Source organism: Panthera tigris, chromosome A1 (assembly GCF_018350195.1).
Source record: "Panthera tigris isolate Pti1 chromosome A1, P.tigris_Pti1_mat1.1, whole genome shotgun sequence".
Taxonomy (NCBI): domain Eukaryota; kingdom Metazoa; phylum Chordata; class Mammalia; order Carnivora; family Felidae; genus Panthera; species Panthera tigris.
The window spans coordinates 45,012,538-45,084,626 of NC_056660.1; the positions used below are offsets into that span (position 1 = coordinate 45,012,538).

A 72,089-nucleotide genomic window follows, 5' to 3' on the forward strand; every position below is an offset into this window, starting at 1 on the left:
ATAAATTTTTGACTACCTACACTTTCCATTATGGAAAATGCTTTTGTTAGCAACAATATCAAAGGAATAACAAGGAAAGCTCTATAATATATACACTAAATTAAATGCTTACATAGTACATGTTTTGAAATGATAAATATTGCTCTGGGCATAATAGTGAAACTTCTTGAAATTGAAAAATAAAGCCTATGTTTATTGGCCAGTTGTGTTGTTTATTTCCAGATATAGTATTTTCAAAAGAACTATATGAAAGTAAAACAAATTAGGACCATGTTAATGCAATTCCAACTATTTAAAGTGTTCTTTTCCTTTTAATTCCTTGGAAACTTATCAATCATTCAACACAAGCCACTTTTTAACTCCCAGTTTCGTAAATAATGACACAATATATAATCTCCACAATAAAGAAAGCAATTCAATTAGTCATTTGTTTGTTTTGTTTGCTGTTTTTGTTTTATTTTCCTTGGTATCAGCTATTTATTTAGTTCACTCTTGATACCTATTTGATATTATTTGATTTGTCACCTAATTTCTTTTCATTCAATAACTGATTCACAAGGAAAGAAGATGTTTGATTGGACTATTTTATAATAATTTTGAGAAAACTTACTATTTTCTTAGGAAACAACCAATTTTACCAACTTAAGCAAGGCAACCTCAACAGCTCTCCAAGAGTATCATACAAAGACTAACCTTATTTTGGATTTCTCTTGTTCTATAGTAGTCTTACAACTGTTGATCAAATTATATTTTAAATACATGCAAAAAATATTTAAGTGACAGAATATGAGATTTTAAAATTCAAACGGCTTTCTCAGCTATTTGAATACTGATGATCTGAAATCTGCATCCATGCTGCTTTTTTAATTAAAATTTTACCCAAAGGAAAACAGTATTTAACAGTTTGTGAGTTTACTCTCTCTAGAAATTGTGTAGTGAATTGTTTGCTCATACCATAAGGTGCTCCAGTGTCCTGGGCTTTTGCTTTACTGTCTGATCTTTTTTTTTTTTTTTTTTCCTTTTTCTTTTTCCACTGCTGTTACACTTTTGACCCAATTTAATTGACATAGGCAACGGCATTCACATTGTTCTCTGACTGATTACCTGAACAGGTAGTGGGGAAAAAAGGCAAACCAGAGAGCTGGCTGGGACATTCGCTTCAGTCATACCAAACTGGAAAAGAGGAAGTATCACTCAGAAAACCTGAAGAAACTACTTTGCAGGAAGGAAGTGACCCCAGAGAATTCTTCAACCTCTGCGTTTATGAATTTCTCATTTTTAATTAATTTCCTCTTTCAAGTCAATACATTTTCATATATCATTGTCTCAAGACTGCTGTATGGCTAGAAAAATCTGAACTGCCTCACTGTTGACATATGTGTTAGGTGTGCCTGCTTTCACCTTCTCTGCTTGAGGAGAATATAATTTTTGTTTGCATTGGTTTAGTTTGTTTTTCTTTTGTTCTTTTAATATTTGCTTTTTATCAGCCACAAAAAAGAACTGGAAAATAAACAAGTTTTACTGGTTCTTTATAAAATTCCAATTGTTCACTAACAGCCATTAGATTCAATGCATTATTTAACTGCCTTAAGCTTCCTTAACCATGGTAATAACATTTCATAATTTGTATTTCATCATTCAAGAAATGGAACATGAGAAAAACACCTCCATGACATCATGAGTACATTTTGTTATTTTAATGATGGAAAAAAACTCTTATGAATGCATTGCCTGAATTAAGATAGTCCTATGCTTGGATTACGTTGAAAGACCATTGACTTTAGGGGCCCTTAGAAAGGTGGGATTCTTCCCAAACAGCCATCTGAGGTGGGTTATTGCCTATAAGGTCTTGGGAGATAATCAAGAGGTGGCACTGTCTGTGATCCATGAAGTGGAGAACCTGCTTTGGCCTTTCTCTAGCCACTCACCCTGGGAAAAGAAGTTTACAGGAGCCAAAGGGTTGTGCTTACTAACAGCAACAAAACCCCATCTGCACTATTCCAAACATCTCAGACTCCAGAATTTCCTACCTACTGTCTCCAAGCCCGTGTTTAGGGCAGGTACAGGATTTTCCCACTGGTCTATACTACCAAGGGCAGAATGTGCCAACTCACTTCAACTATACGAAGATCCAAACCATCATTGTTTCTGAGGAAGAAAGGAAATAGTTTGGACCGAGTACTGAGGATAGGGAGTCCCTATGTATATTTCTAAGGTTGCTCATGATGCAGGGGTAGCCTCAAGGGAGAAAAGAAGAAGAATGGACTGGGACCTCAAACTGGTGATATGGATGAGGGTTACTTGATTGATAACTTTGTAACTTGATTTATAATCTTAAAATGTTTACACGCTTTGTCGTTTGGCCTTCATTTATACTCATACCTAGGTAAATATTAAAGGAGAGCTTCCTGAAAGTTTATCTTTATTTGTATTAAGTCATTTGCTCTAGTTCAGCAGGATGATAGAATTGGTAAAAAATAAATAAATAAATAAATAAATAAATAAATAAATAAATAAATAAAACTAAGTCATCTTAACATGAAATGGATTTGAGTTTAAATGTCCCCCTTCTATTTCACAAGTTCTGTATAAAAGTATGAAGAGTTTGTATTAATAGTCCAGATGAGGCAATTCATATATAGAAAGTATATCAATGGTTGCAAGGGCTGGGAGGGAGGGAAACTATGGTATGACTAGTAGTAATTATGGAGTTTGGTTGAGGAGTGAGAAGATAAGCTAAAATGAGATAGTAGTGATTATCACACAACTTTTGAATAAGAAAACAACAAGGGATTGAATGGTTCAAAGGGTAAATTATATTACATGTGAATTACATTTCAGTAAAGCCATTATTTTTTTTAAATAAGAACTGCAAAATAAAGAGATTACATCTTGATATAAAATCTAATTTAAATTTTCTCAGTGAAATAAATATATTGCAATGTGCAGACTTTCTTTCGATTGTTTTAATAGTTTATTGTATGGAAATAAGAGAATAGTATGTCCTATTCCTAGCTGAAGATTGTGGGAAAATTCAAATGTATCCTTTGCTTTGATAGCCTTTTATCATTTATTTGTTCAATGCCTAGTAGGCCTGTTTATAATACAGAAGAAGCAATAGATGTGTAGGTATATTCCTTTTCCAGTTTTGCTACTGAGCCTCACATAACTTAGCTCTTTAGAGGAAACACAGCTAACACACATCTGCTAGTATATATCTACCAGTGTCTTTTCCTCTAAAACTTATCTAGCTATTGTCTGTTCTAAATGCGATGTAAAATCAAGTAACTAAAATTCCACTGATACATAGTTGTTGTAGAAATCTATCTATATCATACTATTTAAAAATCCCTTAGTTTGTAGAATATCTAAGCTTTTCCATATCCTTCTGATAATGCAATTTTCAACATTAAAACTTCATTTCCTTTTTTTATTTTTTAAATATTTATTCATTTTTGAGAGAGACAGAGAGCACGAGCAGGGGAGGAACAGAGAGAGGGAGACACAGAATCCAAAGCAGGCTCCAGTCTCCAAGCTGTCAGCACAGAGCCTGACACAGCACTCAAACTCATGAATCGCAAGATCATGACATGAGCTGAAGTCAAAGTCAAATGCTTAATCAAATGAGCCACTCAGGCGCCCCTAAACCTTCATTTTCTAATGTAAAAGTCTATACAAATACAAACGTTCTTTCAATGGTACAAATATTTTTTCTTTTCAAATTTTTATTTAAATTCTAGTGAGTTAACACACAGTGCAATACTGGTTTCAGGAGTAGAATTCAATGATTTGTAACTTACACATAACACCCAGTGCTCATCATAAGTGCCCTCCTAGTACCCATCACCCATTTAGCCCATCTGGTACCCATCTCTTCCACCCACCCTCAGTTTGTTCTTTAAGAGTCTTATTTGTTTCCCCCTTTTTAAATTTTTTTCCACCTCCCTTACGTTTATCTGGTTTCTTAAATTCTACATGAGCAAAGTTATATGGTATTTATCTTTCTCTGACTTATTTCATTTAGCATAATACACTCTAGCTCTATCCATGTCATTGTAAATGGCAAGATTTCATTCTTTTTGGTGGCTGAGTAATATTTCATTATGTGTGTGTGGGGGAGTTGTGGGTGTGGGTGCACATGCACACCATCTTTTCTTTATCCATTCATCAGCCAATGGACATTTGGGCCCTTTCCATAGTTTGGCTGTTTTTGATAATGCTACTATAAAAATTGGGGTACGTGTCTCCCTTCAAATCTGTATTTTTGTATCCTTTGGGTACCAATATTTTTAAAGACTTCCTATTGACATTGCAAAACCCAATTCATTTTTTTTCTGCTGTGCTTGTTTTTTATTTTTTTTTAAATTTCTCACATATGCATTTTTCTGTTTTGATTATTCTCACTCACTAGTCCATACCCACATTCATGAATACCAATATGATTGTTAGAGTTTAGTTGACTACTCTACTTCCAATCTCTGTCCTTCAATTCATCCAGAATTCTACTGTTGTGGTGATCCAATAATGACAGTGTGCGGTCCCCTATTGTCTACAAAAATCAAATTCAAATTCTTCTTCCAGATTTTATAGCAGTACCTATTAAATACATCATTCAATCTTCAATATGAAATATCTCATCCAGTTCTCAATCATACCACATTAATTCCTTTGGACTTATATTCTCATTTATGTTTACATTATCATTTAAAAAAAAAAAGGAAAACCAGTCTTAAAGGATATAGTAGATTCGGGGTGCCTGGTTGGCTCAGTAAGTGAAGTGTGCAGCTCTTGATCTCAGGGTTGTGAGCTTGAGTCCCATGTTGAATGTGGAGATTACTTAAAAATAAAATATTGGGGCTCCTGGGTGGCTCAGTCGGTTAACCATCTGACTTCGGTTGAGGTCATGCTCTCACGGTTCATGAGTTCAGAGCCCTGCATCGGGCTCCGTGCTCACAGCTCGGAGCCTGGAACCTGCTTTGGGTTCTGTGTCCCCCTCTCTCTCTGCCCCTCCCCTGCTTGCACTCTCTCTCCCAAAAATAAACATTAAAATTGTTTTAAAAATAAAATATAAAAAAAGAATATGGTAGATTCTAGTGTACTACTCCTATCACCTTTTAAGTAAACTCATTGGTCCCCGACTGCTGTAAATGTGATACAAAGTGGCTCTCAGATGTCACCCCACTCTGATGAATGCCTCAGCTAAAGCAATCACCCTTGTCCAAAGTCACCCCTCTTTAAATGGGTCAGGTGGCATCCAGGGACTGATCAACATAGGTATATAAAATGTCACCACTCTCTGCTTCTCCAGTTTAGGACAACTCTAGTAGGCCATACCAGGTTCCAGCTCCTGACAGGCTGGCCAGGTCCATCACTGGAAATGCATCAAGCCCTACTTCTCTGCCAACTCCTGCTTTCTTCCTTGCTGGTCTACAGATGTTGATTCCAAAATAATTCCCTAACAAATGCACTGAGTTCTAATCTCTATCTTAAAGTCTGTTTTGAGGAAAAAGCAACCTACAACAGAAATATTAAATTATATGTGCAAAGTTTTGATTCCATTAATTTGAACATACGTTTCTCTCCACATTCTTTCACTTTTATTCTTCATACATTTAATTCTACTTATTTTGCATAAGCCCATTTCAAGTTATACATCTTTTTCACTGATGTTTGCCCTTTGTCTAAAATAATAATCTGTATTACTTTGATTAGTGTCAGGACTTCTGACTAATCAACAATGACATCATAAGTTTAAAAGTGCTTCATAAATAGCAAATGTACCAATGTTGGGTACAATAGCATTAGTGCCATCCCCCTTACTGGAGTGGAAAGAACCACATTGTTAATTTTCTTTTCCTTCCCACGTCTTTCCCTACTCCACCCGTGGAGTCTGGTGCAACTGAAATACAAGCTGTATCTAGGATAGAATTTCTTAAAAATGTGAAACCTATGTCTTACTCAATGTAGGTAATTTTTAAATCATAGCATAACCGAAGTAGAACAAAGTTTGGGAAGTGATTAATTTTTAGTACTTAATTGATTATGTCTTCACATTTATACAGATTCAACATGAAATCAGTCAGCATTTGAGCAATTATTAAGCCACATACTTAAACAGTGCTGGATTGGATATGATCATTTCCTATGTAATTGACAAGGCATGTCCCATAATTCTGGAAAGTGAAAACAGTTACAACTGTTTTATTTTTCTGGTGATAGCCAATAAATACACAACTTCCACTGCTTCTTGGTGCCACAAGAAAAAAAAGGAAGGAAGAGGGGGAGAAGGAAGACTACAAAATATGTTCCTTAAGTGCCCAGCTACCGATGGATGTCTGATCTGTGATAACATAAGCCTAGCTCTCAAATAAGCCACTGATCTTTGAGAAAGGACAGGCAATGCTCTCCCTCAGATCCAAACTCAATCAAGGAGAATCCATACTTGGATTTTTTTTTTTCCCCCAACAGATACTTCAGTGGTTGTGCATTGCTCCACTGAGTGCAAGCCTAAGTACCTAGGTCTGAGAGAATTTTCAATATAGGACAGAACTTCCATGGGTCCATGTTCATGGATTCAATTGTTTGAATCTAAGAGAAAAAATTTATTTTAAGAAAAATTAATTTCACAGGCTCAACTGTTTGTCCTTGCAATTTATCATTGGTAAGGAACACTCTGGACCATCATAGTCAAAGGATGACAAGGTGGTGGGCATTGACCTGTCTACATGCTCTCCTGCTTTGCAAAGTAGGTATGTCAAGGGTTAGCCGTCTTAAATACAAAAGTTTTGGTGATTCCCTACTTCTAGAACAATGGGTGTTTATTCATTCTACATGTAGCTATGAAGTTTACATAAATAATTATTCCAGATATTTAAATTCTATTTCTTTAGATTTAAAAATCAAATTAATCTGTCTTAACAAATCTAATTCTTTCCACTGCTAATAGGCATACCTATCCACATTTTACAGAAGAGAAAGCTGAGAATTGAGATGATTAAGTAATTTATTCAATATTACCTAGGTAGAATGGTAACACAGGATTACACTACATAAAAATATTAATTCTTTATACTATTACATAAAAAAACACAAAAAGTTGAGAGACTATACAATACACACACACACACACACTCACTCACACACATCTGGGATAATATGCATCCCATATACTTTAATATATGGAGTTGGTTGTCAATATCAGTGTAACTAAAGTTTGTTCATTTTATGATTCTCTAATAAGAAGAGTTTACTTTTTTAATGAGTTTGAGATTTTCACTGAATAAGATCATAATTCACGTTTATTGGAAAAAGACGGAAATGTTTTAACTTCCCGGTCTACAAATTGCTTTCTGAAATATAGCTCCTCTTTGCTTTACAAGACAAACTAGATGTGAAGAAAAAAATGTGGATACATTGTAGCTAACATTTCATTTCCTCTTGTCAGCTCATGGAATTCTGTCATTAGGCTGTCATCATACTGTGTTTATTTTATCCTGATATCAAGATATAGGTTTATATGAAGAAACATGGGGAAATATTTAGCTGAATTAGAATGCCTTCAAAAATAAAAGTAAAATTAAAGTTTATTTTAAACTACTGAACACATAGTAATTATACAACAAAATTGCACTGAGTGAATATAAAAGCAAAAGAATTTTAAAATAAAGTATTGTTTTGATCTTTTTAAGTGGGAAATAAAATACTTTAGCCGGTATCAAGAATAAACACAATTGTCACATTACTGTTTAGAAGAGAATTATTAAGAGAGAAAAGTAAGGGAGGAAGAAACGAAGAGAACGAACGCATTTCTCTTCTAGCTGCCCATTCTCAATGTCAGCATGGAGGATAAAGGAGGGAATACAGGTTGGTGTAATGGGCAGTGTGACCGAAAACTGGCACCTTCGTGGCCACTGTTGTGTGCTGCTCACATCCCCCCTCAGGACCAAGGCACTCAGTCTCCAGCTGTTAGAGGTACTGGCTGCTAAGGGTTGACAGTTGAACATCTTCCCAGGAATTTGTCTGATGAAAAGGAATTTTTTTTTACCCCCAACTATGCCCCATTCTTGGAGGCAACCTGCCCTGTTGGTACAATATCCGTGATTATTTCCTTGGTCTTCTTTCTATATACAGATGTAGATATATAGATACAGACAGATATAGGTACAGATGTGGATACATATACCTAGATATCTATCTTTGTGCATGTACACATGTGCGTACACAAACACACAGATGTTAGTCTTAAAACAAATTACAGGGAAACCCAAATTTAAAGTCGAGAGATATTTAAATAGATTCTAGCTTGTTGATGTATTTCAATTAAACTTTTTTGAATATTTAGAAGCTATACCTGCTGTACCTATCGCTTCTGTATTTCTCTTTTCTCTCAACTTTAGAGAATGAGTTGCACATAGTGTTCACTCATTATAGATTAATATCACCAAGTACTACACCAGTCAGCAAGTATAGTTATCATGCAGTCAGGAAATGAGAAACTAGTCTAGATATTTCACAAAGAATTTTATACAGGCATTTAGTTGCAAAGGTGTTAGGAGGACTCCAAAGTTTAAAGAGCGTTTGCAGAAACAACAGAAGCTGCTAATACCATTGGAATGACGCTCAGGAGCCAGATCCTACCCTTGTCCTTTTGGAAATGCTTTTACAGTGGTTTTTGATCATAACGCGTATTCCCCTTTTTCTAACAGACAATGACAACATGAGGCTATTCTATACTCTTGAATAGATGTATGTCCTTGTAAAATAAGCAGTGTGTTTGCAATCTGCAAGCGCTAAATAGTACATCAGTTATGTTCTTCATAGTTTTCAAGATTCATTTCTATAATCTCTCTCATTCGCTTGATACATATAAAATTCCTCATTTCTAACTAATTCATAGGATTCCATTGTGTGTATCTACATATTTATCCATCCCCTTAGTCGTGTATAACTAAGTCCCATCCAATCCCCTGATGCCTCCAGCATTACTGTGACAGATAGGCACACAGACACCTCTGGGATGTCTATCAGCCAAGAGACCACTGAGCCACGGGTTATAAACATAACTAAACAAAGAACTGCCTGAGTATATCCCTAAAGGGTTATACCAGTTTATACTCCTTAATAGCACATAAGGAAGGCTCATCTCTTCTCATTATTAAACCAGAGTATTATCCAACTTTCTAGTTTTCTCAATATCTTACACGGAAAGTTTTATTTCATAATAGTTTTAAATGGTATTACTTGAGTGGATTTAAACATCTGTTCTTATATTTGTTAACCATCTGAATTTTCTCTCCATGAAAAACCTGTTGATGTGCATACCCATTTTTCCATTGGATTTCTAGTCTTTCCCTGGCTACTTTTCAGAACTACTCTATAATTTCATTATTTTCATCCATCCATGCATTGATTCATACTTGCTGGATTTTTATTGAGCACTTATCACTTTGTAGCTGTTGGTTTTTTTAATTTTTAATCAATTTTTATTTCAGAGAGAATAAGAGTGAGGAGAGAGGCAGAGAGAGAGAGAGAGAGAGAGAGAGAGAGAGAGAGAGAATGAATCTTTTTTTTTAAATTTTTTTTTTTAATGTTTATTTTTGAGACAGAGACAGAGCATGAACGGGGGAGGGGCAGAGAGAGGGAGACACAGAATCGGAAGCAGGCTCCAGGCTCTGAGCTGTCAGCACAGAGCCTGACCCGGGGCTCAAACTCACAGACCGCGAGATCATGACCTGAGCTGAAGTCGGATACTTAACCGACCGAGCCACCCAGGCGCCCCGAGAATGAATCTTAAGCAGGCTGCATGTTCATTGCGGAGCCCAGCACAGGGCTCGATTCCATGACCCTGGGATTAGAACATGAGATGAAATCAAGAGTCAGATGCTCAACTGACTGAGCCACCCAACTGTCCCTGTAGCCATTATCTTCAACACTTATCATATATTAGTGAACAATAGAGACAACAGATCTTAACCTGAGGCTTATGTTCTAGTTGGAAGCAGGAATGCATAGGAGTAGAAAATGATACATATGTAAATGATAAAAGAAAAAATTAAATAGTGTGTTAGGAGGGCAGGGGAGGACAGGTGCTAGGAAAAATAAAACTAGAACAATGTACAGAAATTGAGAGAAGGATGATTAGCATAAAACTCTCCAAGCAGGTGACATTTAAATAATGACTTGACAAAGCCATGATTATTATTTTTGAAGTTATCTGGAGGAAGGATTCCAAGGAGAAGCTTATCAAAGACTTAACATAATACAAGTGTTTGAGAAAGAGTATGAAAGCTAGAGGAAAGAGTAGGACATCTAGTCAGAGAAGAAACATAGATTTTACTGAGATGGGATACCAGTGGCAATCGTCGAGCAGGGGAATGACATGTTCTGGCTTTTGATTAAAAAAATATATAGCAATCTAGTTGCTGTGTTGAAAACAGATATTAGGCAGGTGAAGAAGCAGAGATATCAGTAAGGAAGCCATGGCAGCATCCAGGCTCCAGATGAGGACTTGAATGTGATGTTAAAACTGTAGACAGAGCTGCTGGAATTCTAAGCATATTTTCAAAGTAGAGCCAAGGGATATTAATTCCTTGTGAGTTTTCAAGGTTATATAGAACACCTGCCAACCTGTCACCTGACTCCTATGTTTTACTTTAAAGTTTATTTATCTTGAGAGAAAGAGAGAGCGAGCGAGTGTGGGGGAGGGGCAGAGAGAGATGGAGAGAGAGAATCCCAAGTTGGCTCCACAGGGTCAGTGAGAAGTCCAACGTGGGGCTGGATCCCAGGAACTGTGAGACATGACCTGAGGTGAAATCAAGAGATGGACACTTAACTGACAGAACCACCCAGGCACCCCGACTCTTATGCTCATTTGTTTTTTATTCAAGAGAGTTCTGTAATTTAAATGCAATCAAATCGATCTCATTTTCATATTAGAGACTCTGTCATTCACATCAAGAAATTCTTTCCAGCACCAATATCATGTCTTTGTATTAGCCTTAGAGTTTGACATTTTATATGTTGGTCTGTAATCATTGAATCATTTATTTATCTTTCTAAAATACAAGGGAGGACTCCTGTTTTTTTCTCTTTCCAGATAAGTCAGTTTTTCAGAATGCAGCCCTTAAGTTTCCCATTGATTTGTGGTATCACCTGTATCATACAGCATGTCTCCATAAATACTTGATCTTAGTGAGCTATAACAAGCCTCTGTTTTGCATATCTTGTAATAATTAGAATTTGTTTTATGTTAACTGTAAGTTTGTATCTTTTGTAAACAAGACCATAAAAACTATGTAACTGATTTACATTTCTGGCACCATTAGGACCAAGAAATCCCAACAAACATTTTCCATAGCAGCCGGAATGTTTGGACTACTCCATGTCTTTTAAATGTTCTGATAAATAATCTGAGTCAGAAGTCTGCACCTTGGAACACTTATAAGAGAGTTTACACCATTTCTTTTTTACAGGTCAGGATAATACTATGCTTATTTTCTTAAGAAGGAGACCTTGTTAGAGACTTAATTTTTAAAACTCAACAGTTTCACCAATTTTACATTGTTAGTGACCAAACAGACCTGAGTTAAATTTTGACCTCAACTCTTACTACCTTGGTACATTTTTGAGGTCCTAGGATCTTCAGCTGTCTTCCCTGTAAAAAGGAAATAAAAATGCCCATGGCTCAATTTTGTTATGACAACTAATGTAACAAGGAGTACAAACTGTAATGGATTAGTTTGTGAAAATGAGAAACAGTGATTCAGTGGTAACTCAGGCCTAGGAACAAGTGGTCTGTTTTCTCGTTCCTCTAGTAGTTATTTTCCATGTAAGAAGCAATTCTCAGTAGTCCACTGGTCTGTAAATGACAAAGGCAGATGTCTCAATAGCAGTTATCTTTAAGAACAGAGCACAATATCCTGCCAAGTTTTGAAGAAGATATTATTTGACTGACTTCCTTACTGTGTTTGGCAGTATTTCAGAACCATATTATCATATGAAAAAACATGGCCTAAGTGTTTTCTCTAAGGTACTAGGTAAAATAGGGTGTTCAGCATTGTAAATTTGTGAAAATGTGTTAACAAATATTCTTATTACAGTGTTTTATTTTTGTTTTTGTTATAATAAAACTCTTTAGGTGGTGAAGAAAGAAGAACAAAATCATTCATTATCTCTTGCTTGGATTTCTAGAATACTGTGTTTTATTGTTCAATAGATGATCAATAAATGTTTATTTACCAAATTGTAAATGTACTGTAAATTGTAGTCACAAGAGCAATGCAAACATAATTTTTAAATAGCTGTATCTTCAGTATTGTTTGATACAATAGTAAGTACACTCTTTTTTTCCCTCATATATAACGTCATTGTATTTCTACTGTGGATTTCTGGGGATCTATTTAAGGCTAACCCTGAGCAGATGTTTGGAGTCTAGGTTGATGGCTTAACAGCTCCTGACATAAGCATGACCTTCATAAAATTAAAGCATGGGTTGTCTAATATGGTATAAGTGGCCTTTTATTTAAATCTGAGTTGGAGGTACAGAGTCAATAATCACTGAGTATGAACCAAGTGTAATAACCCAAAGATGATGAGACAATGTTTGCCCTTTATCAGAATAAGGTTAAAACGGCTGTCAAGGTGACAGACGCTAATCAGTGAAACCTGAACAATTATGCCCAATAATCATTAAATGAAGGCAGGGAACTAGACTCCTGGGAAAGCACCAGCGTTTGGCAAAACAAGATCGGCCTTTATCAAGAGAATTGTGGAATTTGGAGCTGAAGGTAGTATCGAACTCAAAGTCAAATTTCTAGATGCTGCCCCTTAGCATATTAAGAGGGCATGGTTAAGTATGATACTTCTAAGTTAAAACTTGCTATAGAAGAAGTGAGCACATTAAGAAAGCTAATAATTTCATAGTCCTCTGGAGAGGAATGAATGCACATTATCTTTTAAAATACTTTATAATAGCCGCAGTACTGACTCTGCAATTTGTAGTATATTCTTTTTCATCAGTTGATCTTTACAATGTAAGATCCAGCTACAGAAATTCCGTATTTGTTATTTATCTTTCTGAGATAGAGCCTAAGATGAAAAGCCAAGTACCGTATCAGGGTAAAACATTTTATTTTTTATTTCCCTCTGAGTGACCCTTAGGACAGAAAAACAATCCTGTTTGCTCTGCGATCTCATTGTCAACGATGTGGCAAAATATCATTTTATCTGACTATATTTTTGTACAACAAAATAATATGGAATATCCTAAAACATGAACTATCATTCTTGGTACAATGGCAGGTTGCAAAGAAAGTTTTCCTTCAAGTGTTTTGTCTGGATTATCTCTTAGAATCTATCACATTAAAGGAGAAGTGATTTTCCAAGAGTTCATTCATCGATTTCACTTCTTAATATGTCTGGCATTATATCATTTTACACCAGATTACTTAAACTGTGGTCTTTCTGGGAGTAAATGATGTAAGGGAAATATATTATTCCGTTATTATATACTGTGTACTTATCACTTCCTTATGCGTATTTGAAAAAAAAAAAAAAAGGTGTTTTTTTTTTTTTTCAATTTATGTCAATCTTTGCAGCTATGCTGGAAAAAATAATTGAAAAGGATGGTCATGGAAATATAAACACCACTAGCTGATTCTTCGCATAAATTAAATCCTTTAAATAAGTTATTATGTTTTTTTTTCAGAAGAAACAGTATTATACTAGTAAAATCTGAAGCAAAGTAGAAATATTCTTTTTGCCTTTCTGCCCTTGTGGATTATTTCACCATATGTGAAGAATATTATGTTATATTACAAGTTACCATGAAGTACTTCTGATTTATTGAGCAAAGTACATTCATATTTGGTAAATATTCTTTGTCTCTGTAAAATCTAGATATTTTGTAAATTTTTGTTGTAGTGGCACACTTGATTATATTCTATAGCATATTATATTCTCTCTCCACTTTTTATCCCCATCGTAGTCACCTCAGATGAAATCACCATCACCTAGCAGGTTGCTAACGGGCTTCCCAGTATACATGCTTTTTCCACAATGTAACAAAAGTGATTCATTTAAAATGCCAAATATGGGGGCGCATGGGTGGCTCAGCTGGTCAAGCGACCGACTTCAGCTCAGGTCATGATCTCACAGTTTGTGAGTTTGAGCCCCATGTCAGGCTCTGTGCTGACAGCTCAGCGACTGGATTCTGCATCTCCCTCTGACGCTGGCCCACTCATGTGCTAAATATTAAAAAAAAAAAAAAAAAGTTTTAAAATGCCAAATATAATTACTTAGTGCCCTTGCTTAAGCCTCAGTATCATATTATTGCTCTTATGGAAATAGAAGAATATTGTTTCTCCTAGTTTTCACAAAAGGAGAATAGACAATCTTTCCCATTCTTATTTAAAGTTTAAAAGACTTCTATTTCTTTTTTTAAATGTTTATGTATTGATTTTGAGAGAGAGAGAGAGAGAGAGAGAGAGAGAGACAGGCAGGCAGGCAGGCAGGCAGAGAGCAGGGAAGGGGCAGAGAGAGAGGGATATGGAGAGCCAAGCAGGCTCTGTGCTGTCAGCACAGATGTGAGGCTCGAACTCACAAACTGTGAGATCACAACCTGAGCCTAAATGGAGTCAGATACCACACAGGTGCCCCCTAAAAACTTCTATTTCTTAATGCAAACTATTACGATGTTGTTACTGCCTCTTACATTCAGAGCTCTGCTCCTGAACATGCTAAAGATTTGGAGGGGAGGAGAACGGGTTTCATTCTAACATATTTAAATTTCACAGCTTTTGTAAAAGAACATACATATTTTATTTTTCAAGCTACTTATTCAAATTCCTCACAGAACGAGGTTTCTTAGAATGGTGATTTGTTTACAGGGCCGAGAATCATGCTAGTAAACTACATGCTCAGGTTGGGAAACAGTAATATCTGCGCGGCCATGAGGCTTACTCCGTAACTATTTTTTTTTTTTTTTAATTTAATCAGTCCTGCAAGTCTTCAGACCTATTCCTCTAAGGGAAAAAAGATGCTCAAATTTTGCAAAAACAGTTGCCAATTTTTAAAAGACTAAATTAGCATTAATGAAGCAAACAGTGGGGAAGAAGGTACAAGTGCCACCTGGAGGAGACAGATGTGGTGGCGTCCTCCGCTGTCTCTGCCCACGTCTTCTGAGAGCACAAACACATTAGCTGGAGGTGACGATACTCCGTAGCCTACAGAACTCAAACACTGGCAGAGCAGTCTTTTTTTAAACACTGAGTAACACACTAAAGGAAGAATCCAAGCGGCTGGCATGTTATTAGCTAACTTAAAGCATAATACATGTGCATCACATTAGTAGTGTATTCCCATGATGGTGTCTCCATGAGAAGAAAAATAAGGCTACAGAAACAGGACTAGAAAGATTCCATAGCTTGCATGACTGCTATTTATTTGTTTGGGGACAACAAGAGAATGACATAATTATCAGAGTAGCTGGCCATAATTATGTGTGAAATTATGTTTCCAAAATCAGTTTTATAAATGCTGGTATTGCTCATATAATAGAAATCACCTAATACTTTTAATGCATTATTTTCCAAAACTATTCATGCAAGTACTTATTGATGAGTAGCAACTACGTCGTAAGTCATGGTCATGGTACACACGATTCTGTGTACCAGGTTACTGGTTTCACTGCCAGTTGTCATATCTCCCTTTACCATGTCCTCAAATATATCAAAGTACATTTTTTTAGGGTAGTAACTCTGACAGAATACTAATTAAACTAAATTAGTATATGAATTGTTTAGTAAAGTATATACTCGGATTTTAGAAAATTTATATTTTTATGATATTAAGAATTTACTCAAGATGCATTATATATTTCTATTCTCATCTTGATGTATGCCTTTCAAGCAGTACAATTTTTAATTTTTATATAAAGGTCTTGTTTTTCTCGTTAACTTTTGTCAAGGTAATTTAGTTTTTTGTTATTGTTATTATGCATAGAATACTTGCCACATTTCAATTTTAAGTGCTTATTGCTTATGAGAGCAGTTAATATTTAGCATTACTAAATATCACCGTCACTGATATTGTGAATTCTAGTAGGTTCCTTATTCTCCCAGAGTATTTTAGGTTTTAAGTACAATATGTAGTCACCAGGAATAGACTATCTTTATTTATATTGTATATGTTGAATATTGTTAATATAAGCTTATGCTAGACATATATTTTATTTGTATTGCAATTACTATAAAAACTATAAGTGCAATAGCATAAACGCTGATCTAGTTCCTCATATTAACTGAAATAAATTTGGTATTTTTCAGTTTGAACAATGTTTATAGGTCTAAAAAGTTTGTTTTTCATCTTTATTATTATTTGGTATAATTTATGATGGCACATTGAATAAATCAGGTAGCTGTTCCATACTTGGAAGGATATATTCTTTAAATTTCAAATAGAACTCCTCTGTGAATCATGTTATTGTAGAGTATCTCTTTAATGAGAGATTTTAAGTAAACTTTTCAGGTTTTCATGTTATAATTTCCAATCATTCTTGTGTAAATGTTGGTATGTTTAGCTCACTAATTGTTCAATTACCATATATTTTCAAGTTTGTATATAGAGACTTGGGTCTTATTTTATCTTTATCTATGATTATATCTATTTAATGTTTCCTTAACATTTATATTATTTGTCCTCATTCTTGTTTCTTCAATCTCACTAAACTTCTAAATAACATTCTCATTTTTAAGAACATCAGCGGTTACTTTTCTTTTCCTAGTCAGTCCATTTTAGCTCCTTAATAAACTTCTACTTTCTACTTACGTTAAAAAAAAACAAACAAAAAACCATTGGGGACATTGAACCAAGAAGGCTCAATCGGTTAAGCACCAACTCTTGATCTCGGCTCATGTCATGATTCCAGGGTGGTGGGATGGAGCCTGCTTAAGATAGATTGATTGATTGATTGATTCATTCATTCATTCATTCTCTCTCTCCTCTCCCACCCCTCCCCCACTTGTGCACACTCTCCCACTCTCTAAAGAAAATGAAAATGATTTCTTAGTTTCTTTACTTTTTCTTTAATAAGGAAAGTGATTAAGTCTTCACTTTTTTCCTCTTAATACTATGTTGCTAATCATAGGTGGTTTGGTATGAAATGTGGTTTGATATGAAATGTGGTTAATTGACTTCTAGATAATTTGTGATATCAGTTTTGATTTTTTTCTTTTTACCCCCAGACCCCCTATGGTGATATAGGCTACTTGGGGGTGACAGCTGGAGTGTCAATGCTCCCTGTGGAACGTGAAGCACTCCAGGAGAAGGAAATCATGTGCTGAGAGGGAAGAACTAGGGAAACCAGAGCCACTGGGGGCACTGTGAAGCCATGGCAGCAGCTGGGGACTAACTGCCTCCTGACGACTCCACAGGAGACAAGAATAAATTTTTACTTTGTTTAAGCCACGATTACTACTTCTTCTCATTTTATACAGCTGAATAAGTAGAGATATTAAATATTAAATTTAAAATCAAATTAATTTGAATGAATGGCTGAAAATTGAAATCTCAGAGTTAATCCGAGCAAACGTAAAGGTATTCCATTACATATGGAAAGCCAAAAGCAAACTGCATGATTACAGAATAGGGATGTATCTGTTTGCAACTTAGGGGCTATTGTCAACAGTTGGATAGTGTGTGGTTTTAATCACCGCCCCTTCCGGTTGCATGAATAGAAGTAACACGTCAAGAATGTTGGTGGATGAAGTAATAATGTGCCTTTGCTCAAATAATTGGCTACCACCTAGTGCGTAAAGTTTTAAGCTCCATGTTTTAATAGGAATATGAAACCACTATAGAATAGTTAGAAGAGATAAAAAATATATAGGGATTTAAAGGATATTAATATCTCTTTGTATACTGGAAGATCTTTCCATGGGAAGGAAGCATTAGTGAGGATGATTTAGGCTCAGTGCATTAAAGACTAATGGGTGGAGTTAAACCAGTTGTTAGGAGTTTCAGGTAGGTCAGTTTGAGTTGAACATAAAAAGGCAGTATGCAACAATCAGCTGAACATGGATAAAATTAATTTTCTCTGGACAAAGTGTGTTTCCTGTCACTGGTGGTGACTTAGGCCAAGTAGCCACATGGTGGAGATGTTGTAGAGGGAATTCCAGTGTTCCATGGCTTGTTGGAATAGAGGAAATTTAAGGTTACTTCCAAATTCTGGAATCTATCAATTAATGGGTCAAACATAAAGAAAAAAAGTCTCAAATTGGTCATTGATGTAGTATTCAAATTCTTGTATCTCAAAATTGTTGTCCGTTAGCTTAATTAAATTTAAAAAAATCTACACTTAATATATTTGATGTACAAACATTTTGTTATGCTGAACACCGGCTTAATTTTTTAAAATTATGTATACTTATACATTATAGGTACCTGTCATACAAAAGCTCTAGAATCAGCATAAGGAGAGTGCTTTCATTTTACAAATGTATAAAAATACATAAGGCTAAAATGGTATTGAAGATAAATATTACAGAGAACACAATAACCCAAAAATGGGTCAGCACAAACTATCCAATTGATTAGATGCTTGCAGAAAACCACAGCAAATGGCAAAATCAATTCACCAATCAGCTTTGCAGTGTTTTATTCTAAACTCAGCCAGCTGGGCAATTAGGCGTATATGCGGTGGTTTTATGTCTTTCATTGAAGAAAGCATCATTTTCCTTTGGAAGCAGATAGTTAGGAACTATAGATGGGCCAAAGTTCACTAAGGTTACTCTCCTATGAACAGAGTAAATTAATGTGGTAAAATATGCTATTTTGATATTTTGAATGATTCAAACTTGAGACAGAAGCCTTCATGAGTTGATTTTTGGTTATAGGTTTTGTGGCTAGGAAATTACTCAATAATATTTTAATGTTGTGATTCTCATTATTTATAAGTGTTCCACTCAATTTACTTTTTTTGTGATTTAATAACTTATGCCTCAACCCAAGGAGAATTTCAAATGATTATTTTAGATTTAAAAAAAAAAATAAAGAAATGAGACTTCATTGCATTTTTTTTTTTTTTTGAAAACCAGTATTCAAAAAAATTTGTGCTGAGGTCAAATTCTGTTGTTTGAACTAAGCTATCAAGGAATCAGTGACTCCGGATGAATGTTTAAAACATCCAAGGATCATAGCATTGTAGAATTGAGAGTGAAATTAGAGACCATTTATTGCAACTCCTTTATACAAGTGAAAGATCTTATGCCTGAGATTTCAAAGTTCACTCAAGACAGCATTAGGTCTATAAGACAAAATCTCAACAGGTCGTCCAGTGATACTTTAATCTTCTACAATTGTCCATCCCTGCATACAGTAGAAATATTAAAATATTAATTTCACTATAATGAAGAGGGTTAAAACAGTTCAGTAGAACCACAGTTCATTGAAGAGAAACTACACCAAGTAACAGTACTTCCATTATGCCATTAAAAAGGTTTTCCCTCGATCTTGCCATCAATTATGCTCGGATACTAGTCTGGGGAAACAGCATTTTAGTGCTTGATAAATTTCTAAGTTAAATAATGTTCAAAGATTTTCATTTAAAGCCATTTCTCTTGACTAGATATTTTTGGTAGTTTTTTCTAGCATCCTGTTAGCAAAATTTAGTTTTGAGTAACAATGAGCCAGGATTTATTGGAATGTAGAAACCATGAAGCAGAAACTACTGTGCCATGCCTTTGGCATGCTTCATGTCTGAGTCTTAAAACATGTTTTTATGGCCATAGTCCATACATATAACAAGAATCCCTCTCATGTTTGTGAATGAATGAAAGACTAAATAGATGAAAAAGAAAGAATTCAAAAGCCTGCCTGGCCCTAGCCAAAAATATCACATGTATGGTATAGAATTCCCAGGTAGACTAAATGATAAATTCCAAGTGGACTAAATGTTTTGAAATGAAATGAAAACATGGAGAAATTTTCTTATAAACTCAAATGCAAAAGGTCTTAGGTCTTTCTTTTAAAACATAACACAAAATGCAGGGGCATAAACTAAAAGATTGCTCTAGTTGATTAAACAAAAAGACAAAAGAAAAACCCAAAAATGTCTTAGTGATAGGGAAAATCAAAGACAAATGAAAATGATTTCAAATCTGTGAGGTAAAGATTGCAAATATACCACAAAGGGCTAATTTCATTCATGTAAAAATAGCTCTTAGAAAACAATGAACAGCATAATAAAAAAAATGGAAAGATGATGTGAAAAGAAAGTAAGAAGAGAAATACAATGACTCTTGAAGGTATAAAAATATGCTTCATCTCACTCAATACTGAGAGAATTTCTTTATAAAATCATACCTAGGTTCCCTTTCTCATCTGTAAGACCAAAAAAAAAAAAAAAAATTAAAGCCACATTTGATAAAACAGTCTTCTGGCCAGCTGTGGGGAGATAAGTAGTCCTACATTTTGCTTTTGGGAAGTGATTTGATGATGTCAGTTCAGATTATATTTAAATGTTTTCTTTGATCCAGAAAACACTTTAAAGATTCACTCTTAAATGTGTAAACTTTTACAAAGACTTTTTATCACATTATTATTTGTACCAGCAAAAAGTTGAAAAATAGATGAATATTCATCAATGGGGGATGACTGAATAAATTATGCTACAATCACACAAATATCATGCAAATGTGACCAGAAGTGAGGAAACTTTATGTATTCTCATGCAAAAATTGCTGAGAACAGAAAATAATCAAGGATTAGCGGAAAAATGTGATATGTTACTAAATATGGACAGGACATACATATACGTTTATTTATATATTGATTTGTAGCTAGACTTTCTGAATTTATACCCTGGTTCCTCCAGGGATCTTATGCAAGACACTAATACTTCCTGTGTCCTACTTGTGTCATAAGTAAAAGGCAGAAATAACAGCACCAATATTATAAGGATGAAACTTTTCACACGGTTCTTGGTACATAATAAGTGTCATATAAGTGTTATTCTCAGTATATTATTTTATAAGGATATGATGTTTTACTATATAATATAATTAATAATTTATTAGTAAGTAATAATTATACATAACATGACCAGGATTCAGGACAAGTTGTGGAACTCTTATTATAACAAGCAGAATAGATACCAGAAGAAAAATCAATGGAAGTCCACTACACAGGCTTGAATACTTCTGTTGGATGGAATCTACCTCTGGCTACTTTAGTATGACCAAAAGATAAGGGGTGGGGGTGTTTAAGCAGTATCTGAAAACTATTGTCCCCCATGGAGAACATATATGGATTTGTCCAACTACCACTTGATTTTAGCAAACTACTTTCAGGGTGACTTCTAAAAATTTTTTAAAAAATTTTCCCTATTGATAGTTAATTAAACTTAACCAATGGATTTCCATCTCATTGAATACCCCTTCCTTCTGGATGATTTTGCTCTCCTTTCTTGAGGTCTCTGAAAAAGTGATTCTGTAACCGTAAGTTCATTAAGCTTTTTTTTTTTTTTTTTTTTTTTTTTTAGGTGTATAAACTATTTATTAACAGACAAGGTCTACAGATTTATTTCTTCTTGGACACACCCATGGTGCGGCCCCTGCGGCCCGTGGTCTTGGTGTGCTGGCCTCGGACACGAAGTCCCCAGAAGTGGCGCAGCCCTCTGTGGGCCCGAATCTTCTTCAGTCGTTCCAGGTCTTCACGGAGTTTGTTATCCAGACCATTGGCCAGGACCTGGCTGTATTTTCCATCCTTCACATCCTTTTGTCTGTTCAAAAACCAGTCTGGGATCTTATACTGGCGTGGATTCTGCATAATGGTGATCACACGTTCTACCTCATCCTCAGTGAGCTCTCCTGCCCTCTTGGTGAGATTGATGTCCGCTTTCCTCAACACCACATGAGCATATCTTCGCCCTACACCCTTAATTGCAGTGATGGCAAAGGCTATCTTCCGCCGCCCATCGATATTGGTGTTGAGTACTCGCAAAATGTGCTGGAACTTCTCAGGGATTACTAGAGACATGGCGGCGGCCCCAGCGGCGGCGTGTAGGCCTCCAGTGGAAGAGCAAGTTCATTAAGCTTTTAACTATGATTTGAGACAAACGTTCTAGTTCAATGGAACTAAAAACTCTTTACTATCTAATTCCCATTTTCTGTTCCAACTACACTCAGAAATAACCTCATCTGATGCTACAAGCTGTCCTTTAACCCTTGACCTTCAGATTTTGTCTCTACTCCTCATTCCTTTTTCTACGGTTGGCTGAAGTGTAACTTTATTCTGGGTTTTCATTGGTCTTTCATTATAATTCCCATTTTTTTGCAGCTGTCTTCGCCTTATAGTAAATTAACTTGGGCCCATTTTTGACTAATTGCTTAGGTTAGGACAATCTAGTCTATGGAAACACAGAATTTCAGTGTAGATTGCATAAAAGAGATTCATCGTGCCAGACTTAATACACACTGATCACATACCACGGTGCGTGCAATAGTCCTACCATTTGAAATAGAAATCTAGGTTTGTATTAGGTATATCAGTCTGTACTGAGTCAAAGATGCAAGACTATTTGTTCATTTACTTGGTGCCCTTCTTTATGTTTGAACTATTTCACAATTAGTTTTATTTAATTGGGAGGTTGGGGAGAGGGGAGAAAAATACCAACATTTTGAGTGCGTAGTTCCAGAAGTCCTTAAATGTAGGTTGGTTTAAATGGTTCATGAAGAAATTTAGTGAAAGCTTGCCCACATATTGCAATTTTGAAAGAACAAACAGCTAAGTTCACAGTCAGCTGAGCAAAAATGAGGATTTCAAAGCATCTGAGATCTTTCAAGATGGGAGTGCTGTCATGGGATAACTGAATCGATACTGGAGATGAATCTCATTTGAGCTACCGCAAACCTGCTGGACCATTTCCTGAGATATTGTATAAAGCGATTGAAGATGGCGTGGTGTAATGTTGAACAGTTATACTCTTGCACTCTCTATTACAAAGAATTTTCAGAAAAGCAACAGATAAAAATTTTGTCCTGAGTCTATACGGCATGGTTCTCCTGATTTGCTCTTCTACCAATGCCTCCACTGGTACCTACTTATTTTCATTTAAAAATGAATTGGAGATTAATAGAATATGTTTCTTATCTAAAAGGATAGAAAGTGAAAATAAAGGGAAAAAAGAAAGCATTTAATATTTACTTATTTCTAAATGTTTACTTATTTCTAAATGAATGCCGACATAGTAGACAATATGTAAAGAAGGTTTGAATTCAGGAGTATAATATATTTATGTATTTTAAAATTCAAATTTTCTTTTCAAAACATTATTTTGTATCATCTGGAAAATGTTTTAGGAATCTGTAAGTGCGGCCACAAGATATTATCCTTTTCTGATTGATTTCAAATGGACTGGGCCACTTTAAAGATTTACTTTAATTTATTCCGATAACTTACAGGGTTGTATTTTGGTAGACTGGGTCAAACAGCCCTTTCTATTGCTCAATTTGCCATGGACAAGTGCAGTATTAAAATTGTGGAATGGGTTTTTTAGGGTCACTGATTTAACTAAAAGGGGTATTAATTCTGGCACATTTAAATTATTTGCATGTGAATCTGAAGAGCGGGTTGGCTGGGTAGGGGAGAAGGACACTGCATCATTTTGTAATAGCATTTAAGCGGCCAACTCACAGAACAGGTATCAATGAAACTTTTTCTTTAAAATGCACACCTGGGAAGAAGAAGAGTAGGCTGTTTATAGACCTCAAGCCAAAATATGCGAGACCTGTTGTTCAATAGTTGAGTGTAAAGGGAACCCAAGACAGGGGCTACTGGCTACTGACTACAGTTCAACAGGGATCCTGGTGGAGCTGGAGGAGAGCTACAGCTTTTGTTTTGCCCTCGTTATTGTTTTGGGCATGACTGGGAGTTTAATGATGTTGGCACAAGGCCTGAAATGCAATTTGCTATTTTTATTACTCTGTCAATATGGTGCATTAAGGTCCTCAATACTCTTCAACAAACGTACAAGAAAAAAAAAAGAACCTTTTTTTATATCAAGCTCTATAGAAATTAAAACAGAAATGTCTAATGTACATTCCTCAATACCACAGTCTAGATTAAAGCTTTTGAGTTAGTTTAACTTATCAATTTAAAACTATGATGAAAATCTAAACTGCAGAGAGATATATGGTTTCTGGGATTGCCTCTAGGGAGTCTTTCACACAGAGGCCCCTTTTTTCCTTTCTGCCCATATTATAAAGGTAAAAAGCCAAAGTAGACAAGGCCTTGTTCTTACCTCATAAAACACTTTCTACTTTGTTTCTCGCTGGAGATAAACGAAGTCTAGTTAAGTAATAATTTGAGGTCAAGTAAAAACAGGGAGATAGGAATGAAAGGGGATGAAAAAAATTAGAATTTTTATACCACCATCCCTCCTGGTTTCTTATTCTCAATTACAGCACGTTGAAAGTAAAAATAGGCATTAAAAACCAAGATCTACCTCTGTCATTATACCAAAAATCCATCCCAATTTTAAAGCATCACAATTGTTACAGAAATTTCCTTCTTCTCTTTTAATCTCAGAAATTACCAAATTATACCATGCAAAGTGATTTTGAAAATTGCTTGTAATTGAGGCAAATGTGTGGCTTTTGCCCAAACTTTCCACATAATTACTCTAATTATTTACTTGGCTTTTCTCTAAAATCCCAGTGCAACAGTATTTTAGGTCATGTTTCTTTGGGGGAAAAATTTAGTGAAAGTTTTGGGTCTCAAATTAAGTAATATCTCAGGTTTCCTTAAACTGCATTTACCAGTAATTTAAATGCACAGTAGTTATGATTTATGGTTACCAAAGAAGCTGTAATTAGTTTATACTGCCTTTCTGGTTGTTGCAAATAATCTGAATTCTCCTTGTCAAAACTTAACTAGAGTTAATCCCTTTCCATATGCTAACCCTATCTCTTTACTCTTGTTCAGAGAAATTATAGGCGATTGCATTGTGTTTTGTTTGAGTGTGTATTTGTTTACTTAATGTCCATGTCAGTCTCTCTTCAGAGCAGTAGTCGGTAGACTTTTAATACAAAGGGGTCTGACAGTAAACATTTCATGCTCTGTAAGCTATAGGATCTCCGTTGCAACTATTCAACTCTGCTGTTGGATCACTAAAGCAGCCGCAGGAGATACATAAAAGGAGTGTGAATGTGTGCTAATAAAACTTTATTTACAAAAACAGGCAGCAGACTGGATTTGTCCCACAGGTCTTAGTTTGCTGAAAATTGATTTAGCTTTTATAAACTTCAGGGCAGAGACAAGGATTTGTACATTTTTCTTTTGTTTTGTTTTAAATCTCCTTCACTTATAGAGTAAATAACCCTAGTATTTGTTTAGGGGGTGGCATAAAATTATATATATATATACATATATGCATACGTATGTATTTTTTATATGAATGATCTTATTTCATGTGAAATACCTTGAATTAATGCCTGATATTATGGATATTGACTATGAATATAATCAGAAAAAAAGAACACTATTCCACTTTATACTTAAGTAAAATTTTTCCAAATTTAAACTTATTTGGAAAACTAGATCTTTGAAAGTGCAGCATATAGTACAAGTATACAGCAATATTTGGTTCTTCTCTACTTTTAGATATCCAGAAAGCTTACAATTTCCCACCCATCTGAAGTTAGGCATAACTACATGCCAAGTTCTGGTCATTGAAATATAAGTGCTATCAGTGGGAATGATAATAATTCCTGACATATATTTAATATTAAATGCAAAACATAAAACAAATTACAAGTATTATCTCTTTATATATTCCACACAAAACAAGCACATGTGAAATTCCTGGCTAAAGCCCACCATGCTATCTGAAAACTCTACCAGTATTTTGGATTATGTTTAAACAATTTTTAATAAAAAATAACAACTGTGGTAATAACCAGAGTATACAGGCCTGTAGTGCTCACTATGTGTGCTGGTTCTTTTCTGAGCCCTTTATATATACTAATTATATATTCACAAAAAATCTATGAGGTAAATACTATTATTAAGCCAATTTTATTGAAGAAATAGCTGAAGTACAAATTCCCCAAAGTCACGTAATTGATAAGTGCTAAGATCAGGTTTGAACAGAGTTTTACTATGTTGTTACAAACATGGGAATTTGTAACAAATTCCTTACTGTGTTCATTACTATCCGAAAATAAAATGTTGAAAATTAAGATATATTGTTAATAAAAAAAAAACCTGAAAGTGTAATCTTGCCTATGCTGGCAATATTTTGACAAAAATAATTTGGAAATAGCTGAAATGTTCAGCAATAGAGGATTAGCTATATAGTACGCTTATCTCTAAAATGGAATAATATGAGAGCATGAAAAATATTGTAGGGGTGCCTGAGTGGCTCAGTCAGTTACACTGCTGAATTCGGCTCAGGTCACAATCTCACATATTGTGAGTTCAAGGCCCACGTTGGGCTCTGGGCTGATAGCTCAGAGCCTGGAGCCTGCTTCAGATTCTGTGTCTCCCTCTCTCGGTCTGCCCCTCCCCCACTTGTGCTCTCTCTTTCCCTCTCACACACACAAAAATAAACATTAAAAACAATTAAAAATATTGTAGAAGACTATTGATATGGAAAAATATTCACTATTTATTAAATATCTTAGCAAATAATGTGTTCTATTTTATATATATAAAAGATAAATACTCATGGTGTGCTGGTAGATGTTTAACAATTGGCTCCCTGGGAAGAAAAAGATTTCCACATTGTAAGTACTCACATCCTGGCTGATTTTAAGCTACCTCTGTAAAAACTGGTAAGCTACCAGACCTGGGAAGAAACAAACACGTAGCTCCTATGGCCATTACAGGCTGGCTTTCACACACCACACACTAAATATTAAGTATAGGTGATTTCTGGATGGTGGGAATATAAGTGTGCCATTTCAGGTCCTCTAAGAAGAAATTGCTAAGATGAGTTTAAAGTACAAGAGTCTCAGTGAGGGGAAGTCTGTGAAAGATAAAGGAGAAGGGATCTGGAGAAGGCAAGGAGAAAGTCTTCAGATCTTGCTGTAGGTCTCCACTTGTGAAAGGAAGTAGGGAATGGTAAGGTTAAGAAGAACCTTGGATCCCAGACCTCAACCTAAGTGTGGGAAAATCTCTGCTAGGAAAATGAGGAGACCTCAGGTGAAAGTTGCCCTTTCAAGGAGTTCTATATCTTATAGCAATACCAACACTAATAGTCTAGTAGTGCTTGGCAACTGGCTGGGAGCGGCTAGGGGAGTTATGGCCCTGCTTGAATGAAAGTAATGGAGCAAATGAACTCTGCTTCCATGGGAAGTTCTCTTGAAAGTGATCCGACAGGCTTACTTCTATGGCCCCCACGATAGGTATCTACTTTTTCTTAACATCTTTTCACTATTTTTGTTACCATTTTCTACAACCTATTGATTTGAAGATGGAGAAATATATTTTAACTATTAATAATTTCAACTGTGTTTAGATTCCATTCATCCAGGACTGATTATATATCATTTTATAATCTCTCCTCACAATGAATCATTACCTGAGTCTTCAAAGTTTATAAAGAACTACCATACACATTATATTAATATAGTATATTAATATATATTGTGATATAAGATATTTATTTTTCCTCAAATAATTTCATTAAATAACCCTTGCTCCCAACATTAAACATCTTACAATCAAAAAATATGTGACTCTTCTAGTGCCACACAGCTAATAATGATGGAGCCAATATTCAAACACAAGGAGATCCTAGATATCTTTATGTTTTTTTCCACATTAAAAAAAAATAATGAGGACACTGGCTTCCATTGGTTTTCCATATATTATTTTGATTTCAGTATGAGTTATGAGAGGCAGCCCTGTGTAATAATTAAGAGCATGGCTTCTGCAGGCAGGCTGCATGGGTTTGAAGCCTTGCTCTGTGATTTATTAACTGTGTGACTTCAGGCTAAGTAACAAAATCTCTCTGGGCCTCAGTAGTAACATCCTTTACATGATGATGATGATGATAATGATGATGACAACGACGACAGTACCTAATTCACAGGATTGCTGTAAGCATCAAATACTTGGAATATTTGCAAAGCATTTACTCTTGTAAAACACTTACTTGTAAAGCACTCTTAAGAATGCCTGGCACGTAGTGACTGTATGTAAATGTAACAAAACGTGTTAATAAAATTATCATCACTTAATAGGTAAAAAATTTAAGTTTAAGAAATATTAAGTAATTTTTCCAAGGTGAAGGAAATGAATACCTTAATTATGGTTTTAAAAAAGAAAAGATCAGCAAATGCAATCTGGTGAATTACAAAAAGCCAATGAGCCATGCAACCTTGGCCAAGGCACACTCCCCCTCTGGACCTTAATTTCCTCATCTGTGCAATGGTGTGTTTATACTAGACAGTTCCCAAGGTTCCTCCTAGGTCTATAGTTTTATGGCTTCTAAGAATTTAATTTGACATCATTAAACTCTAAGAAAAACGATTTTCGTTTGACATTTTGTTTCAGGGGGAAAATGTAGAAAATATTTAATATATAATTCCAAACAACCCAAATCACCAGCCATGTACTTGGTTACTATATCTTTTATAATTTCCGGCAGTATAAAATAAACTTAGTCCAAGTTAGTATAAAACACTTCATGGTTTTTAAGATAATTTGTTTTTTAAATTACAATGAAGTATGCAGTATTTAGCACCTAAGACAAATATGTTCAGAAATTTTCTTTTGCAGTTGAAATTTATTAGGAAGTGTTGGAAGTTGTAGCACCTATAGGAAAACTTTAGGGAGGGTAATTCATGTTGAAAAAGCTTTGGGAATTTTTTTCTCCTTTTACTATATTTTCAGAGTTAGTCCAAAAGTGGTGGTTAACATACCAAAACTGTCAGGAGTCAAAGTGATAAAAACATTGCCATTTTATTTTTAAAATTCTGGCACTCATCCTATTAATATATTTAATTATTTCCAGCATAATTAAAGGGACTAGGGCATGCTACAAGGAGGGCTACTTTTGAATTCATAGCTTGATGACAATAAACAAATGATAACACTGAAGAAATATGAAGAGCACAGTTTAGTAGCCTTTAACTGTGGGCCAGACACTACATGCATTCTATCACTAAAATCCCACAGAGATAAGTCTTGTCATCATCTCCATTTCCCAGCAGAAGATGCCAAGGAATCTCAGAAGCCACGCAAAGAGCTCTTACTTATTCATTACTTCTCTTTGTGCTGTTAAACATCGTGTGGTATAATGACAGCAGGTCCTTTCAGTCATACCCTGCCCTGTCTGACACATACAGGCCAGACTTGGATCTGTGTTTCTTTGCCTGGGACCTTCTCTCAGGCCAGAACCCACTCGAATGGAAAGGAATCGCCTGAGAATTAATCTCTCCCTCTTCTCCACATCCGTAACCACACACAATAGCATTCCACCAAGAACACACTAGTTCCTCACCTTTCAGATGGAGTAACTCTGAAAAGCCTGTTCAGTACAGTTGGATTGAGCTCCAACTACCTTAGGTAATATTGTCTAGATAGTGCAAACTGAACTGGCTACCCTCCTTTCTCTGTCTCACTTCATGTACACTCTACTAGTGTTTCCTGTAAGTATATTCAGATAAATGTCTTGTGTTAGTATTATTGCCTAAAACTGTGTTTCTGTTTGAACCCCAACCAAGATATCATGCTATTTAATCCTTACACTAACTTTGAGGAGTAGATAGTACTTCAATTTCACAGAAATAGAAACGAGGCTTAAAGACATTAAATAATTGAAGAAGGAAACAGAAGTTAAATAATTGTATTCAATTTGGCACACCGGTTAGAAGCCAGACTCTGGGCACATCTTTGCTATAGTTTGCAGAATCTAAGCTTGTAGACATTATCCTACCTACTCCCTACGTCAAGTAAATGTACTAAGGCTCTATGAATGGAATAGGATAACTAAATCAGCATTACTAGATAAAAAACATTCATAATACAGCCTAGATAAATTATACTAACTTCAAAACAAAGGAAAACATTTAATAGTCCATAAAGCCAATGTATCTTTTTTGAATCTTAGTTGTGACTATTAATTACAGTTAGCTGATAATCACTTTTCTTCATTGAATAATATGTACGATATATTCTAATTTGCTGATAAAATCTCAGTCAACAAAGATATTTTTCTTAAATATTATGGAAGGCTGGTATATCTTCTCTTATAAAAACTTATTATGCCACTGATGAAATTAAGAAATATGATCCATTTTCTTTAAAGTGGAATCTATTTGAAGCCAAAGAGCATGAGTACCAAAGGGAATGTTGAACCAGAAGAATAATATAGTATGCTTGATATCACTTTTTAGTATTTCCACTAAGATCAAGCTGAGAATTCTGGAGAATAGCTCTTTTCCTTCCTTGTCAATTCACTGAGTGTCTCAAAAATAATAAAATATATTTATTCTTTTTTTTAATTTTTTTAACGTTTATTCATTTTTTTAACGTTTATTTGTTTTTGAGACAGAGAGAGACAGAGCATGAACGGGGGAGGGTCAGAGAGAGGGAGACACAGAATCTGAAACAGGCTCCAGGCTCTGAGCTGTCAGCACAGAGCCCGAATGCGGGGCTTGAACTCATGGACCGCGAGATCATGACCTGAGCCGAAGTCAGACGCTTAACCAACTGAGCCACCCAGGCACCCCACGTTTATTCATTTTTTAAAGAAACAGAGTACAAGCAGGGATGGGGCAGAGAGAGAGGGAGACACAGAATCCAAAGCAGGCTCCAGGCTCTGAGCTGTCAGCACAGAGCTGGACACGGGGCTTAAACTCATGAACCATGAGATCATGACCTGAGCTAAAGTCAGACGCTTAACCGACTGAGCCACCCAGGTGTCCCTAAAATATATTTATTCTTGAATATGTGATCACATGTTTACTTTCTACCAAAGTTAAGTCTGGAAAATTTTTGAAAAAAAAAATGTGTAACTTATTGTGTGATCCCAAATATAATCTCTAAATTTACAAGCCATTCCCCCGAGCTATCTTGTGTTAATTAGACACATTGATCTCCAAATGGGTTTTATTTCAAAGTACATGATTTGACTTATGTCATTTCCACTTTTTTCCTTGACAGTTTTACTAAGTTATATTGCAATTTGAAACAGTGAAAAACATTAAAGAAAGTTGCAAACAAATTGATTCTGTATGTTTCCATTGGTTTTGATGATTACTGATGATGAAGATTCTCTGAAAGTTCCATTGAAAAATGTCTTGCCAGCCATCTAATATTTGTTTTGTTTGTTTTGGTTTTGCTTCTATACTTTCTTCGTTCAATTATTTCCCTTTCAGCTCATTATTTCTCTTTTATAAATATTCTTTAAAAATAGTAACAGCAAACACATATAGTACTTACTGGATTGAAGGAACACAGCAAAGCATTTTATTAACTCATTTAGTTATCATCTCATATTCAGCAAAAATTACTTCTGCACTAATAGAATTATTTTACACACAAGAAAACTGACGTAAAAAGGTGAGAAATAAAAAGCAGTCTATGACTGCCTGCAATCATTAGGACACTACCTGACAGATAATAGTGTAGCTAGGAACTGGCCCAGAACTGCATGTGGAAATTGAAGAAGATAATTTATAATAAGCATTACTTCCTGAAGGTCAGTTCATCAGGTCAGAGATTGGAAAATTATGTCTACAAAAACCACCCAAGAAAGAAACCATGCAATATTCTCACTGATATATGGTACTAAATAAAAACAAGTATTAAACAACAACAAAAATCTTCAATATTCATGACCATTCACAACTACTCTGATTTGGATTAATATCTAACTTTTTTTAAAGCAAAATACATTCAATCGTGGGATATATTCCTGAAATGAGCTGCATGTTTTTCATATATGAAATTACAATTACGGTTCCAAATCTAATTTTAAAATGTTTTACAGGGCTTGTATTTTCCAAAATCATCTGAGTAGTGTGGAAAAGAGTTGTATCAAGTCACATTTATATCTATATAATATTTATAACAGTATTCATAATACAATATAATATTATTAATACAAATATTATATTAAAAGTTATATAAGAATAAGAAATCGGAGCACCTGGTGGCTCAGTCAGTTAAGCATCCGACTTTGGCTCAGGTCATGATTTCTCAATTTGTGAGTTCAAGCCCCATGTTGGGCTCTGTGCTGACAGTTCAGAGTCTGGAGCCTGCTTTGGATTCTGTGTCTCCCTATCTCTCTGCCCCTCCCTGCTCATGCTCTGTCTCTGTCTCAAAAATAAACAAAACATTAAAAAAATTTTTTTAATAAAAAAATAAGAAACCTAGACCTTTTACATTCATTTTTACAGGTGTAATTGGGATACAATAAACAATTTATACTGAACAATTTGGTAAATTTTCATATATATATATATATATATATATATATATATATATATCCAAGAAGCATATACGTTTACATATCTGTACATACTCATGAAATCAACACCACATTCAAGATTATAAAATCATTCATCACACCAAAATGGTTATCATACCTCTTCAGATTCTACCCATCCCCAAACTTCCCTCAATCTTCAAACATTGAATTGCTTATCTTCACAACAGATAAGTTTCATTTTCTAGATTGCATACGATGGAACCATATACTATGTATGCTATTAAAAAAAGGATTCTTTTACCCAGAATAATTATTTAGGATTAAACCATAATTATTAGAGATTATTGCAGTAGTATCAACAGTACAATAGTATCAATAGTACACTTCTTTTTATCACTGAGTATAATTCTATTGTTGGGATATACTATATTTTTTCTAGTCTTTCACCAGTTGGTGTATATTTTTGTCATGTATTTTCTCTTAGAAAATGTTCCACATGCAGTTGAAAATAATGTGTATTCTGCCCATTGTGTTCTATAGATATCAATTAGGTCCGGTTAGTAATAGTGTTACTCAAATCCTTTCTATCTTTACTGAATTGTTCTCTACTTGTTCTATCAATTATCAAAGTAGTAGTGTTAAAATCCCTGTAATTGTGGATTTGTGGATTTCTCTGTGAAGTCCTTAAAGTTTTACTTTATGCAGAGCATTGCTTTTTCAGTCTTGGATATTAGAAATGAAGACTTTTGGGATTGCTAAGTCTTCCTGATAAATTGACATTTTATAAACTAATACTCATAGTAATATGTTCTGCTCCAAAAACTACTTAATCTGATATTAAGACATTACCCCCAGAGCACATGCATGCACACATTAGTATGGTATATTTTTCCCTATAAGGTTACTTTTAAACTATTTATAATTAGTTTCTTGAAAGCAACATATATTTTGGTCTTAGTGTTTAATCTGAACTGGTGCTCCATGTCTTTTCTTTGTGATATGTCTATCACTTCATTTAATGTCATTGACATTAACAATATCATTGACTGTAAATCTACTGTATTATTGCATATTTCTCTTAGTTCTCCATTTCCATCTTTTAGATGTACTATTTTTTAAAATTCCATTTATATATTTGTCTTTTTTTAGCCATAACCCTTTTGTTTCAGTTATTACTTTGAGATTTATAGCATACACCTTTACAGTATTATAAGTAGTTTATATCACTTCACATATAGTATAACAGCCTTACAATACTTGCATTTCCCCTTCCATGCATTTATGATGTCTTTCATACATTTTACTTCAAATATATTATAAATCCAAATCCATATTATTTTTTATTTAAACAGTTAATTTAAAAATAAGAATCTTTTATATATGGCTTCTAGTGATTTTATTCAAGTATTTGTCAATTTGTATCTAATGACTCCTCTCTGTAAGAAATAATTTATTTAACCCCTACTATAATTCAGAGATGTTAGAGATAAATCTCTGGTATAATTCAGCTTTTCCATGTCTGAAAAAAGTCTTTAGCTCACCTTTGTGACAGATAGATTTTCTCTGAGTACAGAATTTTAATTCACGTAGGGTTTTCTTTTGTATTGTTATTGTTGGATTTTAGTTTTTCTCACTTGAACATTTTTTTAAATTTTTTTTTAACGTTTATTCATTTTTGAGACAGAGAGAGACAGAGCATGAATGGGGGAAAGTCAGAGAGAGAGGGAGACACAGAATCTGAAACAGGCTCCAGGCTCTGAGCTGTCAGCACAGAGCCCAACGCGGGGCTCGAACTCATGGACCCTGAGATCATGGCCTGAGCCGAACTCGGCCGCCCAACCGACTGAGCCACCCAGGCACCCCTCACTTGAACAATTTAAAGATGTTGCTCCTCTATCTTCTAGCTTGCACTATTACTATGAGTAGTCAGCTGTCATTGTTATTCTTCATCTCTACACAATTTTTCTCTCTGGAAGCTTTTAAGATTTTCTCTACATATTTTAGTCTTTGGTATAGTTTTCTTCACTTTGTTAATGCTTAGAATTTATTGAGCATCTCTGATCTATGAGTTTGTTTCTAACAAATGTGGAAAATTTTCAGCCTTTTTCAAATCACTTTACTGCTTCAATCTTCTGTGAAAGAAAAAAATATATATATACATATATGTGTGTGTGTGTATATATATATATGTGTGTGTGTGTGTGTGTGTGTGTGTGTGTTATTACATTCCTTAAAGTTGGCCCACAGTTTACTCATGTTCTTTTCACATTTTCTTCCAGTATTGTCCCCTGTTTAATTTTGGAATGTTACTGTTGTAATTTAAGTTCAGTAACATTTTACAGTCTATAATTTTATGTAAATATGACAGTACATTTTTCATTTCAGCCACCATCCAAGTTGAATTTGTTTCCCCATTTCTTCTTCATATCCTCTTCTTCACATGCCCAGTCTTTGTCTTCTTGAATGTATAGAACATATATTAACTTTTTGTGTCTGAGGTATTACTTCTATAATTGTTTTATTTTTATCTGTTTCAAATGATTTATTTTTCTACCTACTATGAGTTTTATTTACAAGCTCTTTTTGCATGCCTGATAATTTTTATGTGGCACCCAGACATACTGAGTTTTACCTTGATCAGTGCTGGATATTCCTGTATTGCTATTAACATTCCCGGGCTATGTTCTTGGATACAGTTTTTTGGAAAGAGATTGATGTTTAGAACAATAGTTCTCAACTAGCGGTTTTCCCCAGGGACATTAGTCAATATCTAGAGACATTTTTGGTTATCATAGTCAGGAGGGGCTGCTTAGTACTGGAATTAGTGGGTAGAGGCTAGAGATGCTTCCAAACATCCTACAAATCACAAGGCAATCCCACTATGAAGAATTACCTGGCTCAGAATGTCAGTAGAATTATGTTTCAGAAGCTTGCTTTTAAGCTGTTTTTTATCTGGGACAAGAGCATCCGCAATTTTAGGCCTAGCTTTGCCCACTAATGAGGCCCCTAACAGTATGCCCCTGATATCCCAAAATTATCAGCGTTTTCAAATATGACTGATGGGGAAGACAGATCATTCCTGGCCCTATGTGAGCTTTAGTGATTGTTCCTCAGTTCCATTCAAATATCCTTTTTCATCAGCTTTACATTGTTTCCTCACACCAATGCCCTAAAGGAATTTAGCTCAAGACTCAGGAGGGGCCCTCTTCAGATTCCCAGAGCTCTGTCTCTATGCAGTTCTCTCTGGTTATTCTTTCTTGTGAACTGTTAACCTCCTTGACCTCAAGGTCCCCCAGCTCCTTTCTCTCCTCAGAAAGATCATCATGCTCTATTTGCATTCCCATTTATTAGCTGTGGTTGCAAAACCCCTCCAGGAAGTAAGCTGGGACAATTTAGGCTCACAACTGGTTGTTTTCCCAGAGAACCCTATTTTACATTGTCAGTTCTCCTGCATCTAAAGAGCAGAGTTCTATGGATTTTGTGAGATTTTTTCAGTTGTGTATAGCATGAGGGTAAATTTGGTTCCTGTTACTCTATCAGAAGTTTCTTGTGGGGCACCTGAATGGCTCAGTCGGTTAAGCATCCAACTTTGGGTCAGGTCATGATGTCACGGTTTGAGGGTTTGGCCCCATGTCGGCTCTGGCTCTGTGCTGATAGAGTGGAGCCTGCTTGGGATACTCTTTCTCTCCCTCTCTCTCTCTGCCCCTCACCCACTTGCATGTGTGCACACGAACGCGCGCTCTCTAATAAACTTAAAAAAAATGTTTCTTGCATTTGATTTTTAGCACAGTATTCAAAATTGAACAATAAACATATGCTTTCTTAGGAAAACTCGACTGGATCCATAATTTTAATAAAGTTTTATGAAGATGACACGTGTTTTAGAAGTTATGTTTCTTATATACAAATATATTATTCAGAAAATGTTTTCCAGACAATTACTTTATTGATATGTCTCTGGCATGCAGAATTTTTATAGATTTTTCTCCGATGGCATTTGAGTTTTATACACATAATAGGTGATCACCCTACAAATTTACACATAGGAAAGACAAATTTGTTGTTTTATTTAACATATATATTTATTTCTTCTAGGTCAATACTCATTTATGAATTTTTAAAAAATAACATACACAAAACATAAGTCTTCTTTTAAGCTATACTTATATATGGCTGTAAAACATGTTACTGGTTATGAGGTGGTAGGAATAGACAAATATGGAAGCAGCAGTTATAGTGAGAATTCCTAATTTGCCCTCATGGAGTTTCAATATCCTGGACAACTGATCTATTAGCTACAGCTGGGGGATATAGAAGACACTGGAGACAGTGCTATCAGCCTCTAGAAGCATTGGAATGACTGTGACAAGTGGATAAAAACTTCCAAGTAAATGAATGAATATAAAATAGTACTCAGTGACTGCAGGTCTCGGGTTTCTCATATCTAAATGCAGATGATAGATACTGTGAATACATAATATTTAGTATGCACTTACTTTGTGAAAGGGCCATTGCATGTGTTACTTAATATTTACAAGGTTTCTTCTTTGTAAATGCTACAATTACCTTCATTTCACAGGTGTGAAAACAGGCACAAAGGAATAATCTTAATTCCAGGAAGAACAAGTAACAAATGTTTTTTATTGGCAGAGCAAGACTATGTATTCTAATTCCTACTCAATACTCTTTTCACACAGAAGTAGTAAGAACAATGTCTTATGCTTCTGTCTCCCTTACCAGTAGAGTACCCTCAATAGGCTTAAGCCAAAGAATATATATTTCAACAAGCAAACAAATCCCACCATATTATACAGCAATGATAGAGTATATAGTATATTAATGGATAGAGGGCAGGGAAATGAAAGCTGGTTTTGAGTCAGAATATCTGGATATAAGCCTTTGTTATGCTGCTAATCATTCACCAAATACGGAGAGCTCAATTCTGTCAGGACCTCTGACAAAGAAAGAAAAGAAAGAAAGAAAGAAAGAAAGAAAGAAAAGAAAGAAAGAAAGAAAAGAAAGAAAAGAAAGAAAGAAAAGAAAGAAAAGAAAGAAAAGAAAGAAAAGAAAGAAAAGAAAGAAAAGAAAGAAAAGAAAGAAAGAAAAGAAAAGAAAGAAAAGAAAAGAAAGAAAGAAAGAAAGAAAGAAAGAAAGAAAGAAAGAAAGAAAGAAAATGATGAACTTCTTTGGATATATAAATATCTATCTACAATTATATATACATGTATTTTTTAAACATCTATATATATCTATATCCATATTTGCCAGGTTGTATTAATCTATCTACCTATATATAGATATAGACAAACACATACATCCTAGTTATATGTCAGTTACTTTGATGCCAGATTAGTTCAAAGTGCTATTTTTTTAAGTTTATTTATTTATTTTGATAGAGACAGAGACAGTGTGAGCGGGGGAGGGCAGAGAGAGAGGGAAAAAGAATCTGAAGTAGGCTCTGCACTGCCAGTGGTGGAGAGTGATGTGGGTCTCAAACTCACAAACTGTGAGCTCATGACCTGAGCTGAAACCAAGAGTCGGTTGCTTAATCGACTGAGACACCCAGGCACCTGTAGTTCAGAGTGCTTATTAATCTCTTTAATTCAATTTAATTGAGGAAATATACTGACCCTTATGAATTAGCATATTGTCTACTTCAGATAAGTAATGGTAGGTCATTCAATTTAACTTAATGAAGAGGACTGATTTTGTTTCATAATATCAATCATGTGAAACTTAGTAAAAAATATCCTCTTTATAGTTTTCACGGAAGATAACACCAGTAATTGTGTGCAGCCCTTTAACTGAAATTTACTCTCAAAGAGCTAAGTAGAATGAATACTACAAAAAGTAGGACTCTAGAAATGTATCTGTTAATCATAAAACAACTACAATTCTACTACACACCTCAAAACAACATCAAAAACAAATCTTTTAATACTATCTCTGATTTACTTTATCTGTGCTTTGGGGGAACATATTTGAAAATAAAGAAAAACCTATCTCAAGTGACATTATTTCAGTATTTTTTCTCACAGGTGTAATGTGTAGACATTACAATATCCTGATATTTTCTACAGCCATTTTGTAGTGGGACATATAAATGCTGTCACATACTGGGTCACTGCAAGCTGAATATATTTTCTAAATCTGTTAGCTATCATGTCAGCAATTCTTAGAAAACAGATCCAAAACAGCAGATGGCTGAGAATTTAGATTCCCTGTACTTAAACTAGTAGTAAAGATGTCATTACTAATCCACAGACCCAACTGAATCTTTGAATTCTTCAACAGAATGTTTCTATATATTGCTTAATTATTTTCCAGACTTGCAGGTTCAAGGTAATCTGACTCTTAACTACTGCATATTAATCTGTCATGGCATATAGCTTATGGGATTTTTTTTTTATGGACTGACTTACAAAGAAATATTTTTATTGATAGAGTTAAATCTTTTTTTTATGTGCCTGATTCTCTGGAAGAAAGAAAAACACGTAACTGCACTTAAATCAGTAAAGAATTATAATTTGAGATACAATTTATCTCAACAGTACTCATATTCAGTTGATAGAATCAGATTTGACCTTGAATTGAGAAGTAAAAGGTTACATTATAAATCTATAGCTACCAATACTCACCCTATCCTTTATGATTTCAGTTGTATTTAATATTATTTTAAATGGAGCCATCAATAAATTCTGAAATCAGATTCTGGTGAACAAGAACTTCACTTGTATTTGGAAGGTGCAATTATGCAATATAGATTTGATTTTCATGTTCAAAGAAAAAAACTACAAATTCACGAATCTTCCCATTAGAATGGTATTAATAGAGGTTGATTAATGTACATTATGCAAACATTGTTTAATCTTAGTAATAAGTTGGAGAAACAGCCGAGAGAGACTGCTTATTTTTTATTTAACAATGAAGAAAAAATGTAGGACATTTAAAAAGTGTTATATATTTCTGAATATATGCAAGGTCAAGTGGTTCTTGTATATGAGGACATCTGAAAAATATCATGTGGTCACTCTCAAGTATTTATGAATGACTCTCAAAGGGTAGGACACTAAGTTGTTATGGGATTTGAAAATGTACTTGAGATTGGGTGCTACCACTTGAGATAAATAATTACATGTGTACAGACACACCTGGTCTCAATAATTATAAAGTTCTTATTACTGATACAGTATTTATCAAAGTGAACAAAAGTTACTTGGACTTCTGGGAAATTTTACAGAATTAAACATTACAATCTGTCAAAATTTTGAAAAGCATCATAATTTCTATGGTATGTAACAAATTGATACTCTCTGACATATTAATTGCTTAGTTTAATATAATTTTTTTCTTTCAGAATTCCCATACAATAGATTACACCTATAAGAATATTATTTGTTTGAAATCACTGACAAATCCACAAAGTATTACTGCTTTGAGTTGGATATTACTTGTAACTTACAAATAAAGAAATAGAGGTGTAGTAAATTAAAGTCACATAGTGACAGAATCAATAATTTCATCTCGCTTTTCTGATTTCAAAATTCAGACTCTTTCCACTACTACCTTACATTCCCAGAAATAAGAATTTATTTGCAAGGGCTTATCAAAATAATTCTATAGAAAAGCTACTTGACTAAAGTGCCAGTATGTTGGGAAAACAGAGGAAAATGAAAAATAATATTATCTAGAAAAATGTAAAATATTATGCAATAAGGCAAAATGATTAAAAACTTTTTTTAAGTTTATTTATTTTGAGAGAGTGAAAAAGAGAACATGAGTCAGGTAGGGGCAGAGACAAAGGGAGAGAAAATTCTAAGCCGGCTCAGCGCTATCAGCACAGAGCCCGATGTAGGGCTCAACCTCGCAAACTGAGATCGTGAGGAGAGGTGAGATCAAGAGTCAGATGCTTAAGCAACTAAGCCACCCAGGCACCCCAAGGCAGCATGATTTTAAAATACAAAAATTATATTAATTACTCTGATTTTGTTAAGACATGTAGCTTCTTGTGGGCAAGCACTTTCTCAAGTCTGTACTCAGGCTCTATATCACCTTTTACGAATATATGCATGTATTCATATTATAAATGTAGGACCAATTTAGGTAACAGAGCTTAGCAGATATAAAGATGATTTTAGCAACCAGAGATATACACATAATAGAACTGACTGCCTCAAAGTTTAGTGAACCACTCGCCATTAGAATTGCCTAAAATTAAGCTACATAGCAATGATAAATTCTACTAGACATTATGTATTTGTCAACTAGTTGATAAAAATAAAAAAATAATAAAATCAATGAGTGTTATAGAGTCTACCAGCATCAGAATTTCAGACAGTTACCTTACTTGGAATAAAAGCAATTATAAGCTCCTAATTATAAACTGGGTATCAAATTGTATTATCATTAAAGTTCGGTTACCATTTACAATGTTTGCAAGGTGTTTCTCCATACCAAGCAATTCTCCAACACCAGCTGGGTACCTATAAATTTAAGTAAATTTTGACACTAGTCACCCAGAAATAGCATCAGACAGGCTAAAGGCCAAGTCCCACAAGATTGTCCCTCCCCCCTATTCTACTTCAGAAGTCAGTTTCAAGTCCAGTCTGTCACCTGCGCTTCTGAAAGCCTTTTATACATCACAGGATCCAATGATTCCCTCCTCAGGTTTAATTAATTTGCTAGAACAGCTCACAGAACTCAGAGAAACATTTTACTTACTAGATCATGGGTTTAGTATAAAAGGATATAATGTGGAACAGCTAGAGAGAAGAAATGCATAGGACAAGGCCTGGGGAAAAGGCAGGCAGGTTCTCATTTATCAAAGGGAACTGGGCTTGAGACCCAGGCTTTGTCATTTATGACCTGTGTAGCTCTGAATGTATTTTCTCTCAGAGACTCAGTTACCTGATCTAAAAAAAAACAAGCAAAACCAAAATAAGATGAACAACAAAAACCTTTTTTTAAATTTGTGGTGAAGATTAATTGCAAAACTACAAGGCACATTTAGGCAGAATACACCGTCAATAAATGTTAAAGGTATTATTGAAATTTTGTCAAACTACTTTAAATTAGATGTGATATATTTTGAACAAAAAGAATGGGTTCATCATGTCCATAGAAGCTGTCTTCATAGTGACAAAATGCCTTTGATTGGGGGCAACTGTCACAAACAACTGGGACACTGAGTATCACAAGGGTAAAATGGAGCTTACAAATTAACTTTCTTTTTGTATTACTGAGGAAAATTCTTCCAAATGATAGCATGACTTTAGTAAGGTTACTGATTAAGTTAAATGGTGCACAAGATGTAGAGCCCAGGTCTTCCTTCCTTGAGTATCTCCTTGTCAGATACCCTAAGTCAACCTCTCAGATACTGGTGATTACTGCATTGACAATGTTTAGATTCCTTTCCTAACAAGTACACAATTTATTAAAAAGACCTGTAAGTACAAAGTAACTTAAGAATATAGGATAAAGTATTGAACAATTTTTAATAGGAACAGGACATTACTTATAATACCATACCTATTCTGTTTGATCTCTCATTCTCCATTTTCTGGCCCCTTACCAGTTCTGTTAAAGTGAATGTCACAATATCCAGGTGCTTTGTCGATTTCCTCAACTTTTTAATACTGTTCATAAAAATATGTTAGCTCTAAATAAAAATAATCTCAATTTAGTAATTTTTTTTAAAAATGACTATTTGGGGGGCATCTTTATAAGTCTCTTTTAAAAATATAACAGTATTAATGACTAGGTAACATGGTTTATATGAATCAAGATTTTTATGAGGTTGAACAGAATATGCTGATTCTTTTAGGGACATGTATTTAGTAAGACATTTAATCCCACAATATCTTAACTCTCCTTTCATCAAAAAGTTTAATAATAATGTGGTTGAAATATAAATTACCAGAAAACCTCCTCTTTTCAAAGGAAAGAAAAGGTAAGGAAACAGTTTGATACTGTGGATCTGTTTAGATTACCTGGTGTTTTGTAGGCCTGATAAAATTTAGAAAAATAACTAATGCTTTCTGTAGCAGCGATACTTGATAAAAATGTATCCTCAAGAGAACTTCCAAAATATTTTGTGACTCTTCTTAAAATGCAGATTCATGGACTCAATGACATAACATGTCTCAGCTAGAATCCCCAAGGTTGCATTCTTAACAAGTTCCTATGGTGTTTCTTAAGCATTTTTAAGTTGAAGAACCACGGGTATTTTGACCCTTCAAGAGCTCAAGTCCTTAAAAAAAAATGTTCTGCTCAACAAAGCCTTGATATTGAGTACAATATAGAATATTCTTAAGAATTTTCACATTAGCTGAATGCACATCCTCAAATTTTCTGGCTGGTGGAATTAAAATAACTTTTCCTGTAACTTTTTGGAAATTATTTTAAGTACACAATTTTCAGAGGTATGTATATTCAAATTTATCTTTGGCTGTATCTGTAAATACCAGCTGCTTGAGTATTTTTGATTGAACAAATATTTTCTAATTTAGACTTTGTATTCTACCACTAAAGGCCAATAAATAAAACTTATTGATTTTACTATATCTGACATACATTAATTTATATTCTTAGGCTTTAATTTTACAAACTGTACATAGGATTTATTATATGCCAGGGACTGTTTAATCAACTACCCAAATATCAAATCGTGTCATCTTTATTGCAATCCGAAGAGTTAGGTGTTATTATCTCCTTTTACAGGTTAGGAAACTGAGGCAAGGAGAGACTAAGTAATTTACCCAGCACCCTGCTGGTAGCCTAAGGTGATGAAACAAGAATTCAAACCCAGTCAGTCTGGCCCAGAGTCTATACCCTTAACTCATACTGTGCTGCCTCTGACAGGAGATTGATAAATTTCGTTGAGGTCAAAAGTTGGAAGCTTTGATTTTATTGGGCTTTTTGCCTAATTCTTTCCATAGTTAAGTGAGAAAGAGGCCAATTTAAAAAAAAATCTGTTTGAACAGGTCTTATTAGAAATCCATCCTTTGGGCATGCTTCTCTAACATAATGTCTTATTTTATTTTGTAGGATTTGCAATTAAAAATTATTTCATCAAAAATTAATATTCCAAATCAGTACAACGAAGCTTGACTGTTATTTTCCTCTTGTAAAATCAGTCACCAAACAAAAAGGAATTGCACAGGGTTTTGCTGTGTGTTTGACTTTACTATTTCTATTACAGAAGCTCTTCATCACCATGGACTTGAATGTTAAGAAAAAAAATTAATATGGTTTATAGCAGTAATCCTCTTAAATGCTTGAGACTATGCCAGCTTTCAACTAACAAGCCAGGTTATTAACGGCTGCGGTCCTACAACACTCAGGGATTATTGTCTAGGTCTGCTGACGAGGCATTGCTAGTGACCAGTTTGTAAAATGCAATCTGTTATTTTATTTCACAACCTGATCAATGAATAAAACTGCTTGAAGTACAAAAACCTGCCTTCCCAACCAGCTGATGATTTTTGCAATACATAGAATTGAATGGCTCTTTTTATGTGTGATTAAAGGTTCTGATTATTACCTGTGTAAGTTATCTGGCAGCTTTTTTTTTTGGCTTTTGGTTTGATCAAGTAAACTTGAAAAGAACATCAAGATTTAAAAAAAAATTAACATTACCTTTGACTAAAAAAATGACAGCTCTGTCAGGAGACTGTCTCCCCTCACCTGATTCTTAATATGGAATTTCTGACAAGTATACAGATTTGCCTTAATTATTTATTCATTTCATTGAAACCATCTTCATCTGCTTTAAATTTCTAATAAGTCTATTTAAATAAAGAGAATCCTATTTGAATGTTGATTTTATACTTTAAAAATCATGAAGGTGTCTGTATTTATACAGAAGTGGTATGATGCAGTGGTAATGGTTCTATCAGTAAATGGCCAAAGTAAAAATGCTAATTACATTAGATAATGACATGATAGCACTTCAAACCGAGTTAGTATAAAATAGCTACAGATATCAGTGAATTACACAACAATAAAATAGCATTACTGTTGCCAGAAAATATGGAGGATACAAACTGAAAACAGAAGAAGGAAAAAAAATCTGTATTTCTTCACGAGTAAGTTGGGTCAAATAGGACATTTTCCTTTGGCATAGTAAACAGGGCAATTGTCCCTTTCCCTGTGCTGAGGCCCAGATTCAAATTTTGACATTGTTTTATTTGTTTTGCTTAGCTTGATTGGGTTGATTTTACTGTTTCATTAAAAGCCCAATAGCTCTGATACGAACAGCTGCCTACTCACCCCCTACCCCCCACCCCTTCCATGGACTTCCAGATCATATTTTGGCAAATTAGCATACCACAAGTATCTAAATTCAGCATGAATTTGCATCCTGTCCCTCACTCCTGGCAAAAGCTACTCTACTCTTTCCGCTGAAGAATGTATACTGAAAGTATGAAGTCTTTGGATTTAAACACCATGCAATCCATCTATCTGAAAGGCAGTTAAAAGCGACTCTGGGTATGGTGAATATTTTATTTCCAGTTTAGTTCTAAGGATTTTCCCCCCTATCTTTTAAATAACAGTGGGACAGAGGCAGGTAGGAAACATTTTTCCTCCTCCCACAGAGAGACAGATGCAAGTGTAAACACTTAGACTAGCATTACAGGTGGGAAAATGAAAGTCAAGTCAAAACGTTTTCAAAAAAGAAGTTAGGCAGTGAATTCTATGTGGATTTTCACTCAAAAGTCTTGGTGAAAATACTAAATCCTACAAGAGTCCTCTGGGTGACAGGCCTCAAAATTCTATTTTGATGAGAAAGCTAATAGAGGAATATATTTTTCCTTGTATATTTTAAAGTTCTACCATCTTGTTTAATTGCTTAGATTTCTGAAATGGAATTGACAATTCAAAAATAATTTTCTTTCAGTGGTGCCTGGGTAGCTCAGTCGGTTAAGAGTCAGACTCTTGACTTCCGCTCAAGTCATGATCTCACAGTTCATGAGTCTGAGCAGCCCATTGGACTCTGTGCTGGTAGCACAGAGCCTGCTTGGGATTCTTTCTCTCTCTCTCTTTCTCTCTCTGTCCCTCCCATGTTTGCTCTTTATTTCCCTCTCTAAATAAATAAAAATAAACTTTATGGAAAGGAAAAAAAAATAATTTTCTTTCAGATTTCAAGGCATATGCTCCAAATTTCTTAGGCATGTGTTCCAAAACAAAACAAAACAAAAAAAACAAGAAAACAACAACAACAAAAATAAGCCTTTGCCCCTGTCTTAAACTTTTATGAACTCATCACTAAACATGGTATTCTCATATTGCAAGATGGTATGTCTTGTGTTTTGTCCTCTAGCCATTTTGATGGGAACTCATTGAGCCCTTGCATTCTGCAAATCTTGCAGAAAATATTTCTAAGAATTAAATCTCAAGAGTCTAGATAATGATAGCTCTCAATAAGTATTAATTTTTGCCCCTACTCCAATTTAGTTCACCCCATGTAGTGATTAAATTGTAATCACACAGTAGGAAACTCTAACTACTGATCCAGGGCAACAAGTTTTTGATCCCTTTTAATATGCAAATCTCCCTAAGAAAGTTTTTATCAATAATTTATATGACAGTGTGAGAAAGTTTCAAGTATGTCTTAAGAAATTTTGTGTAGGGAGATAACAAGAATACAGAACTAAATTGAAGTGAGAAGTGTCTACAAAAAAAGGAAAAGTTAAAAAAAAAATTTTTTAAGGTAGCCTACAAGGTCAGGGAGAAGTCAGATATTTCATCCTTCAACATTTGGTCTAGGTTAAGAACTTGGCTTCCTACAACCTCCATGATATGTTTGAATTGGTAAATGTTGGGTAATTTGCTATAGGTACAGCCACTGGCCAAAACTGACGCTTTATAGATTTATGAATTCAGATAACTTTATTCTTTCTTTTATTCAAAAGAAATCTAATTCTACACATAAATCTTCAAGTTTGGGGGCCAACAATATATACCTAAGTGCATTTAAATATTATTTACCAACTAAGGAAACATACATTTTTGGACCTTTGTAGTGATAAGCTAAAAATGGAGGAATTGGATCTGAATCATTACTTGCCAAAGACTGATATTTTCCAAGTCTATGCAAATGTTCATAGTTTCTTCTCCATCAGAAAAAAAAAATAACATGTATGAAGATGAAACACAGCACAAGACTGTATTCATGTATTATTCATATGGATACTTTGAGAATATGGGATGGCAGTGAATTTTACAGAAAACAAAAATAAATTATTTTATTCCTATAATTAATCATATCTATGTATAGACAGATGTATAAAAACGTGTCATCCTCCAAATTAAAATATTATAACATAATAAAATATACTGGACTCTTTTTGCAATTACTCTTGAAATGCTCAAGGAATTTTCACATTGATTATCTCATTTGTTTACCCAACATTCCCATGAGGTGGGAACAAGTTATCAAACTGTGACATCTTTTTCAGAGATAGTATTTTTTGAGGCTTTACTTTCAGTTACAGTATGGTTCATTTAATGACAGAAGGTAATTTTAGGGGAAATTGTAGATATACCACTGTGGATACCATCTGCTTAAAAATATTCTCCATGACATATTCATCAGCACTGTCTACTATGTAATTTGGTGGCAGAGCTCTTTTTAAAAGTTTCTTACCTCGCAATTGTGTAACAACTCCCTCCAAGCCCCTCGCCCCGAAAAAAAAAATCTGAACAAATTTGATTAAGCTGGTGGATAAAAACAGAATTGATAACGGGAATGATAAAGGTGGAAAAAATTCAATACAATTCTTGATATTCAGGATTTCTATGAAATGCATGGATTTCAATACACCACACCAAAGAATGGAGTCTTTGTTCTTTGTTTTCCAGATGGAAAAGAAAAGAAAACTGAAAGCTTTGCAAGATCTTTCAGTGAGATGCTTCTGACAAGTGATCAAATCATTGAACACTTCTTCCTGAAAAATAATGTTCAGATGTAGTCTAAGTATACGCCCTGTGACAGCATGAACATCCTTTTCTCTGTGTTGACATTCATTCTAATAATAGAAAATGTAGACAGAATATCTGACACCCCCACCAAACCAAAAGACTAACTTCATGTCTCTGAAATAAAATTCTTATTAATGGAAGTATTCTCACTGTTTAAAAATGGTTTTGAAACTACCTTTTTACTTTTGATTATATGTCACCAAAACATTAGGGATGTGGTAGATAAACACACAATGTAACTTAAAAAATAATGGTCTTATTTAGTAAAATTATAAATGTTGCCTAGTAAGATGATGGCCTCCTCTGTTATGGCATGACATTGATATATGTAAAAATATAAAAAAATATATATATATATATGTATATATATACACATACATATATTCATATATATGTAGATATACATATACATATATATGTAATGTATATCCATACATATATATGTGTATATATATGTAAATAGCTTTTCAGTGTTTCTATAAATAAAGGTACTTTTAAATTGGTTAACTTATTACCAAAGAAATTTTCAGGCACAATGAAGTAAAAGAATCGTATAAAGACTTTTCCTGTATCTGTCACCTAATGCTAATCTTACTTCCTCTAGCTCCTACCCAATTAACCACCTAGCACGGCACAGAGATTATTTTAAAGAAAGTTCCAAATGTCATATAATTTATCAGTAAATATTGTATATGTCTCTAAAAATATAGGTTTCTTAAACTCCATATTGCCAAATTTTCAAGTGTTAACAATTTCTTTACTATGACCATTTGAGTTAGTTTCTCAGATTTCCCTAATTGTCTACTTTACTCATTGTTTGCTCCTAGTAAATCATACAATACAATCAGTTGATATCCTTACATCACTTCTAATGTGTAAATCTACCCTCCATTCTCTTTGTATTCCTTGCACTTTATTTTTAAAAGTAGCCTGCCATTGCCAGGCCAGTGATTTTTTTCATTGCATAGCTGTGGTCATTTTCAATTTTCCCTCTAATCCTTTTATTTCTTCTGTATTGATAGTTAACTAGTTAGATATATGATTCCTGTTTGATCACATTCAGATTTGATTTTTTTTTTTTTTTTTTGACAAGAATCCTGGTTGTAAGACTCCAAATCTTTGTAAAGAAGTATCAGTGAAAGAATATAGACTTTGGGACTAATGAAATCTGAATTGGATTTCTCTCCCAATTATTTGTTTTAGTGTCTGAACTTGGAAAATTATATATCCTCTGACTCAGTTTCCACAAATGCCCTTCCAGTGCCTTCTTCCACTTTATAAGTTCAATTTGTCATTGTTGAAACGACAACTTTTCCTCTAACTTTTTCTGATGGGATGGGAGGAAGAATTCAGTTTTAAAACCATTGGCAGGCAAGCTTTCATACAATCTTTGGCTATATGATAACTGACTTATATTATAGAGGTAGGGGTATTGTTAAAAAGATTTTTTTCTTCTTTCTGACCAGCTAAAAGTCCATTTATAGATAAGAGTCAGTTTGTTATTCATTTTTGTTTCACATTTTACACAAAGGACAGGTTGCAACAGGCAAAGCACAGTTGCAAGAAAATTTACCAAAGACTTGGTCAAGTGAAAAGACAATCCTGAAACCCTCCTCTGGTAAGTTTTCTGGTAAGTTACGTGCTGTTAATGGAGTCACAGATGAAAAGATGGTTTTCACCCAGAGTCTGACGCTGGAGGAATTACAGCTTTGGAGGTCCAAGCTCTTCAGGGTAAAACAAGAAAACTTAAGATTAATCTATTTGGAATTAACAACAATTGATGACATTTTTAATTTTATTTTTGCATATTTGTTGTTTTTTTGCATAATTATTATTATACACTATTCATATCTGACTTAGAGAATTCTAATATTTGCTGATATTTTTAATGATGAGTTATGATTTTTAAAATTTTTTAATGTTTATTTATTTTTGAGAGAGTGTGAAAGAGAGAGAGGGAGCAGGGGAGGAGCAGAAAGAGAGGGAGACATGGAATCCAAAGCAGGCTCCAGGCTCTGAGCTGTCAGCACAGAGCCCAACACGGGCTCAAACCCACAGACCGCGAGATCATGACCTGAGCTGAAGTAGGATGCTCAGCTAACTGAGCCACCCAGGCACCCCAAGAGTTATGATTTTAAGCAGAATTTGAATGCTAGTATAATATTTTAAAATTGAAAGAGGTTTTAATCATTTTTTTTTAAATAATCTATCTTATGACTTGACTATACAACTGATAATGCTACACTTCAGAGAGTAGTAAATGATGCCTAAAATACTTTTAAAACAATGGTCACAAAACAAATAAACTGCATGATAAAGGTTTACTGAGTACAGGGGGAAAAATAGAATAATGAAAGTCCTGAAAACCTTATCATTTCGAGACTACTGAAGGAATTAGAGATATTTAAACAAAAGCTAAGGTTTGGCCTGGACCCAATTCTTATTCCATAAAATAAGCTGCCTTCTTCGATTTGAAAGGGTAGACTGTGAATGAGGGAGGGCAATTACATGTATAATAACTAAAAGTGGGAAAATAGGGCAAATAGGAAAGAGCTAAAAAGCAAACTTAGTTATTCAATATGTAGAAGAATTTTACAGTCATATGAGTTGACTCAAAACAAAATGGACTCTTTTCAAGCATCAACTAACAGCAGCTAATTTCCACGCAGATGGCAGTATTGTAGAGCCGGCTGTGGACCAAACATTAAGGCTGCTCATCTATCAATTTTTCAATGACTCAGATTCTACCTACTTCTCGATACACAGATAATCGCATGAATGGAAAGGTAAGCCTAAACAAGACCTTAGACAAAAATAATAGCCCAAGTGACAATAGTACATTTATTTGGATAGTTTAATATATATTTGGAGTCAGACTGGATAATTCACTGAAAAGTATATACAAGGCCAACATTAAACATTTTACTTTCTATTTCAATTTTAAAAGAGACAATCACTAACCTTTCTTAGTGTGTTCTGTTAGGAAATCTAGTGGTATGTTATTACAACTGTCAGAGTGAGAAATGTTGGCAAGCCATCAATTGGCATATGTGAACAGGGATCCTGGCTCTGATCACAAGGACAGACATTATCAATTTGGAAAAATGGTTTTATACACCATTGGGTATGTTTTATTTATCTGTTTGTTTATGCTATGGCTGTAAGTCAAATATTTAATATTACTTGTTAAGGCAACTAAAAGTAACTGTTCATTTCTGTGAGTGGAGCTTAGAATGGCTAAAATTTTCCATTCATACAGTCCTAAAAATTTAATAGATGAGTTACATGATCAATTACAACTCCAAAATAATAATAACAAGCTAATGAAGCACATAATAAAACAGTTCCTCACATTCATCCAAATGAATGATTAAACTCTGTTTATGCATTTACTTTTCAATTGCATGATGTGCTAGTTTAGTAATAAAATACACTCTAGTTTATATTAAATTAATCAAGTAGTGAATACTCCCCTTGAAGAACATTAGTGAAATCCTAAAATCCTTTGATTTCACCAGATTTTTCTCAAGGCAAAAATCATCTATTTATCACATACATCACCTTTAGACCATTATATAAATGATAGTTGGGATTGCTATCAGGTAGACAACTATTCTATGTAGTTTAGAATCCAAAGTTTAAATGACTTCTTAACTTTCTTGGGGGGCTTCTCTCCTACTCTTGCATACTACTTGAAAAAAATATTACAGGTTGCATGATTTTAGGCAAATCACTTCAGCCCATTGTCTTTTGCACAAGAGTACTCACATTCGGTCATGTTTAAAATCTTTTTATATCCTAAAGTTCTGTGTTTAATATTTGGGAAAAGAACTACACTAAACATCAGAGCATGGGACTCGGGCAAAGCTCTGAGCCATAGTTCATAGGAATAGCTCAGAAAATTACCATATGGTAGACAGAATTCAAAGGAGTGAAAATGTGGGAAAAGATGGGTATAGAAGAGAGAAATAACGAGTTTCAAGAATATAAATTAAATACTTATTTTGCAGTTTTAAAATATGACATTATAACTTTATGCTAGAGAATAGAAAAGGGAAGGAAGAAGGAACTAATATTACTTAAAACACTGAACACATCGAAGAAACCATGTATTAGAAATCTTTTTACTCCTCACCAAATTGGGTAAAATGTGTAATGAGTCCCTTTTGCTTTTGAAGCAACAGGCATGGAGCTGATAAGTCATGCCAAAGTGCATATAGAGGCAAATGTAGAAGCTGGATTTTCAAACCATGTCTAATGCCATAGTCCATTTTCCTTCCACTGTATTCTAACATGCCACACTCAAAGTTTTCCACTGGATCTAAGAAAGAAGATCAGGTACGATGGAGTATGCCTATCTGTCCTCTAATTCCATACTAAAAAGACTTAACCAAAGTTAGTGATTTGTGAAAATCAAACCCTGTGGAAGCAAAATACATGTAAATCATCATTAACATCATCAACAACCTTACATCTCTATCAGAGTAACACATATATTTAATGTAATTTTTGTCTATATGTGTAGTATGTTACTATCAAGGAAATATGCCGTCAGAGACACTGAAGCTGGCTATTAAAAAATGTATCTTTAACCATTATGCCTTCACTTAGTTCAATACAGAAATGACCTATGTTTTTAAATGGTCAATTATACACTCAAGATTACTAGGCCAAACAAAAAACTCCTTAGTGTGGATACTTATGTGGTAGGCCACCACATAAACAAACATATTTTAGAATGAGAAAATGAGTAGACACATGTAATAAGCCTACTCAAATATTATGAAAGCAATTAAAAATATTTATAGACCATGTCTTATGAAACCAAAATACAACTTTTTTTTTCTGGGAGACAACTTTATTGTGAATAGCATAGTTAATGCCATACATTCATCATATTCTGTACTAATTGGTTTTTTTCCCTTCCTAGGATCTGCGAAATAGTTTTGAGTAGCAAAGTCAACAACATTTAACATGATTAAAACTGCATTCTTAATAAGAATTGTATTCTAACTTGTATTAATGTTTATTTTAAAATGTTCCTGAACTGTGGAACCATCTGTTTTATGCCTGTTATGGCACTGAAGTTCTAGAATCCTAGCACTCCAGGGAGATCATCATTTTTGTTCATGATATAAGAGGGATGCTACGGTTCATTCAAAATAAATAGTTTGATTCAAGCTCCAAAGTAACTGGGAAGAAACTATTGATAAAATTAAAAACTGAGGCTTCTTTTAAGTCTAAATCTTTTTCTATGATCTACATTCACAGTGAATTCAAAATAAGTGACTAGGTCATAAATTTCCTGGTCTTGACAGGGAAAAAAGATCTTAAGTCAGTCAATGAGTCACATATTTGAACTTCTAAAATTTTCACTAAAACAGCAGCAATATTCTTTTGAATATATGACTTTCAAATCACCTTTTGAGCATATTGAAATCAATTAAACAATAAGTATATTCTCATTTACAAAAGAAATCAATCAGCTGTCATTTTTGATTGATTATTCTTAGTTGGAGTGGTATTTAATCTATGAATTTATCACATTTTTCAACTACTATAAAATGGCATATGAATTAGAAATGATGTCTCATAGTAAATGGACAAAAAAATCCAGTTCTCTCTCAACACCTTTTGTGAAGTCTTCTTTGAACCATGTGATCAGTTATTATTAAGGAGAGTAGGTTATTTTTGTTAAGCATAAAATACCCACTATGCTATCAAGGACATAAAAATTAGCAAAAATTGAACCTAAAATATGTACCCAGGGAAAACTAAGCTAATTTGTATTGTATGAATATGATCTAAGATTCTTTAGAAAGAATTTTTTTTTATCAATTTCCAAAATGTAGAAATTCTCTTTCTTTAGAGAAATATGGTAACCACACCATTCCCATTAAAAATGCAGCTTAACAGGACATTTATTTTTTTCACTGGGAACCCCCTTCATTGACACTCCCCAATCTCCAACCCCGAAAAGACAATGCTTCTCAACTGTAAATATTTATTTTAGCATTGCACCTTTGTCTCTGGGAAGAAAAGCAAAAGCAAGAACTGCATGACAGCTGGAGAATAAGAATGAAAATAAAAGAGTTTTACTAAATTTGAGTGTTCTTTTCATAACAAGCCAAGTAAAATTTTATTTAATACATTTTATATTCAGTTTATAGAGAGGACAGGTTGATGAAACTAGTAAGGAAATGGCACATGGTCACTGTATCTATTTCTTTGTTCATAGAAAGAGAAGGAAATGAAGCTGTATTAACCTACAATTAAAGTTGTGATTAAATAATCAAAAAGAGGTTTGAAATGAGAGAAGGGGGCAGCATTTATTTAGACTCTACTATGTGCCATGGTTTGAGGTCACCATGACCTATACATTATTTCATATAATGTTCTCAATTATTCTCCAAAGTGTTCATAACTATCTCCATTTTATAGATAGGTAAACCAGAGATCAAATTTAAGAACTCGCCAAAATTTCCACAGCTAGTAAGTGGCATACAGGATTTGTATCAAAATCAGTCTAAAAGCTTCTTTTCCCTTTGCACCAAAAATGCAGATTATTAAATATACATATGACAGTTGAGTCTGAGCTCCTGAAAAGATCCTAATGGGAAAACAAGGCAATTCTAAAACAAATGGTAATTCTTATTATATATTCATTATATTTTAGTTTGTAGTGGAAGGATTACTGTTTCTGATTAAATAAATTAGGGGAAATGATTAACTCAGGGATTATTTCACAGACTCACTTTAACTATTATCACTAAAGGACCAAATGATCCAACTGAAGTATATTCAGTGTGTGTGTGTGTGTGTGTGTGTGTGTGTGTGTGTGTGTGTATGTGTGTGCGCGCGTGAGATTTACATTGAATATTTGGATGGAAAATCATTCAAAAATCTATCTAAATCGGTAATACAAAGTCAGAATTAAGACCAGTAATTTTTGTCATAAAGCAATTAAACAATAGGAATCTGCATATTTTATTTCAGATTCCACACTTTTGTGGTTACACGTTTTATGTGTGCATTCTCACTGCACCCTAAGCTTTTTGAGAAGTATAGCCAAGATTAAATGGGAGACAATGATGTGTACTGGATATGCTTAAAATATATTTGCAGTGTAAATCAAATACCATCAAAAGATAGCAATATAAAACAAAGTTTAGAGCAATAACTCAGAGATCTCATTCTTAAACAGTAATACTACCAGAATTGTTTTTTTCTTCTTTTAAAGTAGGCTCCACACTCAGCATGTAGCCCATCACAAGCCTCGAACTCATGACCCTGAGATCAAGACCTGAAAACTAAGATGCTTAACTGAGATATCCAAGTGTCCCAGAAATTTTTAATAATAAAAATGTTGGCAATAGGAATTCATAGATATTAGGCCATTCAATTGCAGTTTTCTTTGTTGTCTTTTATAGTAAAAATACACCTCTCTGAAATATTATAATAGGATAAAGGAAACCATCAGATCAGGTTATATAGCAAAATACTCTAAGTAGAATTAATAAAATCATATACTTAACGAAACAGTATACTAATTAAGTCCTAATAGCCTCTCACAAAATCAACGAGGGAGAGTACAATATGTTTACATTTTCTCCTGTGGTAGATGTTGTTTTGGAATTCCTTACAGAAAATGTTTCCCCCAAGCGACATACACAGGTTGGAAGAGATTAAAAATAAGCAATAGTCATAGAACATATGGTAAATTTAAGAATGTGTTGCTCTAAACTCATTATCCAAATATTTGATATTTAGTGTAATATATTTTTTTTCCTCAAACCTTCACAAAAGGTCATTATAAAATTATTTACCACTTCAGTCTTCAAAATATTTTACAAACTCTATCCCATTTATAATATGAAATATGTATTCAGCTAAACTCCAAGATATAAAGGAGAATAGCACTCTGCTTATTTTCTTTATAATCAAAACTTAGAAAAATCACACGGAAATAGTTAAATGTATTTTTTCCAGCTGTATCTGTTTGCATGGAAAAACCTTTGATAACGAACTAGACAACAAAGTTTTTTATAAAGTTTTCAAAGTGTAATAAAATGCTGTACTGTAAATCCAAAGTGACCTGCAAAACTCAGGGGGAAAGTGAATATGATCTCTTTCCAGTTATTCTGGCAGAGACAATATAATTTTTGAACTTCCTGACAGCTCTATTGCTTTCGCTACCCTGAGCTGGCAATGTGTTACCGGTGCCTTCATCGAGAAATGTTCTTTCACATAACATCGCAAAGTCAAGATTTCAAGATTTCCCCTATCATGTGTTTATGGCACTCTGGTCTGAAAAAGAGCAAAGTGAATTAGCTCAAAACAGACAAGAATTAAAGGTTAATAGTAGCAAATTAGCATTCTCTTCATGTTTTTTCAGGCCTAAAACGGTGCTATTTTTCAAATCCTCAGTGATGAAGACATTTTCATTTTTAAACGGAAACGTATTTGTGCTGCATAGGTAAAGACATGTAGAAAGTTTAAATTGAGACCTCGTGGAAGTAGACTGAGCCTCTCCATCATATTTCATATTAAAAAATTAACAAATAGTGACTAGTTGAGTAAGAGACCTCGTGGAAGTAGACTGAGCCTCTCCATCATATTTCATATTAAAAAATTAACAAATAGTGACTAGTTGAGTAAGTGACATGGGCAAAACAGTACTGCCTACTCATTTTTTGTCTTTTGACAATTTAAAACATATGGCTGAAAGTAACAGGAAATTGATTTCTTCCCTTCACAAATTAAGAAAATAATGACATTTCTAGAGCTTTTAAAAGACACTCAAAAGAGTCCAGCAAAATAGTTTTTATTATAAATTCAATTATTATGCTATACATCCAATGTTGTACCGATTCTATTCACAAGCTTGCATGTAATATTATGCTTCAGGACAAGGTATACAAAAATAAATGGAAAAAAAAAGTTTGATTCAAATTTACGTCAAGTGTTTTGCTTGGAGTGTGTACTATACAGAACAATTAACTTAAAAGGATCAAGTCCATGAGGAAAGGAAGACTATCAGAGGAGAATGCAAGGAAGGAAATGTTTTGCAGATGTACTGCATTTAAATTAATAAAATCTCATTAGGTTTTATGTTTGCCAATAAAGGCTGGAAAAGTTACCATACATTGTAGGAACAATTACCCAAATCTTCACTGTCTCATTAGGTTTGTCATACTGTTTTCATTATAATACATTAGAACTTGCAAGTGAGCCTTCAGTAATGACATATTGTTCCAATTCTCCTTTCAGCAGGCTCTAAGATATTTTAGTATTTGTGCTATAAGCCAGCAGGTGTCTTCACTTTGCTTTTTCTGAATCAGTTTTATACACAGACCTCCAGACACAGAATGGAATGTAAAAGGGCTTTCAACAACCACATAAAACTGAGTCTGATTAGAGTAAAGCAATACACACTATTTTTATGATTTTATGGTAATTCAAGACACTAAAAATGTGCACCTTTAGAGTATATGTCTGCTCTGGTAAGACCTGTTAGTGAAAGCTGTATTAATGTAGACAAACCATGCAGTATATAAAGTTTAAAGATTTGCATAACAAATGGAAGACAGAGCTGATTTGAATATCTAAAGCATTATAAACTTCAATAAGAACAACCAACACTGTTTGAGCTTTCAAGGCACTTGCATTCAAATGAGAAAGATTTAAAAAGGATACGATTTTTAAAATGCTTTGAAGCTTCCTATTAAAGGTCTTAGGCAGCTCAAGGTTAAAATAAATATTGGATTTAAGGTGGGTAAGAAAAGATTTAGAAGCAATTTAAAGTAGAAATCACTTAGCAGTGAAATAGAATGAATGTTTATAGTTAGTGTAATTGTCACCTGACCTTCAAAAAACAAAGAACCACTTTATACCAGTCTCAAGAATGAAAAAACTTCAGTAAAGCAAGACACAACAAATTTCTACTCTACTCATTCCTTATGATTAGAGTAAATTATGACTCAAAATATTTTTCCAGGAAAAATAAATGCCCCCCCTCCCCACCCCGACAAAGTGAGCTAAATTTAAATATTGGAAACAATAAAGATCAAAGAACCTGCTGATGCATTAAACTATGGATTATAATGAAATAGCATTGTATAAAGTGTCCTTTTTAAAACGGGGACAGTTCATAGATATCTCATCCCATTTGTGCCAAATAGGGGAACAAAAGCTGTTACTAAATGTGTTAGAGAGTCTCAATAGTTCTGAGATACTGACTGGTGGGTTTGGGGTAATTTTTCTATCTTCTGATCAGGAGAATAAAGTAAACACCAAAAAAACAGCCTCTTGTATCAAAAGTACTTTTTAAATGATCTAAAAGTCGCTGATGTGAATAACGTAAGGATATTCTTTTGTGAGATCTATATGCATATGCGGTTTATTATAAGCACTTATATGTGGCGCCATGCATAGTTAACAGTACAACTACCATAAAAACTAGATAAAAAGACATATGGTATAGAAAGAAATGGAGTACAGGCCTTCCCTCAAACAAAAGAGTAATGGTTTAACAGTCTGATGACAAATTACTTATAGTTGTCTACAAAGATTTGAAAAATCGTTCATGCAAAGACACACCTCTCAAAGAAAGTCACTGCTAATTTTCCCATTTACCATTTGAGGACTGCAGTGAGAAGGTATGTGACTCAAAATTCTGCTGCCCAGGCCATCACTTCAGTATTAACTTAACAAATATGGGAGTTTTACAGAAAAGCATCTGCAACAAAGTCTTCATTGCTAGGCTGGATATATTAATAAAACACCTTTATTTCTACGATTTAAACGGTGACAAAAAGGTTCTCTTCAAAGTGTTTGTAATTAATCTCTTTTAAAACACCCGTGTGTACCTTCAGGTACACGTTGATTATTATACATATTTGGAAATTAATTTACTTACCAATAAGTATGTTTCTTTTTGAAAGAACCTTTTCAAAAGGTGAGGATTTTCAGATGGACCCCAAATCAAATATGATTGGAAAATACCTTGGAAAAGTCAAGCAAATATGAGTGAAAATAACAGACTGAAAGATACATGTGAAATCCTTGACTTACACAACTTAATCTTAATGACACAATGAGAAAATTTAGGCCTTGACCAGAGGTATGTTGCCTTTTGCCACTTGTCATACATATTACATTCAAAATTCATACATATCTTGAGCAAACAGAATGCCATATTATTGACTGCTTTATCTGTAATCAAGGATAAATCAACATGAGTAACTAAGTGCCACGTGCTTTCTTAGGTCCTTCCCCTATACTAGCCATTTTGTTACAGCAAACTTGGAAAGAAGAAACTATAATTTTCATCACCCTTCCTATTTCAGATGAGAAAACAAAGACCTAAAAAGTGGCAAAGAAGCCTGACCAAGGTCAGAGAGTAAGTGTTTGAAATGAGATTTGAAACTAGATAGTTTGGCTGTGGAGACCACATTCCTGATTATAGGTACAATTTTCCCAAAAAAGCATTCAAAGTATATATGTATTATTTCATAGAATGATTTTTGAATCTTATTTCCAAACTGTTTCTCTCCCATCTTCCTTTCTTCGCTCTCCTTCCCCTTCCCCGTGTGCACATGCACACATGCAAGTTATTGACAGACATATAGCAATAGCTTTTTCCCTACTTGTCACACAAACAGGACAGTATGTGTATGAGCTATTATCTGCTTTTGAAAACACCTACCACCACCCAACCAAGGGTGATTTCTGTGAAGTATGCAAAGCTGATTCACCTTTCAAAAAACTCAATTGCTATTATCTATCTCATCAATAGGCTAGAGGAGAAAAATCACATGATCATACCATAAATACAAGAAAAGCATTTGATAAACACCTATTCATGTGTAGAAACTATCAACAGTCTAGCAGAATAGGGAGGAGCATCCCTGACTTGGTAAAGACATCTACAAAACAAAAACAATCACTCAGATCATGCAGATCCTCCTTGACTTACAATGGTGTTATACCCTAATAGACCCATCACCAATTAAACATACTATAAGTTGAAGATGTCAAGGAAAAGATCAAAATTCAAAATCTGAAGTACAGTTTCTACTGAATGTGCATTGTCTTTCACACCACTGTAAAGTTAAAAACTTGTCAGTGCCACCAGTGTAAGTTGGGGACCATTAGTACTTGATGAGAAACAAAGATTTCCTACTAAAATCAGGAGTAAAGTAAGGATTTCCCTCTTTCACCACAACTTTTCAATATTATACTTGAAGTTCTAGCAAAATACCATAAGACAAGAAAAAAGGAAATGAAAAACTTACAGACTGGAAAAGACAAAACTGTTTGTTCACAAATGACATGATCATTTATGTAGAAAATCTGAAAGAACCAACAAGAAAAATACTCCTAAAACAAATTAGCGATTACAGCAAGGTTGCAAGATACAAAGGTAATATACGAAAATCCATGGCATCTCTATATACTAGAAATGAACAAGTAGGATTTGAAACTAAAAACACAGTATCATTTACGTTATCAACCTCAAAAATGAATTGGATATAATTTAACAAAATATGTACAAGATTTATATGAAGAAAACTGCAATACTCTGATGAAATAATCAAAGAATAATTAAATAAATGGAAAGCCCATGCTCACAGATAGGAAGACTCAGTATTGTCAGGATGTCAGTTCTTCCCAACTTGAGCTACAGATTCAAAACAATTTCCATCATAATGCAAGAATATTGTTTTGTGCATATCAACAAACTAAATCTAACCTGTACATAGAGAGGCAAAAGACCCAGTGTAGTCAACACAATATTGAAGGAGAACAGGGTCAAAGGACTAATACTTCTCAATTTGATGACTTCTTATAGAGCTAGAGTAATCAATAGTGTAGTATTGGTGAAAGAAGAGCATATAGATCAATAAAACAAACTAGAGAGCCCAGAATTAAATCGTTTTAAGTTCAATTTATTTTTGACAAAGGAGTAAAGGCAGTATGATCAAGATAAGATAGGTTTTCAACAAATGGTGCTGGAACAGTTTTATATCCAAAAGAAAAAAAAAAAACAAATGTTTACAAAATAAGTCTAGGCACAGACTTTTCATAAAAATTAACTCAATATGGGTCACAAATATAAATATAAAACACAAAACTATAAAACTCCTAAAAGGTAACATCTGAGAAAATCTAGATGACCTTGGGTTTGCCAATGGCTTCTTGACTCAAAAGCATGATCCATAAAATTAAATAATTGGTAAGCTGGACTTAATTAAAATTAAAAATTTCTGCTCTGTGAAAAACATTGTCAAGAGAATAAAAATATGCCACAATCTAAGGAAAAAAAAATGCTTGCAGGAGATATATTTGATAAAGGACTATTATACAAAATATACAAAGACTCTTAAAATTCAATAATAACAACCTGATATAAAAATGGAGAAAACACCTTAACAGACACCTAATCAAAGAAAATATACAGATAGAAAGTAAGCATATAGGAAGATGCTACACACCATAGGTGAATGGGGAAATGGAAATTAAACAAGATAGCAGTATACACTTAATAAAAAGACAAAAATCGGAAACACCAAAAACACTAAATGTTGGCAAGGATGTGGAGTAATAGAAACTCACTCATTGTGAGCAGGAATGCAAAATGGTATAGCCATTTTGGAAGCCAGTTTGAGGATTTCTTTCAAAACTAAACATTCTAACCACACAGTCTAGCAATCATGCTTTCTTGTATTTATCCTAAAGGGGTTCAAAACTTACATTCTCCCCCCCCTCTCTCTCTCTCTCTCTCTCTCTCTCTCTCTCTCTCTCTCTCACACACACACACACACACACACACACACACACACACACACACACACACACCTGCATATAGCTGTAACGCTTTTATTCATAAATGGCCAAACTTGGAAGCAACCAAGATGTAGGTAAATGGACAAATAGTGGTGTTTCCAGAAAATGAAATATTAGTCAACACTGAAAACAAATGACATATCAAGCCATGAAAAGGCATGGTGGAAACTTAAATGAATATTACTCAACAAAAGAAGCCAGTATGAAAAGGCTACTTTTTACTGTATGATTTCAACTATTTGACATTCTAGAAAAGGCAAGACTGTGGAGATAAAAAGATTAGTGGTTGCCAGAAGTTAAAGGGGAAGGAAATGAATAGGAAAAGGAGAGAGTTTTTAGGGCAATGAAAGTACTCTGCATGACAATGTAATGGTTGATACACGTTGTTATACATTTGTCCAAACCCATAGAACATATGACACCAAAAGTGAACCCTATTGGAAACTATGGACTTTGGATGATCATGCTGTGTCGATGTAAGTTCATCAGTTATAAAAAATGTAGCACTTTGGTGGGGGATGTTGATAATAAGGCAGGCTATGTATGTGTGGGGACAAAAGGTACATGGGAAATCTCTATCTTTCTCTTAATTTTGCTGCGAATTTACAAGAGTTCTAAAAAATTAAGCCTATTTAAAAAACAAAAGTGCCACTATTTTTTCCATAAATATATATACATACATGTGATGAAGAGACCATAATAAAAGTTTTTTGATGATCTCCATTCTTTAGCTTCAATGTTTGTGTTCCCCTCAATCCATGTCCCCAAATTCATATGTTGAAACCTAATGGCCAATGTGATGGTATTCAGAGGTACTAAGGTCATAAGCTTCCACCCACATGAATGGAATTAGTGCTTTTATAAAAGAAACCCCAAAGAGATAAGTTGTCCTTTCCACCAGGAGAGGTTACCAGGAGACGTTGCCAAACTGAAAGAGAGCTTTCACCTGCCCAGGCTGGTACCCTGGTCTCAAGCTTCCAGTCTCCAATATTGAAGTAAATACATTTCTCTTATTTGTGGTATTTTTGCTATCAGCCAGAAGGAATGCCATAAAAGTCCCAGCATTCTTCTAGACCACTCTATTTAATTATCCTCCAGAAATCTAAGTTATTTGGAATAGTTGGGCAGCTTCTTGGTGAAACAGAGTGGTTGAGGGAGAAGATCACTACTTCTTCAGTTCAGTTGTGAAGACACGGCAACAAAGATATGTGTATAGGAATGGATGTATTTTCCCAAATGCTTTTTGCTTTTCTGTGAGGAGTATCAACATTTCTAAATAAGACTACTAGAGAAACAAACTATATGGAAATACCAGGTGATTATAAGAAATGAGATGAAAATCCATCAAGTAATTATTCTGTACCCCAGCTAAAGTCATATAGTAGTTTTGAAAACTTCTCCCAGGAGAAAAAAAAACTTAGTTTTGGAAACCTATGAGAATATTAATACAAGATTAAGTTTACACTGGTACAATGATCATTCTTACTTTAAGGTTGGAGAAGTGCAGCAAATGTAGATACACTATTCAATACATTCCTTGATGATTTTTTATACACACATATCCCTTACATATTAAAAATCAATTAGTGATGTGCATGCTATAAACCAAAACATTAAATATTTTGGTTGAACAAAAGTGTGAGAAAAAAGGCTTTTTAATGTACAGTGTAGTAAGATACAAAAAATCAAATGTAACACAGATCTAATCTCATAGCTGCTGTTAATGAATTCTATTAATCAACCAAGTTACCTTAACTTTTTTGGGCCTCTTTTCTAGTTTTAATATTCCAGGTTTACCCATTTTAAATTCCAAAATTATAGTAACTTTGCTTTATAATCTTTTAAACATTATTTTATAAATTGTTCACATTTATAGGTTGTTGTATGTACTTTTTGTGTAATTTCTTCAGCTAATATTCTGCACTAGAGTGAAATACTCTTTGAAAATAAGGCTTAATTGTTCACATAATCTAAGGACTAGATTATATTTTAAGACTGATATTGTTAACTTCTCTTCTTTGCTCCCTAGAGATTATTTATGCCTAGCACTCTTAGTTTATCCTCATATCAATGGTCTCTCCCTACATTCACAACTTACATAGACTATAAAGATGACTTAAATAACTGAAGTTGTACTCAGAAACACTTCGAGGTGAAGGCATACTCCATGTTAACTTCATTTCTAAAACAAAAATTGTCTCGATTTTATTTTTTCATTAAAATCAAGAAACAAAATTATCGGCTCAAGTTAGCATTCAGCAGGCCTCTGTGGTTCTTGTTTGCTTTAACTGGTAAGAGGACAATGGAGGCAAGAAAATACAAATCAAACAGCTTGCCACTTCATTGTGAAAACAACTCATTTCGCTTGCAGTTGGGTTCTTAGCATTTACTGGAGAGTGTCTTTGTTCATTTGCCTTTATAATGTTTCCCTGTATCTCTCTTTTGGGCTTGTCAGCATCTCATTAAATTAGTTTTATATTGCATTTATAATGCAAAGAATTACTCCTTAATATGCATTGACCAAAATTTAGAAACAAACAAATTGAAAGTAACAAAACTGTGATGAGAGGGAAAACATTTATTCTAAGGAAAATGATATATTATTTTTTTTAGTTTACTCACAAATACACTACCCATTATAAAAATTCTTTAACTTTTAAAAGAATCAATTTTAGGTCTGTCAAGTTCTATGACATGAATGTTTATCTGCTTTTCCTGATTGCAGCTGAGCTCTTAGGGGAAAAACTAGTTTTCTCCAGGGATTTCAACTACTTTATTTTAATTAGGTCTTTTTTTAATGGACTTTTGCTTTTGGAATTAGCAAATGTAAGTGCTTTAAAAAAAAAGTAAGATATAAATGCCATCATTTCTCAATTACTCCCAAGAATAGAGAGAAGTTGTATAGATATTCCAGTAAAGGAGAAGATCCAATAATAATTACTTTTGACTTTGAAATAGACTATGTTATGTTGTTCCCAGGCAAAAAGACTTTTTTAATCATACTTTTTCTAGTGTCATGTATTATTGGTTTGTATTTGTTAAATATACATGGGGGGGGGGGTGGGCGAGCAGGTAGTCATTCCAATGTGTATTATAGCTAGAATCCCATATGTAGGTTCCTTCACACAGTTAACCATTAATGACAGGAATATAAATAGTAGCCATATTCAACCCAGCACTTATTGTTTTTGGTCTTAAAATGTTACCTTCATTATAGGACTGTAAGTAATAAAGGGTTGAATCCTTTCAAGGACACTTATATTCATTAAATGATTTCAGTTTCTCATAAAATAATTCTATAATTCTTTTTAGGAGAAATGCATTTTAGCATTTAATGAACTTCTCCATTAAAAAAAATTCTCCGTTATTTTTTATCTGTTGCATTCTATGACAAAGCTAACTAAAAACCATAATACAGTGAAGAGGCAAATTCAACCAAAAGCAATCTTGTTTTATTATGTTCAAAAAAACGCTTTTAATACAACTTTGTTTTTGGAATCAGTTACAACAAATGCAATTTTCTACAGGGCTATTGTTCAGAATGATGAACCACATATATACACATCTGGCCACCTGAAAAGAGAATCCAGGAAAATTTGAAGATACTCCCACAGAAACAACATTTGATGAATAGAGCCTTTTATCATCTTCTCTATACTCCTACCAAAATGAAAGGGCAAAACATCTCTGAAAATTTGTAGAGCAGTCACATATTCATTGCAAACCACCACCAGAGATGCTTAACAGAACACTATATCCTACCAACTTGTGATTGCAAACAAGTCAAAGGCTTATATTATGAACAATATCACCAGAAAACAGTAAACTTCATGATATAAATGTCAGCTTGACATGATGTATTAGTGTGCCACCCCCAAATGTTATTCTTTAGACGTTGTGGCAGAGACTGTTCACTTCAGCAAAATATATAGGGACTTATGACCTTTCGAATTTAACATACCACGGGGGACACTACCCAGTAACTATGAAAAAAAAATTAACAAATTCTGGATTAGAACTCCAATACTAAAAAGGCATTAAATAAATGAAATTGCCCAGGGTTTTGGTGAGTTACAAGTTTTGGAGGCTCTGTATGAGAACTGTAACATAACTCATTATAGCTTCAGGCACTAATAAGTTATGAGGCGCTCACATGTATGAGATAAACCCCATAACTTACTGAAGTCTATATCATCCCTTCATTATATCAAGGGACATGTGAAATAGCTGAAATTCAGCTCAAAACCCCGAAGTTCAGTAATAAAAGTGAATAGATCAGCACATCTATTGATTTTGCTGTCTTTCTTGTGCTTTTTGTTATCCTACTTCCCTTTAACATCTGAAAGATTCTAGCATTTTTCTTCTGAGCTCCTTCCATGTTGGCATTTTAGGTATACTGGCAAACATCAAAATAAACTAGGTTTCTGTTTTGCTTTTCTCTCAAGAGTAATTATATTAGTCAGTCAAAAATCTTAGGCACTTTCTTCTTCTAACAAATAAAATGTATTACTTTACTCTAAAGGCAGAACTGTGGAGACAAATTTGAAATCCATACTCATATCATAATGTATGGTGACAAAAAAGGAGAAGTATGGGAAAATAATGTGGTGTATTTAAATAAAGGTATAAGGGCTGAGCTTTTTTGATTAATAAGGAACTTGAGAAATGAAATAAAAGAAATCAATCATTTAATAAAGCATCCTATATTCCTCACTTCTAAAGGAGGCACATCTACATGTACCCAAACTTAAAAAAAAAAAAAAAAACAACCAAAAAAACCTGAATGACCATAGAATGTCTATAAGCTCTGCATTTTTAGAGTGTAAAGTGAACTTGTGTACATTGGGAAAGGGCAGCATAGATGATACTTCTATTAATCTAACAAAAGATAGTATAAAACCCATGAAGATAACACATGAGGTTTGAATTTTTAAGAAAAAGATCACAAGTGTGTGACTCAGAAAGACATTTTATCCATAAGAGTAAATGGAAATTTTTGCCTTTCTCAACAAATCTTTGTACAGTACTCGACATCAAAATATAGGCATCAAAAAGATACAGATTTAGGGGCACCTGGGTGGCTTGGTGGGTTAAGCATCCGACTTCGGCTCAGGTCATGATCTCACAGTCTGTGAGTTCGAGCACCGCGTTGGGTGGGCTCTGTGCTGACAGCTCAGAGCCTGGAGCCTGTTTCAGATTCTGTGTCTCCCTCTCTCTCTGCCCCTCCCCTGTTCATGCTCTGTCTCTCTGTCTCAAAAATAAATAAACGTTTAAAAAAAAATTAAAAAAAAAGATAAAAGATACAGATTTAGTGGAGAACCTAGATCAAGAGAAGTCTGGGCACAGATATTGTCATTGGCTTCCTGGAATGTTTATGGTGGGAATTGTTAGTTAGGGAATACTTGGAGTTAGAAGCTTGAGAGGGCTTAAAGATGGGGAGCCCAATTCATGGACCAGGAAGTCCAACATATTGTGGTTAAAAATAAGCCAAGGATTTTGAAACTCAAATGATGAATGCTGAAGTAAAATCTGCATAAAATATACATCCACGGAAGCATAGCCATGAGGAAAGACTAAAGTTTTTAATGTCATATATATAAATCCCTCATTATTTTACAAAGAGAGAGTACATCTACCCCAATTACTACTTGAATGTAATTAAAGCGTCAATGGATGACTCAGAACGTCACTGAAAAAGTACATAATTTGGGTATGTTTTTGGCATTAACATTTAGTGTGACAAAAAAAAAAAGTCATCTGAATGAGTCTGGAACAAACAGAATGGACTCCTTCAGGATGTTGTAATAGCTTTGGAAAATAATAGCACTAAATTAAAAATAGGTGATGTCCTTGAAGTTTAAAACTCAAAATAATTTTTTTCATGGAAAATCCTTTAAAACTTAAGACTTTAATAAGTTCTTAAAAGTCTAACTCATTCTGTGTAGTTGGACTGTACTATTAAAGGAACTACAGAATCTAACTCTCTCTTGTGCTATCTTTCATGAGAAGGTTTCCATGTTCTAACAAAGGATAATAGAAAAGCTGAGGCTCACTATCCTCACCTAGGACCACAGGGAATAAAGTGTGTATCTGCAGAATACACTCTCCTTCCTTTGTAGAACAAAACTAAGTTACATAAACACAATTATCCACATTATACCCCAAATGTAGTAGGATTAGATACAGTGAAGAGAGTTCATGGGTTAGGAGGTAGGATTGGACCTGAAGATGGCTGCTGATTATGGCAGCTTTCAGGAATTAGGTGCTCCAGTTGAAGGTGATTCTCTTTACAAGAAAACAAAGATTTCTGTTTATCGTGGATTCCCAGACATGTTGCTTTGATTGGTAGTTAAGCAAGGACTTCGGTGGAACCAGGATGGATGTGTGACTCATGTTGAAAAAGAACAAGTTTTGAGTGGAGAAAAGTATTCACATTTGCTTCTTAGGGATTTATTTTAGCAAGAGAGGTAGCACCAAGAGCTTCAGCACTCATAGCACAAAGAATAGAGATCTTTTCAAAGAAGAACTACGGACTTTGATATTCAACAGAGGCCTTTTAAGGGAACACTTATTTCTAAGGTAGAGGTCAACTTTTATCATTATTGAGATGGAGAAAACTGAAAAGATGGGAATTTGTCAAGCATTAAAATGCCACAGACATATTTCTCTTCAGCAAAATCCCTTATTTATGCCAATATTTACATATTAAAAGGAATAGAAACAAATGCTATTGGCAGGGTGACCATATATCCCCATTTGCCGAGAGCAGTTTCAGTTTAAATCTACTGTCTTCACATAATTATTAATTGCACCCCTTTAACTTCACAAGTGTCCTGGCTTGAACAGTAAACTACAGGATCATACTGATTGGCAGATCTCAAAAGACACTAAATGGACAGTTGAAGATCTCCAGTTACCCTCAAACCACTACTGTAAGCCTACTAATGTGCTTTGGCTATCAATTAACATTTCATCACTTTCAAATAATCCAGCACAAAGTATCCTTTGTATCATGTTTCATTAGTTTTGCCAGGATCAAGATAGGGTCACAAATATTTAGAAATGGACAGGCAAAAATAAGAGAGGTCATTAAAATTCTTAATCAAAGAGCAAACCTTGGAAATGCAGTTCTCAGGATGAGGCACAGCCTAATCTTATCATTTGTACTCATCCAAGCCATCGTTCTCAGAAATATTTATGTGCTGCTACAGATAATGAAGAAGTTGATTTAATTGAAATTCTGGTATTTAATAAAAACAGCAGTTAAATAAAGTAAGATCTCATAACATCTACTCTGCCTGTTTGCGAGTAAAGGGACTCATTCTTTTGCGATTTTCTTCTCTGCAACACAACTTAATGTGCTATATAGTAATGTAGGATTTTGACACACAATAAATCACACATTTTATGATTAGGGAGGAGAATTTTGATCACACAAAACATAATAAGGTAATCTTCATGTCAACCAACACATTTTAAATAATATCTTTGTTTTCCGTTGGCTATTCTATTTTGATGACAGACTACCAAAAAAAAGGTTGTTGGGGCGCCTGGGTGGCTCAGTTGGTTAAGCACCAACTTCAGCTCAGGTCATGATCTTGTGGTTTGTGAGTTCCGGCCCTGCATCAGGCTCTGTGCTGACAGCATGGAGCCTGGAACCTGCTTCAGATTCTTTATCTTCCTCTCTTTCTGCCCCTCCCCCGCTAGCGCTTGCTTGCTCTCTCTCAAAAATAAACATTAAAAAAAAAAGAATTGTGATTGAGTGTTTATTTTAATAATAAACAGAAGAATGTCATGTCCAGTTACTTGCTTTGTGTTATATATCTTCTTCTTGGATTAATTTCTACAAGGCTTTCATAATTACTAATAAGAATATTTATTAAAATTTTTTTAAGGTTTTTATTTATTTTTGAAGGAGAGAGAGAGCATGAGCGTGGGAGGAGCAGGGAGAGAGAGAGACACAAAATTTGAAGCAGGCTCCAGGCTCTAAGCCGTCAGCACAGAGCCCAATGCAGAGCTCGAACCCACAATCTGTGAGATCATGACCTGAGCCAAGCCCAACGCTCAACCGACTGAGCCACCCAGGCGCCCCAAGAGTATTTATTAAAGTTTATTCTACCCACATGCATTGTGCAATTATTGCACCAATATAAAAAAAAATTCACTCCTTTACTTACAAGCTTGCACTAGCTCCCTGCTATGGCCTGAATGTCTGTGTTGCCACCAAATTCATTCGTTGAAATGTTAAACCTGGAAATGATGGTAATAAGAGGCAGGGTCTTTGGGATGTGATTATATCATGAAGGAAGAGACCTCATGAGTGAGAGTAGTGCCTTTATAAAAGGGATCCTGGAGAGGTCTCTGCCTGATCCACAACATGAGAACCCAGTGGCAAGGTACCATCTATGAGGAAGCATGCCCTTACCAGACAGAGAATCTGCTGGTCCCAAGATACTGGACTTCCTAGTTTCTAGGACTTTGATAAATAAATGTTTGTTTATAAGCTGCTCAGTATAGGGTATTTGTTACAGCAGCCCCAACAGCCTAAGGCGTTCTCCATTCACTTGCAGTATTAAGACAAAATAGTGGCCATTATACAGCTTATAAAGCACTTTATTTTTTAAATATTTATTTATTTTGACAGAGAATGTGAGCAGGAGAGGGAGAAGGAGAGGATGCCAAGCAGGATCTGCACTGTCAGTGCAGAGCCCCATGAAGGGCTTGATCTCACAAACTGTTAGATCATGACCTGAGCCAAAACCAAGAGTTGGAGGCTTAACTGACTGAGCCACCCAGGCTCCCCTTATAAAGCACTTTAAAATTTGTACCACTACTAATAAACTAGCTACACTGAACGACTTAGTCACCCTCTCTCCAAAGTCATTGCATATGAACATGCTACTTCTTATTCCTGGAAGTCCCTCCTCCCTGAAAGTTTACTTAGATAACTACTTTTTCCTTCTTTTCAGTAACAAATCAATGCAGTGCCACAGAAGTTTCCACAACCACTAATCCTCCATCCTCTGTATTTAGATACTCTTTCAATATCTTCTACAGTATCTCTGTTAGTACATGTTTCCATATTGTGTGTGTGTGTGTGTTTCTGTCTCATCATTAGACATTATGTTACTTCGGAAAGGGACTAAGCCATCCATCTATATATTGCTACCTTCTAATCAAAGCATGTAAAAGATACACTCATACTCATACTCATTCATTACTCAATTCATTCATTGAGATACACTCAATTCATACTCATTCATTAATGACTAAATAGAAGAAATAAATTTTAACTACTAATGTTAACACAATTAAAGAGATTTATCCATTCATTTCAAATAATAGTGTGGGTTTCTACCATGTTCCAGATAAATGTCCTGACAATTCCCAGGGAAATTATTGAAATAAGACTGGGTTTTTGTGGGGCACCTGGGTGACTCAGTGAGTGGTTAAGCATCTGACTTAGGCTCAGGTCATGATATCGCAGTTCATGTGTTCAAGCCCTGTGTCAGGCTGTGCACTGACAGCCTGTTTGGATTCTGTGTCTCCCTCCTCTATGCCCCTTCCCCACTTGCACTCTCTGTCTCTCTCCCTCTCTCTCAAAAATAAACAACAATAACAAAAAGACTGGGTTTTGGTAACTTTGCCTTCTAGAGAAGTAATTCACAGTCTAGATTTTGCTTTTTGGCATTTAAAATCTAAGCAAGAAATGAGGAAATAATAAAACGCATGTTAAAAATGCAACTTGAAAAAAACATTATATCTTTTAATATCAATATTAAAAAAATAAATGTTTGATTGCCTTTATCTTCACCTTTTGATGGAGATGGATGGGACTCTTAACATATATGCTGTGTAGTTTATAAATGCTAGTGTATTTATTTGATACTCATAAAAATCCAGTAGGGTATAACATCTGCAAGTCTAAGTTTATGCTCTTAGCCACTAACTGTATTCATTCCAAACTTTTAGGCAACAAACTATTAAGTGTTTAAAAATATTTGCTTTATACATGTTTTGTTGTTTACCACTCACATTAAGTCTGCAATAGTGTATTGCCACCGTTTTACAAATGAAAATGACTTGCTCAAGGTCACATCCTTCAAATGCCAGAGTTTGGATCTCATCCCCTCACATTAATCTATTCGGTTTGAATTTGTATAAATTTTATTTGTAAAAATCCCTCTATAAGTGACATATCTTCTCATTTATAATTTCCAGTTTTGGAGAATTTAAATCTCTCTCACTTGGCAACTGGCAAAATTCTCTCAACATACAAATCACTCTTTCAAGGCATAATTTGAAAAAAAAAAAGCATCATTAATTGGTAATAGAAAAGGAAAATTAAATTTATTATAAAATAGAAATAGAGACGTTTACATTTTTTCTTATGTGTTGTTGTATTTGTCATAGAAGTGTGAGAAATAAGGAAATTGTCAATATAAATCCTGAATCTTGGAAGGAAATAATTAGAAAGGACTAGAGAGGAGATAAAAAGAAAATTTATATATAGTAATTTACCCATCTGTTCTGTCATTTTCTAAAAAAAAAAAAAAAAAACAAACAAACAAAAACAAAAAAACCCAGCAATTTCATTAAAGTGGTAGTAATAGCCCTTTTTTATACTTGTTAACCAGATTGGACAAACCTTTCCAGCAATTAGAACGATGTAGAAACAGAAAAAAAATCACCTGAAAAATTACATTTAAAAAAGCATATATTATGCCAGTTAAACAGAATAGTTCTAAAATTATTTAAGATTTGTTGTCTGCAGCAAATACATCATGCTTAGTCTCACTTTCTCTTTTGTTTTAACTCAGAT

The 72,089-nt window shown here is 34.2% G+C and overlaps 1 protein-coding gene across 1 annotated transcript; it reads right to left on the reverse strand.

Moving 5' to 3' along the window:
- Positions 1–21,534: 21,534 nt before the first annotated feature.
- LOC102961626 (40S ribosomal protein S18-like) lies at positions 21,535–22,069 on the reverse strand. The gene has a single exon (XM_042957792.1). The coding sequence runs from the start codon at positions 22,030–22,032 to the stop codon at positions 21,574–21,576; it is 459 nt and encodes a 152-aa protein (XP_042813726.1). The 5' UTR covers positions 22,033–22,069; the 3' UTR covers positions 21,535–21,573.
- Positions 22,070–72,089: the final 50,020 nt, after the last annotated feature.

Coding starts and splice junctions, on each gene's coding strand:
- LOC102961626 (XM_042957792.1), bottom strand. CDS start 22,032: ATGTCTCTAGTAATCCCTGAGAAGTTCCAGCACATTTTGCGAGTACTC.